Source organism: Protopterus annectens, chromosome 8.part0 (genome assembly GCF_019279795.1).
Source record: "Protopterus annectens isolate FY-2018-M chromosome 8.part0, PAN1.0, whole genome shotgun sequence".
Classification (NCBI taxonomy): domain Eukaryota; kingdom Metazoa; phylum Chordata; order Ceratodontiformes; family Protopteridae; genus Protopterus; species Protopterus annectens.
Genome location: NC_056741.1, coordinates 222463285 through 222535373, shown reverse-complemented (window position 1 = coordinate 222535373; position 72089 = coordinate 222463285).

Here is a 72089-nt window from a genome sequence, read left to right as displayed (position 1 = left end):
TGGAACGCCACAATAGCCCACTAAAGGGACATACATCTACACTGCAATATAAACAGGACCTTCTGGTGAGACAGATACCTATTCCAAAGGATCCCATACCTCTGGAACAAGTCCCTGCTCCATGTCAAACAAAGCAAATCCCTGTCTCTCATTTAGATAATTGGACTGTTAGTACATTCCTCAATACTTAATGGACAGGGGTAGTAAGTAAACTGCTGTGCCTAGTCTCCTAATGACCATTTCAATCAACTACCTGGTATGAAGCTCTGAACCTGTAAACATTCATTCTTCCCAAACAATTTCAGTCCATTATACATTTTTGTTGTTGCTAAAGACAGAGTTTCATGTTTCAGATAATTGTTTACTTCATTAGCAAAAACATACGAAAAACAAGCAGTTCTGCCCAAAAACACACCAACAGTCAGACTCCACCAACGCTCTTTATTACATCAACGATCTGGTACCTCGGCCATTCGCCTTCAAAGGATCACATTTCAAGTTTCAAAATGAACTCATTTTATATAATTTAACTAATTAGTTAATTGATCAATTAATTCAATTGAGTTTCAAAATTTAAAGTGACCTTTATACATAAATAGTAACATTTACTTATTCTAGTCTATTTAAACTGTTTTAAACCATCTTATACATTTATGATAAAACTATTCAGCACATATATATGAAATTTATTTAGTATAAGTATGTAAAAAATATTATTCCAAAATATAAATATATACATAACATAATTACTATTCCTTTATATAATATACTATGTATAAAGTCATATCCATATTAATGATTAAATATAAGTTACTATCCAAGTAATATATGTACATATCATCCCCTAAATACTAATAAAATAAATATATGTGCAAGATAATGCTCTTATACATCATTAAAGGCCCAGCTCCTGATTGAGACCAAATGGTTTCAAAGTATTAAATTTCAGTATCATCCTTGTTTCCAATTCTAACAGTTTACCTACATCATCTCCCTTACAGACAAAAGGTTTTCCCAATATGCAAAATCTCAAACTATCACTGCAACCATCATGAGTATCCATGAAATGCTTAGCAACCGGACTTAATAAGTTTAGGTTTCTTATATCCTTTAAATGTTCTAAGATTCTAGTTTTTATCATTCTTTTAGTTTGTCCTATATACCAAATGTCCTTGCATGAGCAACCTAATTTATATACTACACTTGTAGACTTGCAATTAAAAAAATGTTTAGAAATATGAAGTATATTATTAATAATGTCAATATTAATAACTCTACTGCATATACTACATGAACCACATGCAAAAGTACCCACCCTCACTGGGGTAGATCCAATATGCTGTAAAAGATTGTTGTTTAAAATTTCTCTCAGATTCTTTCCCCTTTTAAATGAAAAATTCACATAATTAGGGAATAACTCACCAATGTTATCATCTTCACAGATTATATACCAAAATTTTCTAACTAATGAGACTAATATATCAGAAAAAGGAGAAAATTTAGTTATAAAAAATACTTTCTCAACATTATTCCTTACACTAATTTCCCTTTTATTGGAATAAATTATGATGTTATCCCTCCTATCTACTAATCTTGTATTATTAATCACACTATCCCTACATTTTAATAGTTGATTATATTCATATCCTCTTTCCAATAGTCTCATAAGTACTATATGTAGTTCTTCATCTATATCTTCCTTAACACTGGTATGAGCCCGAATTCTTTTGAATTCCCCATATGGTAAGGCATTTATTAGGTGCTGGGGGTGCATACTGGTAGCATGTAAGAACATATTTACTGAGGTTTCCTTCCTAAATGGTTTAAATTCAATTTTACTTTCCTTCTCAAATAAGGTTAAATCTAGAAAATTAATCTCATTTCTATTAATCTCATACGAAAATTGTAAATTATGTTCATTTTTATTAAGTACTTCAAAAAAATCTATAAATTCAGATATGTCCCCCTTACAAATAAAAATCAAATCATCTATAAAACGTTTATACAAAATTACTTTATTCCTGAAAAAATTTGTTGAATAAATATATTTTTTCTCAAAGTAATCCATATAGATGATGGCATATGATGGTGCATATGCTGCACCCATTGCAGTGCCCTTTACTTGCAAATAGTATTCATTATTAAAAAGAAAATAACTGTGAGTTAAACAAAACTCTAGCAAAGTAATAAGAAAATTAGTTCTAGGTCCTTCACCCATCATATTTTGTATGGATTCCAAACCCCATTTGGTATTAATATTGGTGTATAAGGACTTAACATCGACAGTGACCCAATAATAGTCATGACTCCATTTGAGATTCAAGATGTTATTAATTAAATCCTGTGTATTCCTAATGTGAGCTGTTACCTTACATAAATAAATCTTTAACTGAGAGTCCAAGAACAGGTTAACACTTTCAAAAAAAGAACCTATTCCAGAAATAATAGGTCTGCCTGGAGGTTCTTCCAAATTCTTATGGATTTTGGGTAGTGCGTATATAATCGGTGTTACTGGTTTTTGGATATATAACTTTTTAACATCGGTGTGCGTAAAAAAACCCAAACGCTCACCTTTTTCCAATAAGAATAACAGCTCATCATTAAATGACAAAGTAGGGTCACTGTCTAATTTCCTGTACTCTTCAGAGTTCAACAACAATCTATCCACCATATTGAAATACTTTATTCTGTCCATTATAACCCAATTTCCACCTTTATCGGCAGGTTTGAAAATATACTCATTTTTGAGTTTTTTTCAAAACTTTTAAAGCTTGCCATTCATTTTTGTTCAAATTGTAACATTTTTTCTTTCTACAAAATTCATTAAACAATGCTTCAATTTCTCTCAAAAGAATTTTTTGAAAGGTGGAGATGGCAAGTACAGAAATATAAGGCATAAAAGTATTAGCCCTTTTAAGTTCAGGTAACATTAGTCTACCATAGCCAGTTAGAAAATTAGCATTTTCAACACTTTCAACATTAGATAAATCACTATTAACATAGATTATATTTGGTTCAAGCTCATAATTATAAATGGACAAATTACACAAATCTTCATCTATTTCTGAATCACTAGATTCTTCATTAATAGTTGAAATACACGTGTTAGATTTTTCCTTTTTGAAAAAATAAACTCTGAGTTTACTTCATGTCTGCATATACCATACACATGATATTTTTCATCCAATTATTTGTTGAAGGCATACTTTTATTCAGCACAAATTTTTCCATTTAGTATATCATTTATGTCTGCCTTCACAGCTTGTTACACATCGTGTATATCTAGTAATGTAAAACTACTCTGCTGCATGATAACATAACTATGGACCATTGTAAATCACAGAACCAGCAACGACACTGTAATAACTGACAAAATTGAGTGTTCCAGCTGATTTTTGTCAGTTATAACTATGGACCATGACAAATTCTTTCCTGGGGGTCTATACCACATTGCTGAATGATCTAAATGTTGAACTCTTCTTCATCGAACCCTATTTGTCAAAGTCTTCATCTGCCTGTGAACTTTTTCCCATGGTAAATAACCAGTGGGCCATGATTGGGAGTTTCCCTTTTCCCCACTGTAGTGCAATCTCAGAGTTGGCATATTTAGTTCATAGGTTCATAGGTAGGTACTAGGCTATCTGCCCGAGGGACTTTTATAAGCCTAGCCAGAGTGTGTCAGCTTTCGCCACCCCATTGATTAATTAACTGATCCTCTGTCAAGCAGAGCCAATGAAGTGATCCCAGGGGTGTATTTTCTGTTACCCATCCACTCGTCAAGGTTTCTGTTGAAGAGTGTTAGTGAGGGGCTCTGCCTGATGAAATTTGGAATTTTGTTCCAAAGCATGGGGAGTCTCTGTGACAGGAATCTATCCCTCCAGCATGGTCTATTTATTGTTGTGGCGAGGTTTAGCTCACTAGAACATGTGGCTCGCAGTGACTTGGATTTCTTTAGGTGGAGCATGTCCAGCAATTCTGAATTGAACATGGCTTTGTAAGTCAGGCAGAGATCACCTTTGAGTAAGCGATATGCCACTGAGTACAGCCGGAGTTTTTTCAGTTGGGCTGCATAGGACATATGTTTGAGGCCAGTAATCTTCTTGGTGAAGTACTTTTGTGGTCTTTCTAGCTGTTGGAAGTGTCCTGTGAGGTACATCCCAAATGGGGCATTGTACTCTATGATGGGTCTAATGAGTGATGAGTAGAGGGGCACTATAACCTCTTTATTTCTAGATGCGAACCCTTTAGTAATTAGATGGGCCACATAGAAGGATTTCCTTACTACTTTGGCAATATGATTGTCAAAGGAGAGATCACTATCTACCTGGGTCCCTAGATCTCATATTCCCTCTTCTGTATTAAGGGGGCTGCCACCTATGTGGTAATTCATGGGTGTTTTGTTTTTCCCAAATGGGATGACTATGCATTTTTTGGCATTTAGCTTGAGGCCATGACTTTGACACCAGGTGTCCATCTCAGTAAGGCCCTTTTGGAGGATGTCCGTGTCAGCCAGAGAGTCAATTATGGCTCCAAGTTTGCAGTCATCGGCAAACGTGGTTAGCCATAGTCCTCCTGTGTTTGCCCGTACTTCTGAGAAGTATATGCTGAACCATAGGGGTCCCAGGACTGAGCCTTGCGGGACACCACTTGTGACTGGTTTAGTCGGACCTGCAGCCGGCTATTCTTACCGTGTGAGTTCTGTCTGTAAGCCAGTTGGCAACCCATCTCGTGACATAGGGATTTATGTTCAGGCTGGTGAGGTTTTCTGTAATATCCGAGTGGGGAATGGTGTCGAAAGCCTTGGCGAGGTCATGTTAGGCTGTGTAAACCACCTTTCCCTCATCAATGGCCTTGGTGACTGTCTTGAAGAAGTCAACCAGGTTTAATAGGCATGATCTGCCCTTAACAAAGCCAAATTGGGTCGGGTCAAGTGTTTGGAGGTTCCCAATGTCTTTGTTAATGAGTTCCATAGCCTTGCAGACCAGGCTAGTCAGGCTTATGGTGCGATAGTTACCAGGGTCAGTTGTGGCCCCTCCTTTGTGGAGAGGAATAACCATTGATGTGCACTATTCTATGGGCATGTAGCCTGTGGAGAGGCTGAGGTTGAACAGCGTGTTTAGGTGGGGGGTTAGTTCGTTCTGTAGTTCGTGCAAGATGCAGCCTGGGACACCATCTGGCCCCATTGACGCTGTGTTTTTGGCTTTTGAAAAGGCTGTTTTCACCTGTGCGTCTGTGATTTTTGGGACACTACACTTTTCCGGTATTGTTGTGTGCCTTTTTGGAGGTGAGAGGGAGGTGAAGTTTGCACTGAATCTATCTGCCAGGATGTTGGCAATATCAGTAGGTTCAGTATATTTTGTGCTATTTTGCACTAGTTCAGTGCATATCTGTGAGTTGCCACTTAGATTCTTAACATAGCTAAAGAAGGCTTTGTGGTTATCTTTTGAATCCTTGACTATTTTTCTTTCGCAGTTAGCATTGGATGATTTCATGATGGACCTTAGTTTCTTACTGATACTGATCAGGGATGTCTTTCCTTCTTGGGATTTGCTTTTTTTCTAAACTAGTTTCCTCCTTCTATTGTATAGCTTGTTTATTGCAGGGGTCCACCAAACTGGTTTCCTTCTCTTAGAGGAGTGAGTCTTGGTTTTGCTAGGTATGGCACAATCCATGCATCCTCGTAGGTGCTCATAGAGTGCATTTGTAAAGGTTTCTGCATCTTGGGCAGTGTTATCCTTTAGCGTGGGGGCTGTGAAACTTACTACTTCTGTCTTAAGTAAGGTGAAGTTTGCTTTAGAAAAGTTTTTTACTGTGGCTTCCTTAGTTGGGGGTGATGGTGGGGTGTGGACATCCAGAGTGATTAGTTTATGGTCTGAACTAACCAGTGACGGGTTGACCTCTGGTGTGGAACACCTGTCACCCATGTTGGTGATGACCAGGTCCAATATGTTTTCACCTCTAGTAGGGGAATTTACCAGATGATCCAGGGTGTTTGAGTTGATGAAATCCAGGAAGTGCTGGTCCTGGAAATTTGTACTCGAGTAGTTTTCCCAGTGAATGGTAGGGTAATTGAAATCGCCCAATATCAGGGTGTTCGGTAGGACCTTCATGTTTTCCAGTGTCTCCAGAAAGGTGGAGTGGTGGATCTGGGTCATAGAGGGTGATCTGTAGCAGGCCACAATTTGCATTGCAGATTTGCCCGATGTTAGTTGCACATGGATGATCTCAGAGGTATCATGTTGCGCCCCTAACCTGGAGGTGTAGGTATCCTTGATGAATATGGATACACCCCCTCCTTTTGTGTTTCAGTCCATGTTCTGTGGCCGAAACGTGTGGTATGAGTTGTAGCCCGGTAGTGCTGGGGTGTTCTCTGAAGCCTTGAACCAGGTTTCAGTTACTGCACAGATGTCGTCATTCTCCATACTGAGGAGTGCTTCAAGCGTGTGCATTTTGAGATTTAAACTCCTGGCGTTGAGTAGCATAACCCTCAGTTTTTTGTTAATTGTGCTGTTTACGGAGGTGGGTTTGAATTTTGAGCCTTGCCTAAAAAAGGCACTATGGGGGCAGCAAGAGCCTTGGCCAGTATTCGAAAGCATAGGGGTGACAGGTGCAAGCCATCTCTTGCAAAGCAATGCAGCTTGTCAAGCATGTCGTCCCAGGCTGACAGACACTGAATCCCCTTTGAATGACACCAGAAGCTTAGCCATTTGTTGAAAATGATCATTTTTTCTTTATACTGAGGTATCATTCTTGGTGAGGGCAGGATGCTACTCAGGGTCAGAGTCATACCAGCCTGGGCTGCATGATCAGAGAGCTCTTCCATGTCTCTTTTCATGTAGTCCAGGGAGGTACGTCTCAGGTCATTCACACCAACATGAAGAATGACAGAGTCATATTTGTACTTGTTCTGGAGTGACCTGAGTGCTTGTGTTATGTGGCGGATTCTGGCTCCAGACAGGCAGCTAACAGTAACCTTCTGCTTGTCCAGCCTAGTGAGTGGGACATCAGTGTGCCTGACTATAGAATCACCTATTACTAGTGCGTTAGGTATGTTATTTCGCCTTAAGGGCTGTGATTGTGTGGCACACTGATTTTGTGTTTTATGTGTTGTCTGGTTTGTGACGGGAAGTGCAGGTTGTTTGGGTGTCTGCTTTGGAGGTCTCTGATGCTTTTGCAGGTTTTTATTTAGAGCCTCCGAGTATGATTGTGTGTATTTATGTGTATTTTTTGCCAGTGCTGTTTTAGTAGGTCTGTGTGCGGCTGGAGGTGTGGTGCAAGTGTTCCAGTCTTGGGTGGAAACAGCTTAGCTTCCAGTTTGGCTATATAATTGCATCTCTCACATATGTTAGTGTTTTGTAGTAGGAGATGAGGGTTGTCTGTGTACATAAGGCAGTTGTAACATTGCCTCAGGATACCCAGATTCACCAGCTGGACTGGAGAGTGCACCTGAAGTTGCCCTTTAGTCATGCCTGAATAGCAGGGTGAGCTGCTTAGTCACTTAGTTGGTGAGGGGTGAATAAAGAGCCTTGCCCTGCTGGGCAATCAGTGTCAGGGTATATTAGTGTTTGCTATTAGGTCTGAGCAAGTGCTGGGCTGTAGGATGCTTTTTGAGTGCTTAGGTTGAGAGTTAGACTAGTTTCAAGGGAAAAACTGAAGAGGAGACTTAGTGGAGCCAGGGATAATTTAACCATAGCTAACCGGCACTGCCCGGTGCACAAAACCCTGCAAACGTGGTTTTTATAGTAGGGAAATGAAAGAGATAGAAATTAGCCCAAAATGGCCAATAAATTATTAACTTCTGGGCTGGAACCACTCCTCCAGGGACAGATAGGTTGCTCAAAGCTCCCCTCTCTCACAGGTGAACAGAGAAACTTCCTTCTATCTAAGTAAGGTATGGGCAACTCAGAAACTAATATCACAGCCCTGAATTCAGCACTAGCCTGACAACTGGACTATACTAGCTTAGAAAGGTGGAAAACAAGAATTTTTTTTTTTGGGGGGGGGGTTTGTTTGTTTTTTTGAAAGGAAAAGGCAAAAACAGTAAAAAAATACACTTAAAACAGCTTTAAACGACTACAAATGATCAGAAAAGGCTATTGCACTTTAGTGTGTAGCCTACAACAGTTAAACAAATTATTTAAACAAAAACAACTTTTTGAAAGTGCAGGCAGTCAAATAAGTACAATATGTGAATAAACAAGCTTTTAATTAACAATAAACGCTGGACAATCTGCGTTTAGGCGGAAAACAGTTAAGTACAGCAAAAAAGTACAGAAAACTGATACTTAATCACTCCAAAGTCTCTCTTCTAAGCTAGAAGGCTTGTATCAGTTTAAGGATTTCTAGTACTACCCAGTAGGTTAGTTATAGGAAAGATGGGAAACAAGCACAGACGTGGTCTTTTAAACCAGAAAGTTGAAAGGGATGGAAAAACTGTCCAAATGGTCAATAAACTACAATTTTTGGGCCAAGAACCTCTTCTCTCATGGTAGACAGGCTACCTAGTGCTTACCACTCCCACTGATAAGCTAGAAGGCTTTCTTCCAACACCGAAAGGCTTATGGGGCTCAGAAGCTTACCAACAGTCCTGGATACAGCAACTCTGTATCTGGACTAGGCTAGTTACAGGAAAGGTGGGAAACAAGCGCAAGTGCGGCTTTTAAACAAGAACATTGAAAGAGATGGAAAAAAACTGCTCAAATGGCCAATAGCTACAATTTCTGGGCCAGGAACCACTCCTCTTGTGGTAGATAGGCTACCTAATGCTTACCACTCCCACTGATAAGCTAGAAGGCTTCCCTCCAACACAGAAAGGCTTAGGGGGCTCAGAAGCTTACAAAGAGTCCTGGATACAGCAAATCTGTACCTGGACTAGACTAGTTACAGGAAAGGTGGGGAACAAGTACAAACGTATGCTTTTAAGCTAGCAAGTTGAAAGATATGAAAAACTGCCCAAACGGCCAAATAAACTACAATTTTTGGACCAAAACTCACTCTTCCCATGGATGATAGGCTACCTAGTGCTTACCACTCCCACTGATAAGCTAGAAGGCTTCCCTCCAACACAGAAAAGCTTGGGGGGGGCTCAGAAGCTTACTAACAATCCTGTATACAGCAACTCTGTAACTGGACTAGGCTAGTTATAGGAAAGGCGGGAAACATGCACAAGTGTGGCTTTCAATCCATAAAGTTGAAAGAGATGGAAAAAAAACTGCTCAAACAGCCAATAGCTACAATGTCTGGGCCAGGGACCACTCCTCTTATGGTAGATTGGCTACCTGATGCTTACCACTCCCACTGATAAGCTAGAAGGCTTCTCTCCAACACGGAAAGGCTTGGGGGGCTCAGAAGCTTACAAAGAGTCCTGGATACAGCAAATCTGCACCTGGACTAGACTAGTAACAGGAAATGCAGGAAACAAGTGTAAACACAGACTTTTAAATCAGAAGGTTGAAAGAGATGGAAAATCTTCCCAAACGGCCAATAAACTATAATTTCTGGGCCAGAAACCACTCCTCCTGTGGTAGATAGGTTACCTAGTGCTTACCACTCCCACTGATAAGCTAGAAGGCTTCCCTCCAACACATTAGGGCTTGGGGGGAGGGGGCTCAGAAGCTTACCAAGAGGCATGGATAAAGCAAATTTGTACCTGGACTACACTAATTATAGGAAAGGCAGGGACCAAACGCAAAATGGGCTTTTAACCAAAAAGTGGAAAGAGATGGAAAAACTGCCCAAACAGCCAATGAACTACAATTTCAGGGCCAAAACCCACTCTTTCCATGGCAGATAGGCTACATAGTGCTTGCCACTCCCACTGATAAGCTAGAAGGCTTCCCTCCAACACAGAAAGGCTTGGGGGGCTCAGAAGCTTACCAACAGTCCTGGATACAGCAAGTCTGTATCTGGACTTGACTAGTTACAGGAAAGGCTGGAAACAAGCTTAGATTTTTTTTTTTTTGGTACAGAAAAGCAGCTAAAACAGCAGTAAATACAATTCAAATTGTGCAGGCCAGCACACCCGAGTGTGTAGCAACACTATGGCAAATACAGTTCAAATAAATGCAATTAAATTAACAAATGACTAAAAAAGAAGTGCAGAAGGCAGTAAATTAGAAGGCTACTAACAAGCAGTAATAAGTGCAGAGTACGAGTGACTGAACAGATAACAGAACAGATAACAGCATGCAGAAGAGCAACTAAGACAGTTACAGTAAGAGCAGCTGAATAAAATATATATATATATATATATGTATATATATATATATATATATATATATATATATATATATATATATATATATATATTTTTTTTTTTTTTTTTTTGTTTGAGGGAGGGAAAAGAGCAGGATTAAGAGGCTACAGGGGTTGTCCTTCCCAAATGCTCTCTTTGTACACAGTAGGAGTGCCTGAAATCAGAATATGATCTCACTGCACTCAGTTGAGTGAGCAAATGAGACGGGCCCAGAAGGAGTATCCAAATACAAATCTACATGAGGGGCGGGCAATTTCAAATCCACCAAATAAGAACACGGAGGGTGGGTGGGGAACTAACTGCAGAGAGACAGCCACAACTTCAGTTGAGTTAATATTCAGTGAAAAACACAAATAAATAAATTAAATACAGTACTATATGCAAAAAAGCAGATAAAAGTGTACATAAATTCACTTATACATCCAGCTGATTTCAGGTAGATGTTAGCCGGCCAATGCTCTGATATTAAGCAGAGATAACTCAAAATGTACAGAATGTCAGTGATGAGCTGAAACTAACCCCCACTGCTATCAATGGCTACAAAGGAATTCTAAAAAAGTACTCTGTAGAGAGACAGCCACAACTTCAGTTGAGTTACTATTCAGTGCAAAACACAAATAAATAAATTAAATACAGTACTATATGCAAAAAAGCAGACAAAAGTGTACATAAATTCACTTATACATCCAGCTGATTTCAGGTAGATGTTAGCCGGCCAAAGCTCTGTTATTAAGCAGAGATAACTCAAAATGTACCACTTACATAAGGCAAGACAGAATGTCAGTGATGAGATGAAACTACCCCCACTGCTATCAATGGCTACACAGAAATTCTAAAAAGTACTCTATAGAGAGACAGCCACAACTTCAGTTGAGTTAATATTCAGTGAAAAACACAAATAAATAAAGTAAATACAGTACTATATGCAAAAGAGCAGATAAAAGTGTACTTAAATTCACTTATACATCCAGCTGATTTCAGGTAGATGTTAGCTGACCAAAGCTCTGATATTAAGTTAGGGGGGAGTGTGGAGGGGTGCAGCCCCCAATATGGGGGGCAGACCCCACTAGGGTGGGTTTTAAAACTACTGTTTTTGCTGTGGTCGGTAGATGGGCCATCTTTTTACTTGCCATGGGAAACAATTCACTGAAATGATCATTCAGTGAATGAAGTTTCGACAAATAGGGTTCAACGAAGAGTTGTTCGACATTTAGAGCATTCGATGATGTGATATAGACCCCTTTTTTGGTCGCCTCTGAAAAGGATATGTGTGTGTGTATGTGTGTGTGTGTGTGTGTGTGTGTGTGTGTGTGTGTGTGTGTGTGTTTGTCATATCTTATATAGTGAAATTTGAAAATCTGTTGCAGTGAATAAAGAACTGACACTAATATTAATGAAATGTCTTGCAATTTATTGTATCATATGACTATTTCCAAATAGTGAAGTACTAGGTCTAACACAATTAAATAAATCTGAGCTGCTCCAAACACTTCAGTATGCATAACAACAGCAGTCAAAACATATTTCTATTTCTAAATATTTAAAAGAAAATGCAGAATTGAGACTGATATTAAGAAAGAAACAGCACACTAAGTTACATGAAATAGTGCTGTTAATGATGGCTTGCAGGGAGGGGGCAATTTAAAGAGATGTACGGTGTCTGTGTTACTGGGAAAATAGTGTGATATGCTGTGGTATGCATGTCATGCAAATGACTGCAGAATAACATGCAGATGAGTGCCAACATGCAAATGAAAGTCATTGCATATGCAAAGAGTAAAATGACAGATTCAGAAATGTAAAAAATCAACACAATCAGCCACAGTGATTGATTTTCCTGAATGGTAGAATTTTCCAGTGCATAGGATCACATACTGCTATAAAATTCTAGAAGTAAAATTTATATTAGCAGAACAGCATGTGTTAGTTGTAGCCATCAGTGCCAGTGTCTCCCGTGTTGTGAGATGTCCTCCACTCCATGCCACTGATGAGTCCACCAACAGCTAACATCTCATCACTTCCACAAGTAGAAAACTGTCAACTGCTACCATGTGGACAGAGAAAGCATGCCAGAGTTGGTAGGCATGTGTCACCCTCACATGGAATCATGGGGGATACATGCAATGATAGTTCTACTAAGGTCTGTGTACTGTTAGCCATCCTCACTAACACATCAGCCTCTCAAGTCCCACTTCAGCTGCTTCACATAATGCTGCACCACGTAGAAGAGGACACTTGGTTGCCAATCCCATATAAGGTAGTACTGCAATGTTGTGTGTAAATTGCCAAAAATCTAAACTTACATATAGTAAGTGTGAGATTGCCATTTCTCAGAATATTTCCCCTTTCTTCAAGGCATGGTGACTTTGGAGTTATTATATGTAAGTTCAGGGTGTGCACATGGGGGGAGGTACAGGGGGCAAGTTAAAGGAGAAAAGTGACATTTAATATTTGCTCTTCTGTATTTTCAGTCTTTTTTTGGCAGGCCAAGACTTTGCATTTAGAGTCCCAGCTTCTCATTAGGGAAACTGGTTCAAGAGGATAGAAGTAGCATTATACAGGCATTCTACTACAAAATACATTTCCATAATTTCCATGAGGCTCTAGGGGTCACTAACTATCTTTTCCAGTATATCAAATGGAAAGACTTCCATGCTTTCAACTTCCATGTGGTGTGCAGTACTCAGGGCATTATTTACAATGTGTCTGTGCAATGTTCTGGCAGTTCTTGTGATTCCCACATTTAGCACGTGACACCTAGGCCACTGGTTTGTGCAGGATGACTTTCCACAGGGTTATCTAGTTGGCAGATGCACACATTGCTCCCCACAGAGCCCCTGATAAGCTTTGCCCATGAATATAGGCCACAGGCCACTCATAATGGTGTTCACTGTTGTGTGTGAGGTGATTCAGGATACAACTTGGAATAGTGACTCATGACTTCCCATGGATGACTCTCAGACCATGGTGGACATTGTGAATAACACCACTCTGTTACAAACACATAACACCATTGAATGTGTGACTGGGCTGTTTTGAGTGTACTTCCATTGCTTGCACACATGTCATAGTGCACTTCAGTATTCTGCAGAGGTCTGAAAAATATATTTGTGGTCTGCACTGAACTAAACAATATGGTGCTGTGTACGTGATTACAGCATGAGAAGCAATAGCGGAGGGGCAGCTAGGTGAGGAGTCACTGCAGGAGTTAACTGCAGCTGTACCCCATGCAATGCTTTCATGCCATGAAAAATTCAACCTATTGAACTCCTATCCCATTGCAGAACTAATGGCACATTAAATACTCTGTTAAAGGAACTAAACCTTCATTATCAGATAAATAAGACAAGTTGACATGGTAGATTCATATCCCAATGTATCCCTCATCTCCACTGCATGTCAAGCAAAGTAGCACCCTTGCCACCTTCAAGGTAAACCTAGATAACTGGATGGGCAGCCTCAAATTCTCTCCCACTCTATCTTGTCTTGCCTTCCTTGAAGCTAGAGAGAAACTTTGAATAGGAGTTTCTGGTTAGGCTTGAAATGGTCTACAGACCAATTGCCTAGTACTTACCTATGAACCTAAGAGCAATACATTTTGGTACTGGCAAGAGGTGGATCAAGTCCACAACTGCATGCCATAACAGAGATAGTACAGGATAAAACCTGTGCATGCAATAATACATCCAGGCTATGCAGTACAGTGTATTAACTAACCATGTTGTGCATCAGTCATTACCTTACCCACACTGCTCTTGAGTACTGGTCAGGGGATAGTCATCATTTGCGCAGGTGGAGGGGCAAAGTGACAGAGAAAAGAAATGTTAGCATAGCTGGAAGGGTTATGGGTAGTAGATGCAGATGATATTCACATGGCTAGGAGGTTGCTGGGAGTCAGAGAGCACATCATCTAGGGATGGGATGGAGCTTCCAGGGGGTGAATGCAGGATGAGTATCTCATCCAATGGAAAGTGAAGCACTTCTGGACCATGTACAGGAACCCCTTCTGTGGCCCTTACCATATGGAGAAATCATAGATTGCCAACATCCAATCCATGAGCACATGGACAGACATGTAGTGGTATTGCACCCTGTACACCACCTAAGAATATGCATGTTGTAGAACTGCAGGTCCCAGAGTTGCTGGCCTGTGAGATGTACCCACAGGGGAGATGAAAGTGTGCCCATCATGCTTATTACATTGTCCACCCCTAGGAGTGTATGGATGGAGACAGTCATGGACAATGATGACATCAAAGTGGTCTCTGGAACAGTGCATAATAGCTGCATAGATCTTGCCTGTAAAGATGTAATAAGTATCCAGCCCATGACATGGCCGTGACAAGCACTGGACAGTAACCTCATAGATACAGCCATGCTGTGTCATGCGAACCATCACTGCCCACAAGACACATGCATGTTCCGTTTCTCTGCATACAATATCATTGTACTGACATTGCAGAATATTATAAAGTTCCTCATGCATACTGACTACCTGTGGTATGGAGGATGTGGCATCTGTCTGTGACAGGATCACCGACCTGCCCAGCTACTGATTTATACCAAGACTGGACACAGGTCAGGGAATGTCTTGAGTCATGGTGGTGATCATCAGCATATCTCTCCCCTATGATGGGCATGTGACCTCTGAGGCAGCACTGCTCTCTGTTATCATCTATGTGGGTGATGCTTGTGTAGTTTGACTGGGCTCACATGGCTGTCCAGCATTAAACACAGGTGATGTAAGAGGTGTGTTCAGACTCTAAACTATCACATCACTGCTAGCATAACTAACAATTCAACTGTGTCACTGGACTTGACATATGTATGATACCTTTCTCAGAGAAATACCTGTCATGTGTGTGTAAGACCTACAGTAGCACATTGCAGTAAATTTTTCCAGCTGTTGCCATTCCCTTGGTCCCAAGACAATACCTGTATTGCTTTGAATGCAAATGCAGCTCAGTGTGTGCTACAAAAACTTCCACTCCCTCCAGTCAGTGCCCACACCTTCATTGCTATAATCCCATCAACATGTGAACTGTATGCCTTAGTGTGATATGCAGTGGCACCCTGCTTACAGGTCGGCTGAAGCTCATTAAATGAAAGCCTCATAACTCCCATAACATATAGGTTCATAGATTAGTACTAAGCTAACTGCCCTTGCGAGCCATTTTAAGCCTAGCCAATTATCCCTTGTGAGACTCAAACCCTGCAACTTGTGTTTGTAAGGCAAACATCTTAACCATTAGGCCACCCTCCCAACCCATGTGTGCATCTAGTACACTGAATCAGACTCTGCACTGATGGACACTATTTTTGGCCTGACCTTGTACCCTGTTTCTTGCAATAGTCCCTCACTTACCTTCTAGTCACCATACCCTATCTCTGTGCCTCTTCCTGCAATGCAAAAGGCATCAGCACAGTTCACTTTATGTCACATTAAAATGTGGCTTGTAGCTCTGTAGTTATACTAATTGGGTGATTTAGTGTGGTTGTTTCTGAATCACATCTATCAGACAATGCATTGTTTCTCCACTGTAAGGACCATTCTAAGCTGTGTATACAGCACAGAATATGGGGTATTCATGACTCTGTTTAAAGCTGCAGTTACACCACTCAAAGACTATTGCTTAGCAGGATGTAACTATAACTGTACCCAGATTAAGAAATTAGAAAGGATACAAAAGTTTTACACCAGGCAGATTTCTATACTCAGATTTCTGAGTTATAGCAACAGACTTGAGATGTTATCGCTGTTCTCAGTTTGTTATAGATTTGTCAGGGGTGATAGAGAAAGTCTTTTCATAGCAGGGCTGAAATTATATGGAATTTGCTTCCACTAAGAATTTAAAAGTACTGATAAATGGCTTGGGAAGAGACACTGTGACTATTCATTAACTGGAAACAAACCCTTTAAGGTTGTTGATTAGGCTTTATGATCAGTCCTAGTTCATGCTGTGACGCTTGCTTCTGTCCACTCCGGGGATAGCAGGTTATGTGTACTGAGTACACATTCACATCCACTGTGATGGCCAGACATACTATTGAATACTGCATCCCTCTAAGATGGGTAGCAATGCTACTGTATATTGCATTACTCCATTATGAAAGATGGCTCTACTACTGTCCATTTACATCATGCAGCTATGAAGCTTGTCTATGCTACTGCTCATTTGACTTCACACCACAGTATATGTAAATCACACTGATTTGCTGTCCATTTATGTGCATCACATGATGTCCACTATTTGTGGTCATATGCACTGGCCTACTATTTTACTCCTGATTCACACTTGCATATTAGATATGGCCTCTTCAGTCACTTAGTTTGACAGGTTCTCTCCATGGTTCAGCATTAAGTGAAAAGTTTTATCCTTATTCTGTACAGTACCACAGGGAGCATCCAATACATGAGTATGAGGACTCATTTTAAAAGACTGGTGCCTGTCAGCAACTTATGAAGGCATCAGTTGATGCCACTGGCATCCCCCACTCAGGCAAGCAGTGCAGACACATTTAGTGACCTGCAACGGCACCAGCCAGAATTTTCTGATCCTTTCAGTGTGGCCATTTCTATCTCTTGTTGCACATTTAATGTGCCAACAGTTTCCCTATTATTCCTTATCTCTGTTGTGTGTTTGCTCATGTGCTCCTATCAGCTTCCCCGTAGCCTCATGAATCCCACACTTTTTTGTTACTATGACCTCTTTGCCCTTCTTAAAAAAATAGGCATCTGTCCCCCCACCTTAAAAAAGCATTATCCTATTCATTCTACTGACTCTAACTCTTACTTTGTGCATCAGTGTATTCCCCTGCTTGATATTTCTCAGTTCTGCCTGCACTAAATATTTATATAAAGAACTTCCTTGGCGCTGTGACATGGTGCCGTTGTATGTACTGAAGTCCATATCCATGTTGCAGTTAACGGATGCTTTGCTGCTCTTGTGAACATGCACAACATCAGGCATGCAACCTCCTGGCTGCTTTTCTTTTGGATAATGTGATTGTCACAGTGTAATTTGTGTAGCAATGCAGTAACTCTGCTATTATGACAGCAGCTCTCTCCCATCCAGCCTTTCCCACAGCATAATGTCATTATGCCTTACTCTTCTGTGCCACTAATCAACATCAAGCCGTGCTGCTCTATATCATAGTCATTAGTTATCACTGAGCAGTAGTGTTATAAAGCTTTTTGAATAGTCAGCTTAAGCATTTAACGTGAAAACAATAAACATCTGCAGACTGGTTGTATGTAATATGGTGCCAATAATAAACATAATTAAGAAAGCAACACTTTTAAATGTAAAAGATTAACACAAAAGTACCATTAGATGTAAGATGGCATATGAGTAGATACAGTAATGCTCAGATTAAATAAACATTTTAGTAGACAAACTCGAGAGCTGTTGAAGTGTATAAAGCAGTATAAACAAATGCAAATATATGTACTGAATTATTAGTATATGTTGAATGCATGTGTCACTAAAATGAGAAACTAATATTTTGATGTACATTTGTAAACAAAAACTTATTCATAGTGTAGAATAGTTGAATGTTTACAGTGGAAAATTAGTTAGATACTATTATCCTATGTAGTTAATTAAACATTTTTTAATCTTTTTTCCCCCTTCATGTTTATATATCCAAAGGGCAGAAATTAATATATCTGTTGCATTTTTACAACGACACATTAGTACATTAATTCTATCTATATTTATATGTGTGTGTGTGTGTGTGTGTGTGTGTGTGTGTGTGTGTGTGTGTGTGTGTGTGTGTGTGTGTGTGTGTGTGTGTGTGTGTGTGTGTGTGTGTATGTATGCATAACTGAATATGGACAAATCTCCCTTTGGTCGGCATCTGTTTAGTCAACAAAATTTAAGCAACTACACAGATGTTGATAGGTGTATAAGATTGACACTCCACAGGTAGGGGAATATTCCCTTTCCCTAGGGATGGTGCAGTTTTGGAGTTAATATATAATTAGCATGCATGTGCAACAAAAAATAAAGTTTTACTGTTTTTTTTTTTTTTTTAATTTTGTTTTGCATATGCTAAGATTTTTGCTTGGCACATGCATATAACATGTTGACATTTGCAAAGTCAACCTTTTGTGGTAGATCTTGAGAATGTCATAGAATCAAAGGATTGTAAAAGATTACTATGCTAATGGCCCTGGGGCACTTACAAGCCTAGCCAAGTTTAATCCTTCTTCCCTATAGGGTCTATGGATATGGTCAGTGATTATAAGTTTATCTAAATCAGCACTGACTGTCCCAATCCAAGAGGGACACAGGTGAAACCCCTGGGGTGAATTTGCAGTTTCCCATCCATTCATCCAAGTTACATTTAAATAGGGTTAATGAGGGATTCTGTTTAACTTTAATTGGAAGTTTGTTGCAGAGGAGAGGTAACCTATGGGAGACATACCTGCCTCTCCAGCAAGTCCTGTTGATGTCACAGACTAGATTAAGGTCTCTGGAGTGAGTAAATCATGTACTATTTGGTTTATGAAAATGCAGAATAGCCATTAAGGCAGGATTAGGGGATGATCTGTATGCAAGGCACAGGTTGCCTGCGAGTAGCCTATATGATACAGAGTAAAATCACAGTGATTTCAGTCTGTCCATGCATGATTTGTGCTGAAGACCCTGAATTTCCTTCATGAGAAACCTTTGAGGTTTCTCAAATTGCTGCAGGGGCCAGGTAAGGTACACACCAAATGTCACATTGTACTCTATTATTGGCTTAATGAGGGAAGAGTACAGGGGGGTTATAACCTCTTTTGATTTGGAAGTTATGCCCTTACTAATGAGGTGAGCGATGTAGACCTTCCTAACCACTGTGGAGACATGGTGATCAAAGTAAGGTTTCTGTCAACCTCTATGCCCAAATCTCTCTTAAACTTCTTATTCTTTCTTTTACTTCTTTTATCCATTTAACATATTTGTTGTGTTCCAGAGGATCTTCATAGAGACTTCTCCAAAATGCATCTATTTCTCTTTTTTTGGTGGTCTTTCAATTCCTTTTACCTTGTTTCCAAATTCTCTATAAAACTTTTTTGGGTCATCACTAAATTGCTTATTTTGTACTTTTCCTTTATATTTATCTACATATCTTCTAAGTTTTTCCACCTGTGCTGAAATTTTTAGTTTGTTATTTACGATAGTACAGGATAGATCCTGGTCTGTTCTAATACTGCACATTACTTTTATCACATCTATCTTTCTTAGTATTTTTGTTGATCTAGTCCCTCTTCTATAGTCTTCTAACAGTGACACTTCGTGTCTTAGCTGCTTTATAGTTTTCTCTATTCGATACTTTCTCTGCCTCACTACCCTGTGTTCCTGTGGTAGAACTTTATCAGTTATTAATTTAGCTGCACAGTCACATATCCTGTTTACTTCTGTTATATCACATGGATCTCTATGAACAGTCCTAATTATTGTCTTACACCACACTTCAAAAGGCCAATGAATCCAGTGAAACTACAAAAGATTTTTTCTTATTTCTTCTTTAATAAAAACACCACTAACTCCACACAGTAAAAGACGAGTCAGATTCTCTAGCACCTCGGCTTCCACAGTTTTTCCAGAGTACATTTTAACAATACAAGCAAAACCCTTTTTACATAGCAAAAAGATTCCCACCCCACACAATTATACAATTAAGCAATAAAACATTTAAAGGCATATTATAAAAAATATTGCCAGTTACACACTTTGTTCAAGCCTCTAGGGCACAATGTATTATATTTTAAAATAAAAATAGACTTTTTTTTCTTAAGTTATAGTTACTGTGTTCATTTGTTTTATCAGACTTCTAACTTTTGGGATTTTATTGACTTTCTGCAGTCTATTTCTTTCACTGATTTTAATATATCTTTGTCCATTAAATCAAGCAACTCTTCCTTTAGTTCATTTTCTTCCAAACAAAGGGCACATCCTTGTTTTCCACTTCCTGCGGGCATTCTATAGAAAGTTCTATAGCATCTTCCTGTGGCACCTTATCTTCAATTTCATCCTGTGCCATCCAATGATTTGTTTTATGGGAACTCACTGGCTTATCACTCCTCAACATTGACTACATCAGTTTCCACAGTCTCCTGTCCCTTCCCTTGCTGCCTAGCTTTAGTTGAATTTTTATACTGGTTTCCTATGGAAGGCTTCAAAATATCTTGATATGGCACCTGACCTATTGCTTCCTTTTCCACTGGTTTCCCCTTAATTTGGATATCCATTACTCTATCTTGTTGTCGTGCTTTTTACATTAGATTTTGTACGCTAAATTCTTTACTTTGCAGGTGCTCCATAACCTCAATTTCTGTTTCTTTAACTTCTCCATTACTGATCTCCTTTTCTACTTTTCCTCTTTGTCTTCTTATTTTTTGTATTGTAAGATTTCCATATCCGGATTCCTTTGCCTGTATTTCTCTTCAAATATCTTTGGTGCGGGTCTATATTATTAGTTCGAATGCAGAATTGTCCGAACGCCGAAACTTCGAACCAGAAAGTTTGAAATCTCAAAATAGCAAAGCAGCGGAACACCAAATTTTTTCCCAGGGAAAACATTTTCCACGACTTTGCTATTTCGTCCACTGTGGTGTGATCTCAGAGTTGGTATATTTAAGTAGGGGGTGTATGGGGGGCACAGCCTCCCATGTTCGGGGGTGTGGGGGGGACCCCCCACATTAGGAAGTGTTCTTTTTTTTTCGTTTTGTACCGGAACAGCGATGTTTTTCCCTGGGAAAAAAAAAATCGCTGTTCTGAGTCTTCAAAGTTCTTGCATTTCGAACTTCTGGGTTCATTATTTACATAGTCAAACTTATGGCAGTTTGACTATGTGATATAGACCCCTTTGGTGCTGCTCTTTTTGTATTGGTTAGTTTTGCTTTCTCCTTGGCATAAATATTATACCATATTAAATCCCTTTTTCTTTCCCATGTCCATATTCCTTCTTCAGATGGTTCCTGATCTTCCTGCTTCTCCTTACTTTGGGGACTCACTCCATCATGCTGTGATGCAGTCTGTGTTAGACTTTCTACATTAAACCCTTCACTCCGCATACTCTCTATAACTTCAACTTCTATTTCCTTAATTTCTGCTTTAATAATCTTCTTTTCCACATTCCATCTTTGTGATATTAATTTTCTTATTGTGAAATTTTCCATATCTGGATGCCTTTGCCTATATTTCTCTTTGAATAACTTTGTAACTGCTTTCTCTATATTAGTTAACTTGGCTTTTTCCTTTGCATAAATATTGCACTATATCAAATCTCTCTTTCTTTCCCATGTCCATATTTCTTTTTTATACTTTTTAAAAATGTCTAGGATTTGTTGTTTACATTTTTGCACTTCCTCAGATGCTTCTTTTTCCAAACAGATCAAGGTCCATGATGATACTCTCAATGGCCTTGCAGATAAGGCTAGTTAGGCTTATGGGTATATAATTTCCAGGGTCAGTGGATGCATCCCCTTTGTACAAGGGGATGACAGTAGCTGCTTTCCATTCTGCAGGAACAAAACCAATGCTTAGTTATGATTAAACAGAGTACTCAAAGTTGTTGCTAACTCCTGTTTTAAACCATTTAGACAGCCTGGAAAATTATCAGATCCCATAGAGGCTGTGGTTTTGGCTTTGGAGAGAGCAGTTAGAGATACAAGGTAGGAAACAGGTAGTAGGAATGTACTGGAGCATATGTGGCAGGGACATGGGGGAGAAGTTTTCACTGAACCTGTCTGCTAGTAAGTTGTCTATTTCTAAAGGTTCAGTATATGTGCTGCCAGTCACCACAAGTTCAGTGCAAATCTGTTTTTTTTTTCTTTAAGGTTTTGGATGTAGCTAAAGAATGCCTTATGGTTATCCTTAGCCAGCGATGCTAATTTAGATTTGTAGTTAGCTTTAGAGGACTTTACAAGATGTCTTATTTGCTTGTTCAAACTGAGAAGGGTGTGATTCTAATTCTCTGAGACCATTCTTTCATGTTCTTAGAGAGCAATTTCTTCCTCTTTTGTATAGCCTGTTTATGGCAGATGTCCATCAGGCATGCTTGTTCTTTCTCGAGAATCTTGCTGTAGGTACAGCTGAGTCAATACAATTGTATAGGTGTTTATACAGAACATTGATGTAGATCCCAGTACAGGTGTCCTTGCTGTCATTGGGGACAAGAGTTTTGAAGCTGTTAATGCCATCTCTTAAGAGACTTTAGTTGGCTTTAGAGAAGTTTTTTAGCCTAATTTCTCTGGGGGGGGGGGGGGGTCTGATGTAATCATTACTTCAAACATCATTGATTTATGATCAGACTTCACCAGGGAGGGCCGCACATTTGTGGTGGTATACTGATCACCCATGTTGGTGAGTACTAGATCAAGAATGTTTGGGCCCCTTTAGGGTGCCAGCTATCTATTCCAGGGCATTGAAGTTAATGAAGTCCAAGAACCTTTGGGTGAGTGTGTTAGTATATGTATAATTAATCCAGTCTATGGACAGTTAGTTAAAGTCATCCATAACCAGTGTCGGATTGTATTTTGAGCAACTCAAGTAGATCCAAATAGGCAGTATGGATATCATGGTTCATGGAGGAGGTCCTGTAGCTGATGTTAATTTGGACGGGAGTCTTACCTACAGTTATTTGTACTTGGAGCAACTCTAGGGAATCATTCTGTTTAACCAGTCTGGAGATGTATTTTAATTTGATGAAAGTTAATACTCCTCCACTTTAATTCTCACTTGTTCACTTTATGGTCTGAATGTGTGGAAGGCTTTATAACTCAGCATGGCTGGGGTGTTCTCAGCAGCCTTGAACCAGGTGTCTATGACTGCAAGACGTCTGCATCTTCCAAAGTGAGGAATGCTTTCAGTGAGTGCAGTTTCAGATTTAGATTCCTAGCATTTTGCAGAATAACCTTGAGGTTGTTTTTTGAGGATATTTTTGTGTAAGGATTTTTGTTCTTATAACATTGCCTAAAAAAGGCACTATGGGAGAGGCAAGTGCTTTAGCCAATAACCGAAAGCCAAGTGGTGACAAGTAAATACCATCTCTGGAAAAGCATCATGGTTATCAAGCATATCACCCCAAGCAGACAGGTACTGGATCCCCCTTGGAATGACACCAGAAACTAAGCCAATTCTTGATGTCAATCATTTTTTGTCTGTATTGTGGCATCATCCTAGGTGAAAGTAGAATGCTGCTTAAGGCTGGAAACACACCTGCCTGGAACATGTATTCAAAGTGCTCAGTCATGTCTCCCTTCATATAGTCCAGAGAGGTACATTTCAGGTCATTCACATCCACATGGACTATTACAGAGTCATAACAGTACCTTTTGTTGAGAGACCTGAGTTCGTGTGTGATGTGGTGGATCCTGGCACCTGACAGACAGCTGACTTTTTCCTTATCCAGCCTGATAAGTGGAACATCTCTGTGTCTCACAAAGGAGTCCACAGTGATCAAAACATTAGATTTTGTGTTTTGCCTTAGGCGCTTGTTAGGTGTGAAACTGGTGCATATATTTTTATGTCTACTGTGTTCAGCTGGTAGTGAATTATGTGAAGCGTGTTTGTATTTGGGAAGTCTCTGATCTTTAGGAAAGCTTCTGGTGAGTATCTCTGCATATGTGGGTTTAGGTACTGTCCACGTAGTAGGTGAATTGTGTGAGCTGACAACACTCTTTGTATCAGATATGCTGATTTGTGAGTGAGAGAGCATAGATTCTCGATTCTTAATATAGATGCATCTCTCACATATTGAAATTGTGTAACATAGATGTAAAGGGTTGTCAGTGTACATGAGGCAAACACTGCCTCAGGATGTCCATGTCGACCAGGCCAGCTGGAGAAACTGTGGAAATCTGTCCGTCCATGATACTAGGTATTGTACAGTGGTCAGTATCAAGGCGAGGACTGGAAGGACCAAGGTATGGCTGAGGGACTAGTAGAAGTTCTAAAACGTGAGAAGCTTAGAGGGTGAGACTAGTATTGGTACCTCAGAGGCTCAGCTGAGTGTCTGTTTGGGAAGTGAAGTTCAACAGCGAAAAACCTCAGATGGGACACAAGCAGTTGACTAAGGAAAAATGTATTTGTCTGGTACTTAGCAACTATAACTGCCAATGGTAAATGCAACTGTGCGGTAGTACATGGTAGTGTGCGGTGGTAGGCACTGTGGAAGCACGCAATAAATAGCAATTAAATTAAACAGATTTAAAACACTCTAACCAATGATAGCACATGAGACCTGGGCCAATAATCACCACTCAGATGAGTCTTTAGCTACACTATTCTTTCACAAGAGTGCAGAGGCTGCTGATTTCAGGGTAAACCCTGCTTGAGTTCTGGAAAGTACTTCAAGGAAGGAATCCTACAGTCTTGTGCCAAGATGCAGAAATAGCTTTTTAAGTTAATGTCTGAGAGCAAAGCAGGGTGCTAATATGCAGTCCTAGTTTTATCTTTCCCCAGCTGTAATAGGACATTACAAAAGACAGTGTAGATTGCACAGCCGACTCGTCCTTTAATTGTATCTCTTTGAACAATTCGAAAAGTGCCAGGCCCAATTTTTGTTTCAAAGTACTTTATAATTCCATGGGAAGGCCATCAGGCCCAGTGGTCTTACCCCTTGAAATAATCATAATGGCTTTCTTCGCCTACTAACATGCTATGGTTGAGCCAATGCCTGTTATAATCTAATATTCAGCTGGAGTAACTTAGTTGCCTCCTTGAAATTTTCAACTTTCTTTTCCCAGCCCAAAGATGTAATAATGTGCTCCAAATACATTTTCTCATAGTATTTTGCAGCATTTTATTTTATTCATATTTTTTGGCCCATTTACAGATGTGTAGCTGGCTTTTGCAGTGCCTAGGGCTAATTAGTGTACTGGCACCCTGCCACTTACGTCCTTCATTTAAAGAGAAACAAAAACATGCTCCTTCTACTGGCATACTGGCACAGTAATCAGGTAGCCAGCCACATGCCTCTTCCCTCCTACCCAGCTCTTCAACGCAAGAGCAAAACAAAAATAACATCTGCGATCTGGTGAGTAATGCTCCTAAAATGCAGAAGTGACCCAGCCAATCAGGCCTGTTTCTGCATCCCACCCATGCCCCCTCCTCAGCTGACAGCAATTTAAAAAAGGTTGCAATCAGTACCTGAGGCATCTGAAAAGCAGAAGCCAGTAAGGTCCTTTTTATGTTTTCTGCCCCAGACTAGCCTTCCTCAGATTTTATTAAAAAAAAATTGTTCTCCTTTTTAACTCTGACAAACTACTTGCTACATTGGCACTGCTAGAGTTTATACTGAGCATGGAGTGCTATAGTGCTCAGGTTTTTAAAATAATGTATATTTTTTAAACTGTAGCAAACAGCTTGCTACAAATGTAACAAGCGGTTGCTACAGTTTAGAACACAAAGGGAGCTCTACAGCTCTACAGCTGTCTTATCCTAAGAATCAAAGATCTGCCATCCATGGATAATCATTCCTCCTGTCTCACAGACAATTTAGTTTAAGCACAACTGCTGCATGACTTGTGCCAGAACATGTAAGGGTTTATGCAGCATTAATACTACCCTGGCTGGAAGTGGGGGATAAACAACGTATATCCAGATTCTTTTGGGAAAAAAAAATCTCCCTTTAAATGTAGCTTTCCATCCATTCATCAATCATTAATCCCGCTTTTTCCCACTTTGGCACATGGAGTCTGGGTATCATATCACACCAACAGTGACCATCATCTAGATACAATATTCATACTTCTAGGTAGCTAACCCTGCTACTGTTGTTCTTCCATACCCTAGATAACGTAGCACAAAAAAGAGCCAGCACAAATCAGTGTGGAAAAATATATATTAACTAAAACATAGTGTATTTTAAAAATACACATATAGAATCCTATTCACAGAATCATATCAAACCGGTCAGTGAACAAAAAGATTATAACAAAATCACCCCCCAACAGAACCATATATATATATATATATATATATATATATATATATATATATATATAAAGATACCAATTACATCAATAAACACTTATACAATTGTTAAATTAATCAGGGTTTAGAAGTATTCATTCAGGCCAGGTGGAAATAACGCACCAAGCTTTACTATCCACTTCTTTTCTTTTAAATTAAGTATCTCAGGCAATCCTGCCTTGTCCTGTGTTCTATATATTATACAATCAATAATGGTGAATCTAAATATGCCAGTTTTTTGTTTGCAAATATGTTTATACAATGCACTGGATTGTTTACAGTTCCTAATATCACTCATATGTTCACTTATCCGTAGTCTGAGTGGCCTGGATGTTTGTCCAACATAAAATGCTGGGCATGTGCAACTTGCCAATGTTTTAGTTAATATATATTTTTCCACACTGATTTGTGCTGGCTCTTTTTTGTGTTACATTATCTCAGGAGTTTCGGGCCGTTGCACTAGCCATACCTGCAGGTCCTTTTGTAGCTTCAGTTGGCCTTCCATACCATACACACACACACACACACACACACACACACACACACACACACACACAGCCAAAAAACATGGTGTACAATTCACCTAATGTATGTCTTTGGAATGTCAGAGGAAATGGGATTACCCAGAGAAAGCCTATGTGAATTTAGGGAGGACACGTCACTCCAATGCTCTAAAAAAAGAAATGAGAAACTCAGGTTCATGGGTTCTTAAGTTCCCCCTATGCAATCAGTGTAATAGATCATGAGAATCTACCTACAAAATTCTCATTATTTGTTCCCTCTCTCATTAAGGGCCATAGTAGACAGTTCTAAGGTAAGTTTATTGTTCCCATCTAGTTACTGAGGTCTTAAACTAAACCAACGAAAAACAAAAAGGACATCCAAAAACTAAAATACTCCACAAGCAGTATTGAAAATGAAGGCTCAAAACCACAAGTAAGTTAAATGTAAGTGCTTTTGTTTACTAATACACAGCAAACTTCTTCAGACAGTTAAGTACAATAAACAGTTTAAATACTGTCCAAGCGTGACATCATCACACACATTGGACAAACCCTGCCCACATTTAAACTGACAACAGCCAAAAGGTGAAACATAACAAATAAATAAAACTCATCAAATACAGTAAATTTATAAGCTAACCCAAATTATTACTCACTAAAAACAATGACATACTCAGGTTACATCATATATAATTATATCAATTTGTCTGAAGAAGTTTGCTGTATATTAGTAAACGAAAGCGCTTACATTTAACTTACTTGTGGTTTTAAGCCTTCATTTTCAATACTGCTTGTGGTGTCTTAAACTAAACCGACAACCAAACTAATAAAAACATTGAGGTCTGCTTTAAAGAAAGTTAGGGAGATGCTTTGCCTAACATGGAGTGGTAAGCCCAGGCCAGTGTTAGTATTTTGGGGGACCCTAGCAAATGTTAAACTGGGGTTCCCCAGGACACTTCCAGTTTAAGTATCACTCTGTCACTGCCACTCCTCCTAAGGAACCCTTTAGTTCATGCTGCTAGCAGTACTGCGCACAGACTGACCTGTAGCTACATTTTTCTTACATTAACTCAGACTTGTATACCACATACAAGAATGGACTTAGATGAAATGGTGCCCAAGGCATTGCCTACTGTTCCACCCCCCCACACACACACACATCCTCAAGTGTTCCCCTCTGTTTCCCCATCCCGCGCTTCCCCATACCATGTACATTACATTTTTCTTCCTTTTCTCATACATCGCCTTACTTTTCAGCTTTTTCGAGAAGCCATAACTTTCTATTTGCTCTGAAGTGCATTTTAAAGTTTTTTTCTTTTTACACAACCTTCTCATTCAGCAATGGCTTGAACTGATTATGGAAGCATCCTACAAACACTAAATGTCTGCATGTTCTCTAATGCATTTTATGCCTTTTACTTTTGAAATGTAATTACTTATTAGTTGCATTTTCTACTGCTACCCAGAAGAGTTAAGCATTTGCCCAGCATTATTGTGTGCATGTGGACAGATAAAAATCACATTTTCTACACACACACACACACACACACACACACACACACACACACACACACACACACACACACACACACACACACACACACCACACAAACACTGCACTTTGAACTTCATGGAAACTAGAGGAATTCCATTTAACTTGATGCATGTTTTTGAGGTTATGGATTTAACCAGAGCACATGGATATATGCACACAAAGACAGGGATGGTACATAGACTCCACATAAAAAAATGACATAGACAAGAACTCAACCAGAGTAAAACACTGTAAAATGGCAGTCATACTCACTGCACCACAGTGGTAATGAACAGTTGCTTTTGCACACAGACAGACATCTGCGATGTGTAAAGTTTAAGTTCATGACAACTGAAAGAAAATATGGCCAGCTCATTACTCTCAAATACACTGGAATCAACCCCCCTAAACACACACACACATACACACACACACACACACACACACACACACACACACACACACAAACACAAGAGTAATGGCAATGCTGATGATGTTCGTGCAAGAAAGCCGAAACAAATCATAGCCAGCTTACTATTCTTATGCTGCGATACAGTATGCACACACACACACACACACACACACACACACACACACACACACACACACACACACACACACAAATCTTGCACTGATTTCAACAAATGGGAATTTATTTATTATTTTATTTATTTTACATTTGTTGACTGGGCTAGTCCTACTGGACGGGGTACATTTACAGCAGAGGCCCAGGGAGAAAAGCTCCACAGAAGTTAAACAATAGTAGGCAATAATAAACAAAACAACTTAAAAACAGGCAAAATCACACAAGAATCATACAAGATTAGAATGGATATATTCCAAGCAGCTAAAAATTACATAGAACATTTATGCCAGGTTGGCATTCAATTGAGGAGTTTCCTTAACTGTAGCTAGTAGGAATAAAAAGGAAGGATGGTAGGATGGAGTAGAAGAGATTTAGGAAGACTTAAGTAATACATGGACAGAGCCAGGTGCTCATTAGATGTGACCTGAGTATGTTTTTGAATTATATAATGGAAGATGCAGCTGCCACATTTTGAGGGAGACAATTCAATTTTTTTGGCTATAGTATGAGAGAAGAGAGCTTTCCCTGCAGTATTGTCAGCCCTGGCAATACTCAGGAGGGATTTGTCAGTGGAATGGAGGGGATGATTTATTGAGTATTGTGTCAGTAGTTCATTTAGAGCTGGTGTTTTTTGAGGGTCCCTTAGGTTGGTGTAGGCTAGAGCAAGTTGACTGTACGTAAGTAATTGAGGAAATTCTAGCTATTGTAGCTCCCTTAGTGGTAGGCAATGATGGGTTCTAAATGTTGAGTTATTTGCAGACTTGGCAATTTTATTGTAACATGAGTCAAGTTTGTCTAGATCTGATTTTTTAATTTGGGTTAGGATTGGTGCTGCATACATAAGTGTGGATAATAGGTGTGTTTGAGTTAGGGTGACCTGAGCCTGATCTGATAGGAAGTTTATGTGCCTGTATAGAGTACCCATTTTTTAATGTACTTTTTTAATGGATTGGGAAATGTGGACATCAAAGTATAGGTTTTTATCAATTTCTACACCGAGGAGTTTAGTATGGGCTAAAGGAGAGATAGCAGTGCCATTATTAAAGGTGATAGTGAAAGGGTAGGGAGAGGGTTTGGATTTGTTGGGAGTGAATAGGAGTAATTTGGTCTTGCTGGGATTTAGGATAAGTTGGATTTCAGTAATCCCATCTTTCTACAGAACTAAAGGATTCCTGGGTGAGTTATTGTAGGGTGACCAGTGATGGGGCTGCGCAGATGAGTGTAGAATTATCTGCGTACTATATAAGTGAGGCATGCTGGGTTGAGGTGTGTAGTTTATTGGTGAAAACAGAGAAAAACGTAGGCCCAAGATAGACCCTCGTGGTACGCCTATGGTTGTTGGGAGTAGAGAAGATAGATAATTTTTAAACCAAGCGATGGTAGGGGGGGCAAAGGAAAGAATGCGTCTAATAGAATGTTATGTGATACCATATCAAATGCTTTAGAGAGATCTAGGAATATTGCTGTTACAAAGTTGTTGTTTCTATGTAGGATGACCTGATTAGTAAATAAGAGAAGTGCGGTAGTAGTGCTATGGTTAGAGTGAAAACCATGCTGTGTGGTGGATAGGAGATTATGTGTATTCAGGAAATGTATAACTTGAGTGTGAATGCACTTTTTGAATAGCTTGGATAGGGGAGATAAAATAGCAATAGGGCGGTAGTTTGAAAGTTCATAGGAATAGCCACCTTTATGTAGAGGAATTATATATGAGACTTTCCATAGTTGGGGGATGTAGGCTTCCATTATGAAGATGCTGATAGGGATTAAGACAGGATAGGCTAGGGATTCTGTTGCTATTTTTAGGATGTTGGCAGGTATACCATCAGCTGCAGGGGTGGTGGGTTTCATTTTTAAGAGGAGTCTTTTGATTATTGAGGTGGGTATAGGAGAGAGAGAGAGAGTAAAGGAAATTGAGTTATCAGGACTTGTGGGTGAGGTAGTTGTAGGGCTATTTTTGGATAGTTGGGCAGATAGTGTCAGAATAGATTCTGTGAAGTGATGATTGAATTGAGAAGCTACGTTGTCATTAGGATTCTGTGAAGTGATGATTGAATTGAGAAGCTACATCGTCATTAGGATTCTGTGAAGTGATGATTGAATTGAGAAGCTATGTCGTCATTTGGATTCTGTGAAGTGATGATTGAATTAACAAGCTATGTTGTCACTAGTTGTAGTGATGTTGGGAGTTGGCGTGGTAGTTTTGCCAGGTTTTATTAGGGAGATGATAGCATGCCAAATCTTCTGGGGATTTTTGAGTGTTTGTCTTGTATGCCTAGGAAGTAGTTCTGTTTGTCTAGTTTAGTTTGCTTTTTGGCCTGATTCCTAAGTTGCTGGTAGTTTTGTTTGGCTAGGGTAGTGTTAATCTTTTTCCAGAATTTCCAGGCTAAATCTCTGGAGTTTAGTAAGGCTCTTGTGCTTCTGCTTGCCATGGAGCATAGTTTGCTTTAGCTCTAATCTTCCTAATGGGAGCGACTGTATTAAGGATGTTGATGAAAGTACTTTTGAAATAATCTACTGCTTGGTCTAATTCAAGAGTTTTTAGTGGTGCCCAGTTACATTTTAGAATGCTATTAAGAGTTTGTGGGTTTACTTTGTGGTCATCCCTGATTTCTTTATATACTATAGGTTTTGGTAAGTTAGTTCATTTCCGCAGGAGGAATGTGGGAAGGTGATCACTTAGTCCATCTGGTAGGCAGCCTACCTGGTATTTTTGTTGGTGCAGTTCACCAAAGTCCAATTGAGAATTGATTGCTTTTGAGATTTTTTGTCCACTCTAGTGGGTTCTTGGATAAGTTGAAAGAACCAGTATAAGTTAATATGGTTGGAGGGGTTGTTAGAGTCACATGCTATCCAGTCAGAGTTTAGGTCCCCTAGTAGGATTGTTTCCTGGGGGAGGTTATCTTTTGTCCATTGTAATATGTCCTCAGTTGTATGAGAGTTATTACCTGGGGGGATGTAACTACAGAGAATGTTAATCTTTTTTTTCTTGTTTAGGAATAGAATTGACCCTAGGGTTCCGGCATTTTGGAATTTAGATAGAGGAGTTTGTAGTGGTTGGAGGTTAAGTGAGTTTTTAAAGAGAATTGCAATTATACCTACCTTCCTACCTGTTCTATCTAGTCTTAGGATATTATATCTTGGAGGGAGGATTTCTTCATTTTGGGTGGTGGGTTTAAGACAAGTTTCCGTAATAGTCAATATATCGGGAGATTAGTGAGCTATGAGTGCATGTAGGTCGGGTAGTTTGTTAGATATACTTCTAGAGTTGAGGTTAATAATAACTAGGTCTGATGTCTGTCTGTTTGATAGTATGGTATTATGTGGTCCTGGGTTTGGATGTATGTCCCCTGAGAGAAGTAACAGAATTGTGCAGCATCCTTCGGCCATAAGCCTGCAGAATATACATAATGCACTATATCAGCATATGCTAAGGAATTCTGGCCATACCTTTAAATTTATGGTCCTGCAAATCATGCATGTTGACATTAGGGGAGGGGCTTGAAAAACCATATGAAATACAATGAGATGAAGTGGATGTAGAATTAGCAGCAAAGTTCCTGGTTTAAATGGGGTTGTACCCTTAAAGCCAACCCTAAAAAGGGGACGGTGAAATACTGAAATCTGATTGGATAATGTTTTATTTCAAATCTGTGCTGTTGGATTTGTATGTTATCTGATGAAGGGCTTGGACCCAAAAGTGCTCATGTAACCTGGTTTATTTGTGGTTTTATTAAATTTTATTAAATTGTGACTTGGCCTGGTAGACCAGCTGCTTTTTATCTATTTTTATTTTGACTGGTTTGGGCAGTGGACCTTAAGTGCAAGACTTTCAGTTTTGTTCGTTTGAATAGTGAAGATGTGTCTGGAGGGCCCAAAAATCAAGGTATAATAAAGGAGGATAGATTTTTGAAGAAATTTATGAAAACATTTGTCATGGAAGATGTGAATTCAGTAATAGGAGTTCACAGTGCATTTACATACTATTCCCCAAGATATAAAAACTGGGCTAGGCTAGACCGAATTTACACTTCATAGGAACATGTACATTTAATTGAATGCCTTGATACACACCCAATAACTATTTCAGATCATGCACCAATAATAACAAAAATAAGGGTTAATGACTCAAATTGAGCTAGGTAAGTAGTGTGAGTAGTAGGAAACTACAGGGGTTCTATAAATTGCAGTGATGTTGTAATTTGATTTATTTACTGCCAGTATGGTATCTAGGTGTTCCAGGTCATTATCATGTTGTATCCGTTACAAGATAATGGATTTTTAGTTAAATACAGATACACCCCCATCATCACTAGATGGGGTAACAAATTAAAGGTGCTAAACCCAGGTAGAAAAGGAGTGTTTTCACAACACTGTAACAAGTTTTGGTGTCTACACTAGTATGTATGTTCTTCAGGGTCAGGAAAGTCTTAAGGTTAGACAATTACTTTTTTGGACCTGAACATGGATCAGCACCATATTTAAGTATGAATGATCCATATTTCTTAAAATGGAAGGATTAGGTGACTGATTTTGCTTAAAAATAAATTATTTTTGCCAGTATTTAAAATCCCTGTAGGTAGAGGTGCAAGTTATCCCTGGTAAAACAGGCCTGACAGTCTACATTTGTATCCCATTATGATATATCTTGCATCCCCTTGGAATGTCACTAATTATGTATGCAGTTATTTAATCCAACGACTTTCTGTTTGTTTTGTAACATCATTATCAATGGTAGTGGGATGCTGCTTAGGACTAGTCTTTTCCTGGACTCTGTTGCATACATAGATAGTTCAATCATGTATTTTTCCATTTCTATTGGAGTAGAGCACCTAAAATCATTTATCCCCACATGAGCAATGGTCAGATTATATGCATCTGTAGGGGACAGGGATTTAAGAGATATGATATCCCCATTGCTGTCCCCTGAAAGACAGCTGACAATTATTTTGTCCTTGTGTACCCAGAGTGAAATATCTGTGTTTCTGATAATTGATATACTGATTATAAATGCAATAGGGTTTATAATTCACCAGGTCAGGAAGAAACAGGCAAATGTTGTGGGTTCTTGTTCAAGCAGCTTTATTATATACAAACACATCATAAATGAAGCTAAGTAATTTAACTTATAAACAAACTAGCTATCATGCACATAGATGTTAACACTCTGGCTGCACCTTCAAAATTGCATTGAAGCCAACACATGCTTGGTATTTATATGCACACACAGACTTTGGAAATGCTTCTTAAAGGTACAGCACACCTGTTATTCTATATCCTCCCTCTTTGAGAAATGAGTCAGGCATTGCCACTGGTATTAATAAATATGCAATTTACACAGGAATAATTTTCATCATGCAGTTATACAAAGCTAGGTACATATATACAACTATGTCCAAGTTGCTGAGTATTTTACACTAGGCTTTGAAATGTGACCATATCATGTGACTTAAAATTTGGGATCTGCTTTAGCAACTGGGATTGTCTATGCTGACTGTTCAATCTTTTCACCAATCACTGACACACCATCTACACAGAAAGTGAACTGTTGCAGGTTTACTTGATCAACTTGCTTTTTTGAGTGACCCTTCTTTGTAACTGTGTGAGGTCTACTTGATTTACAAAATCTTTGAAAATTGTTCCATTTCTAACATTTGTGGCATTGCTGACCAAATGCTATGTACTTTTCTCTTCTGGACTCATGGTTGGCACCACAGTTGTGACAGTTAAGAATAAAGCTTGATTTGGGTTTTGCTGATTCACCCTTATACTGTACTAAGCAGTGTCAGTTCTGCACTGAATAACCTTGATTCTGCACTGAGAATTCTCCTTTAATTGAACTGATCTTGGAATTTACTAGAAAACTATGGGTTTTACCTGGAAGTCCCACAGGGGCTGCTGCTGCCATGTGCTTAGGCCTGCTTTTGACTGTCACCTGCTGCATGCTGACTACATTAGCTCTGGAGCTTGTTGAAACCATGCTGTTATCACTAGCAAGCATGCTTGTATGCCTTTCTACAACTTCATGGATCTGAAACATCTCAATGGCTTTGTTTAGCATCATATCACTGTCATGCAAGCCAATTTTTTCTCACAGTAGCATTATTAATACCGCACATGAGTCTGTCCTTTATTAGCTCATCTTTTATATCACCAAGCCTACACATGTTAGCTTTGTTTCTTCGATCAGTAATGTAAGCTGCAAAGGTTTCCCCTTGCTTCTGATCTCTCATGTAAAACAAATGCTATTCAATGTAATATTAGTTTGGGGGTTACACCTTTCTCTGAATTTGCACTACAGACACTCAGGGTCTTCTCTTGATTCAGCCTGCACAACAATACGACAAGTTTCTCCTTCACTTTCACACATTGCTGCTGCATATACAAATGAATGCTCCCTTTCAATGGCCTCTGACTCTGTTAGGTTTTGCAAAATGAATGCCCTGGTGCATGCATCTTTATCAGAATAAGCTGCTTGTATAAATATATCATACTGTTGATCAAATATTATCCAGTTCTCTGCAATATTCTGATCAAATACAAGTGGCTGTGGCTTGCGAAATCTGTCTGCCATATTAACATATCTTAGTGAAGACTTTTGCAAATATACATGAACACATGCACTTATACATACACATATACATGTGCTTGAAATTTATGCCAGTACTTGCTGTGGCACAATAAGCTTCTATATAACTGAAGTTTACAAAATATGTCTCCTGGGCACTGTAATACTCTGAAATCACTTTACTGTAAAAATCACTTGTTTTGAAAGTATTTTACTGTATGAGCCATTTATCTTGAAATTATTTTACTGTAAAAGTCATTTATCAGCATTTTAAGAAACCTTTCAAATAACTGCGCAGTACGAATAAACTTGGCAATTGAAGATGAGGGTAAGAAACATTTCGAAGTAACTACTTTACACATAAACTATTTTGAAGTAATCATAATTTGCGAATAAACTGTTTTGTAGTAATTATAATTTGCAAATTAACTGGGCAGAAGAAGCTCAGAGTGAGAAACACTTTGAAATAACTACACTTTACGAATAACAGTACACAGCACTCTGAAATTTCCCAAAATGGCTGCACTTTTCCAAATAACTCTGTGCAGTGCAAGAAACACTCTGTAATGGCAGTACTCAGTGAATAGACACACTCATGCACAAGAAACATTTTAAAATGGCTGTATTTGACTGCACTTGACGAAATAGTTGAACTTTGCATACAAAAAGCTCCAGAATAAATGCACAGTAATAAGCATACACTGTAAACACTTTTACACACTTTGAGATACTTTGAATAACTCTAGTTATGCTATTCAAGGCTTTCATCAATGCAATGTAGTAATTTATGTTAAAACACAGTAATTTGCCAAAACACATGCAGTTACCTTGCTTTATTTATGCTCATGTTGCCCTTTTCTGCCCATTTTGTTGTATTCATTTTACTCATTTAATCTCTTTTCATGCCCATTATACTTTCTTGTGCTCATTTTAACTCTAGACATGCTTGTTTTAGAATTCTGAGGTAGTTATGAACCCCTTATGTACTTTTCTCATACTTGTTTTATCATATAACCTTGTTTCAATCATTTTGTTTGATTAATAAGCTTTTTAATGCTTCTTTTTTGCTTAATAAATGTTTCTGTGTTATTCATTTGCTTAGTAATATGTTTTGTGCACTTGTAATGCTCCATTTTTATCTCTTTTAATAAATAATTATTTTCTGTGCATTTACTTTACTTTTAGCTTGCTTCTGGTCCTTTTTTGTTCTCAGTTCACTTAGTTAGTCTTCATCGTTACCGCTGCACCTCATGGCTCTGTAGTTTTTGCCATCCCGGTTCTGACACCATGTCGCTTGCCAGGTCAGGAAGAAACAGGCGAAAGTTGTGGGTTCTTGTTCAAGCAGCTTTATTATATACAAACACATCATAAACGAAGCTAAGTAATTTAACTTATCAACAAACTAGCTGTCATGCTCATAGATGTTAACACTCTGGCTGCACCTTCAAAATGGCACTGAAGCTAACATGTGCTTGGTATTTATATGCACACACAGACTTTGGAAATGCTTCTTAAAGGTACAGCACACCTGTTATTCTACAGTGTTTAACTAAGTTATTCCATTGAATATGTAGATCAGCTGAATGTCAATGCCATGTTCTGATACTGCTTTTGTACCATAACTGCACAGTTCAGTATATGCCTTCCTCTTTTGCTGCAAGGAAGGACTGAAATCCTGAAAACCTTCTATTGGCAGTCACTCCTGGTTAAAGGGCTTCCTTCCTACTCTTTCCTAATGATCATTTATTTATCTCTGTATCTCAACAGCTGAAGATTATCTTCCTAAGGACTTTGCAGTGGCCTATGGGGACAGGTAATACCGTGCTTTCTCAATCTGCAGAACTCCTGGGAACTTCAACTCTAAAGGTTTGGATAAAGAACCTGTAGCAAAGCCATGAAATCCTATGGTTTTGTAGCCTAACATGTCTTAAATTACATCTTTGCTGACAATCTTTCATTTCCACAAACCGTGCTTGCAACCAGGTGACTTACATTTCATTGACCACAGGATTGCAGCACAGATACTCATCATAGATTCTCTGGTGATGGCTACATATAATGTTTTTTTTTTAATAACTGCATTCTCCTCTTGATGGTAGTAATACCATTTCACAGCACATAAGACACTAGCAAAGTTAAATTATTCATTTTCTCCTTACTTGCTAAAGCTACATAAGACAGAAATTGCTCTGTAGTATCACCATGTACTTTGTCAGATCACTTGCAACATGGTCCAAACTGTGGTTTAAATAGAAATGACTCTCTGTAGTGGCTAGCAGCTTTACCAATTGGAAAAGTGTTATAAATTACAAGGAAATCAAAGAAATTGTTCAAAACATGTGTAATTTAGCAATTAGGACAGACAAACATCCTAAAAATCCAGTACGTCCCAACTTGAGTGGGTATCCCTTGCAGGTGTGACTGTGTGTATGTATATGTGTGTGTGTGTGTGTGTGTGTGTGTGTGTGTGTGTGTGTGTGTGTGTGTGTGTGTGTGTGTGTGTGTGTGTGTGTGTGTGTGTGTATACCAATTAGAAAAGGGCTGTAAAGTATGCAGAAATCAAAGACATTGCCCAAAAAGACTAATTAAGCAGTGAAGATAGAAAAGCATCTTAAAAATGCAGAACAACCACACTTGAGTAACTGTGCCTTGTATGTGTGTGAGTAAATGTGTGTGTATGTGCTTGCTTGTACTGTACACTTTTTTTATAGTGGAGACAGCCTTCCAGTTTGAAATTCATAATTATTTACAATGAATAAATATTGGAAGAGAGACAATTACAGTTCATACCAAACAGTTCAATCTCCAGTCAAAATTCTCTTAACAGGTTTCTACTCTTTATGGTTTCCATAGCTATTTCAAGTCATAAGCACTTCTTCAGCTCTAACACATTGAAAAGGAAAAGCCAGTACCATGTTATAGGGTCTTGAGGTTGTTATAGGGGGTGATTAGGTTAGTAAGAATTGGAGTGTTAGTAGGCCGATACAGGATCTTGTGGGCAACTATTAATTGATTAAATAGTATTATATTTGGCAGTTCTAGCCATCCTAGCTGTTTAAGATTATCACAATGATGGACTCTGAAGGCAGACCCAGTTGCAAATCTAACAATATTATTATAGGATAGTTTGGATATATAGTTTGGATGTATAGTTTAATAACTTTAAACTCAGCTAAGACTTGTGCTTGCAGTTCTTTAAACTAACAATCAGGTCTCATCATGTTAAATAAAATTATAGCAACCTCTTTTCTTGGAATTTTGTGACAGTACTTGCTTCTAATTGCACTAGATACAAAATACAAAACTGTAAATTCTTTGTAATTGATAATATAAAGTGTGTACAACGCTTTGTGCAAGTATTTTGTGAAACTAACCAGTAAGCACAAGCATATAAACTGAAACTGCAGCAACCTTTCGTACAAAGCATTTTACACTGCTTGAACTTGCATTATTTGTAGTGCTATGCATCATCTCATGTATGTTGTTATTTTTATCATTGAATGTGTTTCCTGTTTTAGAATAATAACCCTATTAGTTTCTTGCACTATCCCTTTTCTATTTGATTATGCCTAATTCAATATGTTATATAACTTAAGGGTCTATATCATATGAGCAAATCGCACAAATTGTGAACGCTCATAATATTGAACATTCCATACCTCAAACTTCCTATTGTGCGGGGCTGCACCCCCCCACACCCCCCGCTAAATATATATTCCAACTCCGAGATCACACTACAGTGAGGAAAGGGCAAATATCCCATGTTTCACTCTTCCACAATCTCAGAAAAAGCACTTTGAGGTCTGGTACGTTCGATAAGCGTTCGCAATTTGTGCAATTCGCTCATATGATATAGACTCTAACTTAATACTGCTTTAGAATTTATCATCAGTAGAATAATAACAAGCTGATTTTTATGTTTGACTGCTGGTCTTCCTTATAGTCTGCCTCAAGCCTTTATCCAACTGGCATTTAAATTAAAGCCTTTGCTGATTCAGCAGATAACTGCATTTTGTGATGTATTATCTTCTTACAACCTTGTATTTTTCTATGTACAGGTTGTTTTTCAACATCAATTAAATCAATTAAATCACTACCTTCCTCTGCTCACCTCTGCTTGTTTATTTCATCCACAACCACAAAGTCAGTCTTCCTTGTCCAACCTCCTTTTTTCTGCCATTTCTATCCACAATACACCAGTTCAAGAAGAACAAAGACAACCCAGGATTTATTTCACCTACAAATGCAAAAGGCAGCAAAGTCTGTGCAACAGCTCCATGTTCTATTACCCATTAACTGCTACATTCTTTACCAAGTATAACTTGAGTATTAATATCTCATTACTTTACTGAAAGTCTAACAATTGGGTTGCAGACGGTTATTGGACACAGTCTAGAAAATCAACCTTTACTCACAAGCTAAGAGGGTTTGTCTATTCTTGACAGGCTTCTTTTTGTCTTACCCATACCCCTACTCTAAAAATTTTCCACTAAGAGTCACACACAGTCAAATGCATAGAAAAAGTGTCCAATATACAAATCTCATCCTCCCATGTTTAATATATAACTAGCTTGTACTAATTATTTTTGCAGTAACTTTTTTGCATAACATAGTTCTTTTAGTTCAAATTTCTAGCTAAAACAAAAAAAATACATCAAATATAATTTTTAATTGTAGTTGCACATGAAATAATATTCCAAACCAAAAAGTTAAGCCTTGTCACCCTTAAATTTCATAACATCTTTAATAAAATCATAGACTTCCATTCCTGGCTATTACAGCAAACTCCTGATGTCTTAGCTGCTCCAGATACATGGCTCAAATCCAGTATAAAAAAAGATTGAATTTCTACCTCTCTTCTGAATATCAACAACAATTTCCCATGAAACCATTATCTTAGGAGGTAATAGACTACCCAACTACCAGCATAAACCTCTTTGGATTCTCACAACTCATTTCAACACCAGTTACAACCACAGCATAATATTAGACTGGATCCTAGTAGAACTGTACCTGGTTCGACCAGTGATCAGCTTATTACAGATAGATCTAAGACCCCCTACCTCCATCTCTTCCATTTAAGAGCAAAAAAAAAAAAATGATGTTCCATCTACTGGCCAAATGCTCAACATGCCCCTTTCTCCTGCTGCAGCCATTCAGGTTGTGTTTCAGTGTCCTGCCTTAAACCCTTGTTCAACATATTTAAGTAAAAAATGCGTTCTTCTTTTTTAAACAGTAGCAAACTGCAAACATTTGCTATAGTTTATACCCTGGCTGCATGGAGCTCCACAGCACTCAGGTTTTAGTTCATAGGTAAATACTAGACAAATTGCCCTGAAGGGCCATTTGAAGCCTACCCAATAGCTACAAGTCAGTATCAAATCCTGTACCTTGTCTTTGTGAGGCAAAGACTTTAACTATTATGACAAAACCACCCCAAAATTAAGTTTATACATTTGATCAGTATCTCACATTACAAAGGAAAGCAGAACAAAAAAGATTTTTTTTTACTTTTAGAATGTAGCAAACTGCTTGCTGCAATATATCAAGCAGTTGCTACAGTTTAGAATATAAAAAGAATGCCACAGCTCTCAAGTTTGACCACAAATGTGATACCAAATTTTAAAAAGCTGGTATTTCTTCAAATTGAACTCAAGAACTGTTGATCACACCTTTCCCCATCACTCTGCACCTGAGGCAGGTGCCTCTGTCTCCCCACCCTTGTTTTCTGCATTTCCCTACATTCAACATTATCCACAAACCCACTTCCTGCCCTGCTCTCGATACTGTTTTTCTCAATTATACCCCCACAAGATCCTTACAATCAGAAGGCAAAGAACTCCCCTTACTTCATAAACCTAATAAATCCATTGGAAAAAGCCTCCACTCCTATTCTTTTGACAACATCTTGAATAACATTCCTGTTAATAGCAGACCAAACTCTAAACTCATGGGTTTCAAATATGCATTAATAGAACTTCTAACCATGGCATAGATCTGCTCCTGCTCTAAACCTGGTTAAATATAATAGCACCTACCCTTCTCCTTTGCTACACTTACTACTTAACCATCCTAATTCTTATCCCATAGTTTCCCCTGCTTTATTTTCTCTCCCCCTTCCACACTACTCTTGGCTCTCCATTCCATGGCTCCATATTTCACATCATCTTTCTTCAGTCTCTCACTATACCTTTCTTCTCACAAATTCTAGCTATCTCTCTCACTCTTACTGGTTCCTAACCTTCTTACTTACCTGTTTTCATACCACCTTTTTCTCTCAATAAGCATGTTATATTTTAATTCCCTTTACCTCAACTATCTTTTGAAATATATATTCACATATTTATCAGATTTCCAGATTTTTTTAGATTTTATTTCCTATAATAATGCTTGCTATTTTTATATGCATTGTTGCCCTAGCTAAAGATTTCCATAATGCACTGTGAACTATTTTCACCACTGCGAGTTTGATTTTTATTATGTCACCCTGCTGTTTTTGCTATAACATCCTCTTGCAGTGATCTGCATTGCATTTCCTTTTTAACCAAACTTCTGCAAAAATATACTTAGAATTCAAGCACAGAAACAGTCACTAAACTCATCACATGCTACTTATGGACTCAGATATGAAACTCCTCCCCAAGATTAAGTCATATATGCAATAATTCCTACATTTACCATAACCAGTCAAAGAACATTAGAAACAAAATAATAAACTAAACAGTATTAAATTAGAAACTCATCATTAATAAAATTACAGTAAGTCTCAACCTCAGCAAATACATTTCTCCTGATGAATAACAATATTAAAAAAGAAAAAATCTCCTTCCACAAAACCACATGCCTTAATCATTCAGAAAAAAAACTAATCACTAGAAAAACAAAATAAAGAAATACAGAAAGCCAAACCCTTACATTAAAAAACTAAAATAGAAAGCAATCAAACTAGTAGAAAATACTAACATCAGGACACTTTTCATCTCAATACCTCGATGTTCCACTATAAAAAAACAAAAAACAAAAAAGCATTGCTTCCAGGTATGACAAAATTTCAAAAACAATAAATAAAAATAAAAAATATAGCAGCCTACCTGATAATCCTGTTCAGTTCAATCCATTCACAAAAAGTGATGTACCCTAGAATTACTCCAGCAGAATATAAAAATGCAAAGTACCAAGTAACAGAAAAGGTTAATAAAGTGCTAAAACTATGCAAAAACAATAAATGAAATATATTGTGAAGAATATTTAGATATGTATGCTATCTGGTACTATCTTTACAGTACCAGACTTTCATGTCTAACACCTATCCACACCAAACACATTTGTACACACATAAGAAAATATGTGGTCAGGTAGAACACTAATGGGTAGGGCACACAACTAAATTAATCACTGTGCTGGAAACCTGACTACAACAGGAGGAGTACTTAAAGATGTGCTGCAGATGACATGGTGATGGTTATACCTATTACATTGATTGAAGTCTTGTCATCATCATCATCATCATCAGCCCCCCTTTTCCCATTTTTTCTACATGGAGTCAGGGTATCATGTTAATTGTCACCAACTCTCTCGATTCAGTGCAACACTCATGCCTGACTGCCGCAGATATTCTTTCACACAATCCATCCACCTCTTTGCTGGACATCCTCACTTCCTCTTACCTTCTTCCTGTCTGTCCCAAATCTTCCTCACCAGATTGTCTTCTGCTTTTCTATACATGTGCGCAAACTGCCATAATCTGTTCTGTTTGATCTTTTCTGCAATTGGAGCTACTTTGGTTTCTGCTCTTATGTCCTCATTTCTTCATCTGTCTCAAAGTGTGCATCCTACTACCTTTCTCAGGCACTTCATTTCCATCACCTCTAGCTTGTTCAACTGTTCTGCCTTTACTACCCAGGTTTCTGTACCATACAGTAGTGCTGGTCGCACCACTGTCTTGTACACCTTACTTTTCAGCTTCTTTGGCATTCTTCTGTCATAGACTACACCCGATACTCTATGCCAGTTGGCTGCAGCCCCTCTGATTCTACCTATGACCTCTTCAATCAGACTGCTCTGCTCCTCAACCACCTTTCCTAGATACTTGAAGCTGTTTACCTGTTCCACTATCTTCCTTCTATCTCTGTTCTAAGCTTCTTCTGATTTCCTCAATTTGCTGCCATTACCACTGTCTTATCTGTTCATAGTTTCATCCTATGTGCCTTTAGATTTGTATTCCATTCTCCTATCCTTTGCTGAAGTTCAAGCTCAGAGGTTGCCTGTACTGCCACATCGTCTGCATACAGCAACTTTGTTGATCTGTCTCCTCCAACATGTTTGCTAATGTAGTCTATCACCAGTATGAACAGCAGTGGACTCAGAGCTGAACCCTGGTGTACACCCACTCCCACTAGGAACCACTCTGTGAGGCCGAACACTGTTCGTACTTGAGTCACTGGGTCCTTGTACATAGCCTGCACTAATTCTGCCAATGTTTCTGGGACTTCAAGCCACCACAGTACTGCCCAGATCTGCTTTCTTGGGACCTTGTCATATGCTTTCTCCAAGTCTAGGAATGCTCAGTTGGACTCTCTCCTCATCTCTAGCTTCTTCTCAAGTATCTGTCTGACTGCAAACATCAGGTCAATTGTGCTGCATCCTGATGTGAGTCTGAATTGTTCTTCTCCCATCTTACATTCTAATAATTTGCGTATCCATTTATCAATCACCCTCTCCAGAACTTTCATACAATGTGGTAGGAGTTTGATGCCTCTGTACTGCCCACAGTTGTCGTTGTCCCCTTTGTTCTTTTACATTGACAGGAGTATGCCTATTCTCCAGTCATCTGGGATATGCCTTTCTCTCTACAATGCTATTAGTACCCTCAGAAGCCATTTCTCCCCTATCTCACCCAGCATCTTTATCATATCTGCTGTGACCTCATTTGAGCCTGCTGCTTTCCCAGACTTCATCTTCCTTAGTGCTATTCTTACTTCTTCTAGGGTGGGCTCCTCTTCTTCACTAATTGTTGGCTGTTTCTGGGGCAGTACAGCTTCTGTGGGGTTTTCTTCATTCAGAAGCTGCTAGAAATACTCCTTCCATCTGCCTTTGATGTCCTGTGAGCAGGTTGCTGCTGGCACCCCTTATAATGGGCATCTGACTTTGCAACCTGATGTAGTTTATTTGTGCCACTTACTGAGTCACCCTCCAGAAGTTGGTACAGTGTCTCCAATGCCCTATTCTTTGCTATTGCAACTTCTTTCTTAGCTTCTTTGTTAGCCAACCAGTAGTCCTTCCTAGCCTGGTCAGTCTTTTCTATCTCCCACTTCTTCCTGCACTCCTTCTTTCTTTTGATGACTTCCTGGACTTCTGCATTCCACCACTAGCTTTTCTTAAGTACCTTATTTCCATACCTGGCTCGGCCACATATCTTTTCTGTAGTCCTAAAACATGCTGTTTTTAGGCACTGCCACTCTTCTTCAACTCCACCTATTTCATCCACTTCTACGGGTGCTAGAGCCATGAGTAATTCCTTGAACTGCTGTATTTTCTCTCCAGTCAACTTCCAGGTCTTCAGCCTGGTCTCTTTTGACCTCAGAGACTTCTCAGACCACTGCTTGGAGTTGATTGTGACAACTAATGGTTTATGCTGTGAGCCAACTGTTTCACTGGGGATGACTTTGCAATCATGGATTCTACCTCAGTGCCTTTTCCTTACTAGGAGGAAGTCTACCTGAGTTGCATGTTGGTCATGCTTGTATATGATATCGTGACTGTCTCTCTTTCTGAACCATGTGTTGGCTACTATCAAGCCATTTGCCAGACATAAGTCTAGAATGGCTTTTCCTTCTTTATTCCTGTTTCTCCACCCATGTACACCCAGGCAGTCCTCATATCCTGTTCTGTCTGTCCCGATATATGCATTCAAGTCAACCATTATCAATACCAATTCATGTTGTCCTGCTTTATCTAGTAGGTCCTGCAACTGCTGTCTGAATGAACTCTTTTCCTCACTCTCACAACCATGCTCTGGGGCATAGGCTGATATTATGAATACTGTCCTATCATTACATTGGAGTCTGATTGCCATGAGTCTGTCATTAATTCCGATGATATCCCTTACTGCCTTCTGAAGCCTCTCTCTGACCACAATTCCTACACCATTTCTAGCCTGCCCCCCACCTGAGTAGTAGAGTCTGGATCCCAAACCCAGCCTGGGTTACCTGGGATAGCTCTATGTACAGAGAGCACCACTGACATTGCCAATACCACTATGTACATTATGCACAGACAGCACAGCTGACACTGTCATACCACTATGTACCGCATGTACAGACAGTACAGCTGACACTGGCAGTGGATGGACATAATTTTTAAGAAATTTGCAAATGTCCTAATACAAACAGTGGATTCATAGGTTCATAGGTGTTTACTAGGCTAATGACAACCAGGACCTTTTTAAGCCTAGCCATGCATCCCAAATCTCTGACAAGTTCTGGTACCCTTGATAAGTATAAGCAGGGGCTTGGGAGATGAAAATTTAAAGGCAGAGTCCTGGGAGTTGAACCATTTCAGGTTGCCTGTGTCCATTGTAAGCATAGGTGTCATACCAGGGATGAATTTGCTGTTCCCCATCCAGTTGTCCAAGGTACACTTGAATTGGGTTAGGGAGGAACTCTGCTACACATGGATGGGAGCCTGTTCCAGAGACAAGGTAGTCTCTGGGATACATACCTGTCTCTCCAGCAGGTCTTATTTATGTCACAGGCAAGGTTTAAGTCTTTAGATTGGGTAATTCTGGTGCGGTTTTGTAGATATGCAAGAGGTCCATCAGAGTGGGGTCTGACAATGTCCTGTATGCCAGGCATAGATCACTCCTCAACAGCCTGTTGGATACATATGCACTTCTGCATCCCCCCACACCAAAAAATGAGGCAGCAAGTGTACTTAATCTTACAAACTCTGCTTTGGATGGGTGTGCATTGAAGGAATGTACATGCTACACTTCTGAAGCATGTGAGCTATGTATAGACTCTGTGTATGGAACAAAGGTATTGCATGAGGATGGCAGCTTTGAACTTGTATATGACTATGCTTGGTATGACTGTACAGGGTGAGAATTACTTATACTTAATAGAATTGCTTTCAATGAGTTGGCCATAGGGAAGCGATACCTAGAAAGCTTTTACCTGATGTTCAATGAGGGGGATTCATTTATTTATTGTATACACATAGAGCAGGTGAACATTATGACTGGGATTAATGTATTAAAGTGGTACACCAGTGTCAGCTGTGCTGTCTGTACATACTGTGCACAGCGGTATGCAGTGTCACCAGTGCCATCTGTACATAGTGTACATAGTGGTATACCCATGTCAGAGGTGCAGTTTGTACATACTGTGCACTGTGGTATACCAGTGTCAGCAGTGCTGTCTGTACCTATTATGTACAATGATATGCCAGTGTCAGCGATTCCATGTGTACATAGTGGTACACCCATGTCAGAGGTCCTGTCTGTACATACAGTGAATAGTGGTATGCCTGTGTCAGCTGTGCTGTCTGTACATTCTGTGCACAGTGGTTTGCCAGTGTCATTGGTGCCATCTGCGCATACTGTGCAAAGTGATATGCTACTGTCAGCGGTGCTATCTGTACATGCTTTGCACAGGGGTATACCAGTGTCAGCAGTGTCATCTGTACAAACTGTACACAGTGGTATGCCAGTGTCATGTGTATTGTCTGCATATATTATCCACAGTGATATGTCAGTGTCAGCCGTGCCATCAGTACATAATGTGCACAGAGGTATACCAGTGTCACCATTGCTGACTGTACATATTATGCACAGTGAAATGTCAGCGGTGCCATCTGTACATAGTGTGCATAGTGGTATAATCATGTCAGAGGTGCTGTCTGTACATACTGTGCACTGTGGTACGCCTGTGTCAATGGCACTGTCTGTATATGCTGTACACAGTGGTATACCAGTGTCAGCAGTGCTGTCTGTACATACTGTGAACAGTGGTATGCCAGTGTCAGCTGTACTGTCTGTACATGCTGTAAACTGTGGTATGTCAGCATCAGTTGTACTGTCTATACATGCTGTACAGCGTGGTATGCCAGTGTCAGCTGCACTGTCTGTACATGCTGTACACCATGGTATGCCAGTGTCAGCGGTGCTGTCTGTGCATACTGTGCTAGTGGTATGGCAGTGTCAATGGTGCTGTCTGTACATACTGTGCATTGTGATATGCCTGTGTCAGCAGTGCTATCTGTATATAGTGTGCACCTGCTCAGTTCTGCTGCATTTCCTAGCAAGCCATGTAAGCAAGGACACATAACTCAGACCTGAACTCTGCAATCAGGAATATAATTTATTAAAAAGATGCTATGCTGCATAAATCTTAGCACTATGAGTGGGGAATAGTGAACATTTTTACTGCATACTTTAGGAAACCTTTGTAAATGTCAGGGATTATCCCTGCTGGAGTATGCATGAATGCCTGGAGTTATTTCTGCATTTATTTTCTGAAGCTTTCTAAATTGTTATACATGCACTTCACTGCTTTCCAGTTTCTTTTCCAGCACTTTTCTGTGTAACATGTATACTGTCCATATCTGCTGCCATTGAAATAATGATGCTACTCTGAAAATGGACGCTGTATTATGCCATACTTTGGAATAAGAGCGCCATACAAGGCTCAATTACAAACCCTGAAACAAGCTCTGAAACTATGTTTCCCAAAACTGCTTACCGCAAATTACAACCATTACCAAACGCTTACAGCCTTAGAGTTAAAATGTTAAATTAAGGGATATTGATATAAAGTCCAGCAGGTCATAATAGTTTTTTTTTTTATTTTTAAATGGCTGTCTTTTTTTATGTAGATATAATTTAGCAATTAAACAATAATCAATGTCTGGTTGGGGGTAATGCCTGCCAATTTGGATTGTTCATGTGGGTGAACCTCAAGTGACCTAGTCACAAAAAAGCTAGCTGTAGGCTGTATTAACTACTTCTAGATATGACTAATGCTATTATACAATGTCTTGCATTTATAAAAAAATAATTTACTTTATAAATAAATAAATAAAATGTATTTATTTATTGCCTTTTATTTGCCAGGATGGTTTGACTGGGCACTAAGGCACATTTTCAGTGGAGGCCCAAGGAGAAAAGCTCTATTAGAGTTAAAAGAATTACAAAGAATTTACAGAGAAAAAAATAATAAGCTTCTTAACAGTATGAATGGGATTTTAGAATCATCCAAAAGGTAATACAATAGAGGTTACTACAATTTGATTTCTGTAGCAGTGTTATACAATAGTAAACATGTTGCATTTACATATACAGCAATGTATACAAATTTTATTTACAATGGAGAAATGAAAATCAGTATACAGTAGTAAATATAGATTGGATTTATTTACATTTACAGAATAAGGTAAAAGAGCTGGAAAGTTAGAGATTTGGTGATAGTCTAGAGATCTGAGAAAGAGAGAGATAGTCAGTCAGTCAGTCAGTCAGGGTGTGAACAAAAACAGAGCCAGGGGGAATCTAGGTGCTGTTTTAGATTGTGCTTAAAGCTAGATGCACAACTGTCTTGTTTAATGGGATAGGCAGGGAATTCCACTATCTGGTGAAATAGGATGAGTATAGTGAGTCTCCATCTGTATTATGGGATTTGGAAGTTATTAGGTTCTGATTACCTGAGCAATGGCAATGTGGTGAGGAGTAGTGCTTGAGAATGTTTGTAGTGAAGGGCACATGTGTGGTTTGTGTATTATTTTGTGGACAATTTGAAGCTGAATGAATGTAAGGTGATTAGTAGTTCGAGCTACATGAACTTCTTTAGTATATTAAGCAGAGGTGTGTACAGTAGAATGCATTAACTGTAAACTTGGCTGTTATGTTATAGCATGCCTCTAATTTATTTAGTAGGGTGGCTTGTTGGTTAAAATGGGTAATGCACAGAGAAGGAAGGGGAGTTACGATCAGGCTAATGATTTACTTGATGATTCTGTGAAGTGGGATTTGTTTAGGTAGAGGAAGCCCAGTTTTTGCTGAGCTTTCTTAATGGCCAGATTTTAGGTTATTGTTTATTTCTATGGTGGTGGTGTATGTTGAGGCAATATTAAAGGGTATACAGGTCGTTGAAAGAGATCTGGGTGTGAAAAGCATTTAGTTTTTTTGGAATTTATGATTAGCTATGAATGTTTAGCCATACTTCTATGGAAGTGAAGGAGTCTTGAGTCATTTTTTGACGTAGTGGAAGGGTTGAGGCCGAACAGATGATGGTGGCACCGTCGGCATACTGTACTGTCAGGTTTGCTAGCTTTGCACAGGTTGTTTGCAAAAAATATTGAAAAGTACTGGGCATAGAATTGACTCTTATAGTCCACCATCAGAAAGAGGAAGGAAGGGGGAATAGGACCTGATTCCAATTTACAGCCTTTTCTTTGTTGGTGAGATAGCTACTGAACCAAGTAAGAGGTGAATGAGACAGTGATAGGGAAAATAGTTTATTGATTAGGAGTTCATGGGATACTCTATCGAATGGTTTTGACAAATCCAGGAACAGGGAGAATATTAAGTTACCACTGTTTCTGTTGGTATTTATGGCTCCTGAGAAACTAAGCAGAGCTGTTGTTCTGCTGTAGTGTAGTCAAAAGCAATGTTGAGTGGGGGAGAGTAGTTTGTTGTTTATGAGATGGGTTAGAAGTTGGAAGATTATGCATCTCTCTCTAGGATTTTGGACAGAAGGGAGAAAATTGCAATGGAGAGGTCTGTGGCTAATCCACCTTTGTGAAGTGTTATAATAAGTGATTTTTTTTTCCAGATAGTGGGTGCATAGTTTTCTGTGATAGATCTATTTATGATTATTGAGATAGGGTATGCCAGGGCATTGACAGCTATCTTAAAGTACTTTTGTGGGAGTTTGTCGGCAGCTGGTGCAGTGGTTTTCAGTTTTTGAAGGCAATTTTTGATATCTGAGGTAGGTATTTGGTTCAAAGAAAAGACAGGAGTATTACAAGTATTGTTCATGAGGATAGAGAGATGGGAGGGTGGATTAGATTCTAGTAGAGAGAGAGAGAGACGACAGATTGAAATGTGTGTTGAATTGTGTGGCTATGAGGTCTGTGTTGCTGGTTGTGGTTAGGGATGTAGTTGTGATTTGACCAGGGTATAGCAGGGTTTTTATGGTTTCCCAGAATTACTTGGGATTGTGGTGATGTTTGCTGTGAAGTCAGTGAAAAAATACAATTTTGTCTACAGTGTCTAGCTTACATCAATTTCTAAGTTGCTTAAAAATTTGCCACTTTTGTGGTGTTCCATCATTATACCATACCTTCCAGGCATTGTCTCTCGTATGAGCTGTTTGGTTTCTCTGTTGAGCCATGGAGCAGGGTTAATTTTGGATCTTTTTGGTCTTATGGGAATTAATTCAGTATGTTATGGAATTTTTTATGGAAATGAGTGATACCATCTTCTAGTGGCAGATATTCCAGTAGTAGTGCCATAAGTAGTTTATAATAGTGTCTTTGAAGAGAGTCTATGTACTTGTTTTAATATGATGTGTTTGGGGGTGTGATTACTTTGTCTTGTGATAAATATGAGAGATGATCACTGATATTGTCTGGGATACAGCCAAAGGTGTTTATCTGAGGATGAGGTGATAAGGGTTCAGTCTAGTAGTGAGTGTCTGTTGCTGTGTTTGCCGATTCTAGAGGATGAGGGGATTACCTGAGCGAAACTGAATAGGTTACTAGACAGAGAAGGGGAGTCAGCATTTACAAGTAAATAGCCTATATCCACATACACAAGTATAATAGCTTCTTTATTTACATTAGTGGAAATCTGTTGAAGGAGGGCTTTGAGAATGGGAATGCCGTTGCCTGGGGGGGATATAGAAGGCAGCAGTGCAAATAGTTTTGTGCTTGTTCAGGTGTAGGAGGGTAATAGGTATTTCTGTGTTCAGATAGTTGGGGTGACTCGGTGGGTATCTGGTGATGTTTAGTGTGTTTTTAAAAATATTGCAACCCCCTCCAGCTTTGTCGTATACTCTATTATTTGTTATTATATCGCATCCTGGGGGAAGGGCTTCTTCATCTTTAGTGTTTAGTTTAGCCAAGCTTCAGTGATGATTAGAATGTCCGAGTTGTGTGCTGCAATGCATGCATGGAGATCTGGAATTTTGTTGTCGATGCTTCTGAGGTTTAGGTGGGTTAATAATAAGGTGTGATTAGGATTAGTAGGTTGTGTGCTGGGACTGGTCGGAGCTGATGGGTTAGATAGGGTTTGGTCGGTACGAAAGCATGGTCCTAGATTTGGTAGATGTATCCACTGAGTGGGAAAGTGGAAGTGTGGTGAGGGAAGTTGTACTATTTTTTATTTTTATCTCTTAGAGCTAATACTGATGCATGGGTTTGGTAGTTCTCTTTGGTATTCCCATCCCAGAGAACTTCCTGTCCTGGATCACTCTCCATATCCCTTATGAAACTATCATACTTGGAGACACTAATATAGACTGAACTAAAATGCCCCCCTCATCCCTTACCCATAGTCTTAACCTTCATAGTTTTCACTAACACATCTCCACCCCTACTAGACTAAACAAAAACTCATCAGGACCCATCCTTGACTGGATCTTTACTTCAGTTCCTCACCTCTGTCATAATGCCGGTATACTTCCCAACTCATTGAGTGACCACTCTTCAACCTTCATACACAGATTCACCTAACACTCACCTAAAGACCTTACATACAGGGTATGCCAAAACCTTACCTACTTCGACCCAGACACTTTTAACCCCAACTATCTGGCATAAATCGGTCCTTCCTCTATCACCTCCCTCTCAATGAAGCAGTAAATTCCTTCAATAAGATTTTCCTTGAGACACTTGATTCTGTTGCTCCGCCCAGAAAAATCAGAATCAAATCCAACTACTCCCCCTAGCTAACAAAACAAGCCCACTCAATCATGCACAAAATAGATTCAGTCTGGAAAGCCTGGGTTAAAAACAAGTCCCCTGTCTTACTGCAAACATACAGAGAGCTCAGACACCTGGGTAAAAAACTTGTCAACAAAGACAAGAAAGCTTTTTTCCCTCTAACCAAAGTAGCCCACACAAAAATCCATAAAAATTATGGACCACCATCAACAGCCTACTCCACCCAGGTAACCCCACTACTCCCAGCCCCTTTCCAAACAACACTTTTTCTGAAACTGCCTCCCTACTTAACAACTATTTCATAACAACTATTCAAAACCTCACACTTAATACACAGAACAGGACTTCTCACTCAACACCTTCACTACCCCATAACAAAACTCTACCCAATGCTTTTTCTTTGCAACCAGTCTCAATTACTGCAATGAAATCTCTCCTTAACAAACTTAAACTCTGCTCTCCCTCAGCAGACCAACTACCACCTCATTTTCTAAAAACAGCTGCACAATCCATTGCCTACCCTGTCTCTATTCTTATTAACCATTCCATCTCAGAATCCCTGGTCCCTGACATTTGGAAATCCTTCTATATTATCCCTGTTCACAAAGGTGACAACTCTACAGATCTGAAAGGAAAAAATGAAAAATGCAGGGATCATGAAACGAAACACCACTGAAGTAAAACAAATGTACAAACTAAAAAAACAACATGGTATTCCTGTAGGTAGAAAAACCAAAGTGCACTAAAAGTAAAACCAAGTTTAATGGTAATCTCTTTCACTGTTAACGACAGGTTCATCAGGTCTCGCCTATCCAAAATCTTCAAAAAGTGCATCCATGTTCAGCTACTCAAACACCTTCTCAATAGCAACGACAGGTTCATCAGGTCCCGCCTATCCAAAATTTTCAAAAAGTGCATCCATGTTCATCTACTCAAACATGTTCTCGATAGCAATCTCCTCACTCCTACCCAACATGGCTTTAGGCCCCACCACAGCACTTCTACTGCATTACTGTCATTTACCCAAATAATAGCTGAAGCTCATGACAATAACCTCCTCATCTCCAGTCTTTTCCTCAATCTTTCAAAGGCTTTTGATACTGTCTCTCATTATAAACTTCTAACTAAACTCTCAGTCCTACATCTCTCTACCTCCTGCATCAACTGATTCTCTAGATATCTCTCCAGCAGGCAGAAAACTGTCCCCTCTCCATTCCTCCATGTTAATAATAGAGTTCCCCAAGGATCAATTCTGGGCCCCCTCCTGTTTAATATATTCACTAATAAACTTCACTCTGCTACTAACCTCTCTACACTTCTACAGTACGCTGATGATTCCACACTCATTACCTCTGCCCACAGCATCATTGATCTACTAGCTTTCATTCAACAAACCTTTTCCTCTGTTAAAACCTGGCTCTCTGATAACCAACATATTAAATCCAAAAGAAAACCCAAACTCTTTCTCTTCTTCCCTAAAACACTTGCTCAGCACAAAGCTTCTTTCTCTATATCCTCTCTCAAAAACACCATTATTAAACCTGAACCCCATACTAAACTACCTGGAGTTATCATTGATGATGAATTAAAATTTGATATTCATATTTAACAAAGTATAAAAAAGAATAAAAAAAAAAAGCTACCACCAAAAGCAGGTCTCCAGGTCCAAAATGCCAAAAGAGTCCAGAAGCATACAAACCAAAGAAGGACCAGGAGTAGGCTGTAGATTCCAGTATAAAGATTATTTATTGTATTACAGACCACAGAATAAAAAACATAACCGCTTTCAAGCGCTTTCATCGGTGTGTACCCCACTTCATCAGATGTAAATATGTTGCATCTTATCCTTCATTTTATACTCTGAAAGCACTAGTCACATGTTATTACATAATCACATGACCCAAATATTTAAAGCCATACATACATATATACCTTATATGTAATTGTAATCAAACTCATACAAAATAGCAGCAATATATTGAGAATAATTTCATACAAAAATACATATATAAAACATCATATAAAGAACACATAAAAAATACATATATAAAAAACTGACTTTTCCAATAAGAATAAATGCAAGAAATACACACATAAAATTCATCTAAAGAGGGGCCTTTTCTTTAATATAGGCTTCAGGGGTACATAGTCATTCAGGCCATGTCCACTATCTGCCTTAAGCCTTACAATCCATTTGGCTTCCAGAGTCTCTGTCTTATTGCGGACATCGCCGCCCCTGATACTTTCATACACCTCTCTATTACAAGAAATTTAAAAATGTGTTCATCGTCAGTCTCACTGACCTGTTTAGATAGTGCACTTACTCTGTCCTTTCTATTAATGTGGTACACATGTTCCCTAATCCGATCTTTAAACACTGTCAGTTTTACCAACATAAAATTTCAAACATTTCAAACAATGGGCAAGATAAACAACATGTTTGGTGTTACATGAAACAGAAACATTAAAATTATACTGTCTTTTTTCATCTGGATGCATACACTTGGTACTAATGTCCAAGTAACTCCTTGGGAAACATAACTTTCTTTTAAGGGAGAGCTCATTCCTGAACAAAAATTGAGGTTGTTGTACTATAATGTTACTGACACCCTTATCAGATGTCAGAATTCCCCAATTTTTCCTTACTATGCCTATGTAGGTATGTACATCAGACAAATAATATAAAGGCATCCTGAGCATTCCTTTGTTACTAGTGTTACTAGCTTTCCTTGTGACTTTCCTCTTAGAGAAATATGGTTGCGCCACTGAATCTCTGAGTCTGGTTACCTCCTCTACATTATTCTTCACCATCTGCCCATCACAGCCCCTCTCCATTAATTCATTGGTAATACCTTCAGTACATCTCAAGAAGTCAGACTCCCTTCCATTGAGTCTAGAGGCTCTAAAAGCCTGGTTCCTTACCACACTCTTGAAAATATATGGGGGGTGCATACTGTCATATGATAGTAAACTATTGAAATGACATGGTTTCCTGTATTGTTTCATGTACAGTCTTTTATTCTCATCTACCAAAACTGCCACATCTAAAAAATGTATGACCTTGTCAGAGTATGTAAATGTGAACCTTAAAAATGCAGTGCTTTCATTAACATACTTGATAAATTCAGTTAACTGTTGCGCAGTTCCACTCCACACAATAAAAAGGTCATCTACAAACCTTCTGAAAAAAGAAATGTATTTGCTGAAAGGACCTCTTAACATATATTCATATTCCCAGACCACCATTACAGCATTGGCGTAGCTATTGGCACACAAAGTGCCCATAGCTACGCCATTGTTCTGCCAATAAAACACACCCCCAAATAATACCTATATAACAAAGTCAATCTGCTATAAGCCAATTTATTTAGTATCCTTGAATTGTAATCTTTGTTAACTCTCAGTGGGAACATGATTACTATTAGACTAATGGCTTACTATTTTATGACATGAAACTGTGCACGTTTGAATGGACTAGTCAATTTGGAAATGTTATGAGCAATTAAGTTGTTTCTTTATCAAAAACAAATGTATATTGATACAAAAACTGATGTCCTATTAACCCGTTCAGTGAATTAAAAATATTTAAAAATTGTCCTGACTTTCAGCCTTTGCTCCCCCCCCCCCCATTATTTTTGGCTTTGATAAGAATTCTTGCAAAACAAAGTGGAGCAGTACAAGCTGCCAATAAGCACTGTACAGGGTTAGTCCCCTCCAGCCTGAAGAGAAGTGCTTACCTTAAATAAACTAAGCAGTTACAGAAGTACACAGATCTGTTACTTTCAGGGTAAGATTTTAATAAGAATTGTTTTCATGCACCAATATGTAATGTTAACTTATGTAACAATATCTCTGTTTTGCATTCTTCAGCCTACTGCTTTCAAAGACTGGCTAAATACTTCTGCTACCTGTGTGGCATTTGTGTACTGGTGGCGTCTTGTATGGCATCTGTAAAACATCCATAATAATGTTATCACTGACAGGAAAGAATCACAGGCCTAAAGCAGATGCCCTACGCTGACCATCTTAAAAAACTCCAGCTATATTCTGTCGCATATCGTCTACTCAGAGGTGATCTCTGCTTAACATACAAGGCCATGTCAAACCCAGAGCTGTTGGACATGCTACACTTAAAGAAATCCCAATCCTTCAGAGCCACACACTCCAGGGATCTAAACCTTGTCATCACAATAAACAAAACATGCTGGAGGGATAGGTTCCTGACCCAGAGACTCCCCAGACTCTGGAATAGATTGCCCATACATGTCAAGCAGAGTGCCTCTTTGGCCATCTTCAAAAGGAACCTTGACAATTGGATGGGAGAAAGGAAATTCATCCCAGGGATCACGTCAGTCGCCCTGCTAGACAGGGGTCCAGGGAAGTAAATAGTGTGGGAAGAAATAGCCAGGGAATTGTTATGGCTAGGCTTGTATAGGCCCTAGGGCTGATAGCCTAGTACCAACCTATGAACCTATGAACCTAGGTGGAATAGCCTTAGCTGATCATGTTTCATTGCTGGGCTTCCTCTGTGTGTATGCATATAATATAGACTGTGTGTATGCATATATTTAACTATATAGACTGTGTGTATGCATATGTTTAACTATGTAGACACAGCTTCTGGCATTTCAAGACTGTTTTAATTATACCTGATGATGAAAAAAATACCTACTCATTATGTTATTGTTGGTGTTAATTCATGATAAGTTAGAACAATGTTAAAACATGTGATGGTACTGTTATAAACTTTGCTGTTTCAAAGGTTAAAAAAATATTATAAATAAAAAAATTAATACTCGAAGTCATTCACAATGGTTAGATAGTTTATCAGCATGTCCATGATAAATCAAGCTTTGCCCACGTGACGTTTGGCCTCAAAATGCAATGAAAAAACAACAGAAATCTCAGTGGCTGTGGCTACTTATTAAAGTTACAGCTAGCTTATTTTCCATGCAGCTAAGCAAAGAAATAAAACTCCTCCATCTGTACTCTAAAACAAAAACCTCCATCCTCTCAAATGCACACAAATTAACTACAAAGCAAAACATTGTTCAGAATAAACAAAATTATTACAACTGATCTGTGGAATGTAAGGAGTTTGTTTGCAAATATCCTGAAAACACAGCAGAGCATGTGTACCCCTGACTCTCCTACCCCTCCAAAAAAGTGGCAGCAGGTGTGATTAATTCAATATACTGCAAAAGTGTCCAAACGTATATGACATGTGCATGTGTAATATGTTAGTAAGTCTTCAGCCATTCAAAACAGCAAGAACAGACACAACAGAAAACAGCATCACAGTATGATGGCATTACTCAGCAAGTAATTGCCTTATATATGTTTTATTTTATAGAGTTAACCCCCACAAACTGTCCATCCTCAACCACTTGCATTAGCCAGATAGTTGTAGATTGCAGCTCCTACCCTACAAAATACAGCAGAGTAAATATAGCATCCAGCCCTGGAAACATGTACAGACTTGCATTTTATTTAGAATAGTCGTGGACTGTACCCCTACCTCAACCCCAAAGACTACATCAGAATAAATACAGCATCCAGCCCTGCAAATGAATACAGATCTCTCTTTTAGTCGGTATAGTCGTGGACAGCACCCCCCCCCCCAAAGACTACAGCAGAATAAGTATAACATCCAGCCCTACAAATGTACACAGACTTGTCTTTTATTCAGTTTAAGGGGAATTTACTTGTTCTCTGTCTTATCATAGTCATGCTCTGTTGAAAATAGTGTCTAGTTTAATGCCTCTTCTCTACTTGGCCAGTAATTAGTGGTCTGTTTCTTTCTTTTTTTTTTTTTTTTGCTGTTTCAACTAGAATCCTTCACTGCACATTAATCTCCCCCTTTTTCTCTAATTAATGAGCTACACTGTACTCTAGCTAGCAGCCAGCTCTTTCTAGCTGCTGCTTTTGTCACTCTCCCTCTTTGCCTCAATAGGCAGTTCTATGTTAGTTTGCTTCTTCCCTTTTGCCATATCTTGAATTTTCATTAAGTAGTTTACAAATAACTTCTCCAAACTTTCTTTTTCCTAGCTACCTCAGTCCACTGCCTATATCACATACCTTTGTAGTTCGCATACACATAATACACTTAAATATATCCTTTTACTTCAATTTTTCAGTACAACTTTATTGCCTATTCCTATATAAATTTCAGGCTTACAGATAATATTTTTACAAACTGCAGCTGCACCACCTTCTTAGTTTGCTCCAGTCACCCTAGATATGCTCAGATTCAATATGCTCCCTTACCCTACCCTCGATTCTCATCTACCCCCACTTCATCATAACTTATGCCGTTCTATCTTCCACCCCTACAACAAAACAAGCAACCAAATTCACTGAGTCATCCAACCAGCCTAATTCCACAACTTGCAAACATCACAAGCCCACCTAACTTACTTCTGCCATTCTTCTACAACAAAAATAGCACATAACTACCATCCAGCTAACTTTATGTTCCCCTGAATTGTGTATAATATGTGACTCCTGCAGTCTAAGATTATACTAAGCATATTCACTGTTGCCACATTCTACAACACTGTCCTTCCACTCATCACTCTATTTCCCCAACCATACACTCCTAGTAAAGAAACACCTACCCATTAGCTACAACATTGCACACACTCTCTACCAATTAGGAACTTAGTCCCTCTTCATTATTTATTTATTTATTTATTTATTGATGTTTTTTAACTAGGTTAGTCCAGCTGAGCCAGGGGCCCATTTTCAGTAGAGAACCGAGGAAAAAAGCTCCAGAAATAATACAAGTAATTATGATATTTACCAAATATTAAAGCAGGGTCACAGAAATATAGTACAAATCAAGAATTTGTGAACAGCAGTACAATGCATAGGTAAAATAACAGTTAACAAGTACAATTTCCAAAATTTGAGAACAGTATATAGCATAGCCCTAATAATTAAAAGGTTTAGAGAATATTACACTAAGGAGTACAATATGAATACAGTTTGCTAGGAGTACAGTATGAATACAGTTTGCTAGGAGTACAGTATGAATACAGTTTATTAGGCATACAATATGACTACAGTTTGCTAAAAGTACAGTATGAATACAGTTTGATAGGAGTACAGCATGAATACAGTTTGCTAGGAGTACAGTATGAATACAGTTTATTAGGCATACAGTATGACTGCAGTTTGCTAGGCGTACAGTATGAATACAGTTTGCTAGGCGTACAGTATGAATACAGTTTTCTAGGAGTACAGTATGAATACAGTTTGTTAGGAGTACAGTATGACTACAGTTTGATAGGAGTATGATATGAATACAGTTTGCTAGGAGTACAGTATGAATACAGTTTGTTAGGAGTACAGTAAGAATACAGTTTGCTAGGAGTACAGTATGAATACAGTTTGTTAGGAGTACAGTGTGAATACAGTTTGCTAGGTGTACAGTATGAATACAGTTTGCTAGGTGTACAGTATGAATACAGTTTGCTAGGAGTACAGTATGAATACAGTTTGATAGGAGTACAGAATGAATACAGCTTGATAGGAGTACAGTATGAATACAGTTTGCTAGGAGTACAGTATGAATACAGTTTGCTAGGCGTACGGTATGAATACAGTTTGCTAGGAGTATGGTATGAATACAGTTTGTTAGGAGTACAGTATGAATACAGTTTGCTAGGAGTATGGTATGAATACAGTTTGTTAGGAGTACAGTATGAATACAGTTTGCTAGGAGTACAGTATGAATACAGTTTGGTAGGAGTATGGTATGAATACAGTTTGCTAGGCGTACGGTATGAATACAGTTTGCTAGGAGTATGGTATGAATACAAATTGTTAGGAGTACAGTATGAATACAGTTTGCTAGGAGTACAGTATGAATACAGTTTGCTAGGCATACATTATGAATACAGTTTGTTAGGAGTACAGTATGAATACAGTTTTCTAAGCGTACAGTATGAATACAGTTTACTAGGAGTACAGTATGAATACAGTTTGATGGGAGTACGGTATGAACTGAGTTACTAGTAGCTCAGGTAGATATGAAAGATCCCATGGTGCCTATTGAAAAGAATATGGGTCCTTTATTTCATAGAGTGGGTATAATGGTTAAAATGTTCACCTCATAGACATAAGGTACATGGTTTGATTTTGACTTTTGGTTATTGATGGACTTAAAATAGACCTTTGTGGAAGTTAGCCTAACTCTGTGGACATTCCAATTGTTCCATGAGCCTGGTCAGGTACATACCAAAGGGGACGTTATATTCAATGATGGGTCTGATGAAAACTGAGCACATGACATCCCTGGACCTAGATGACATGTCCTCATTTATAAGTTGTGATATAAAATGGTTTTCTTGCTACCTTAGACACATGTTGGTTGAAGGCCAGATTATTATCTACATGAATCCCCAAATTTCTGTCTGCTGTGTCTCCTTTTAGGGGTGTTCTTTGAATAAGATAGTGTCCTTGGGTGGCCAACTTCCCAAAAGGCACTATTATGCATTTCTTGACATTGATTTTTAAGCTCTGGCTTTGGCACCTTTCATTTGTCTGTGTTTGACCTCCATGTAAGATGTCAGTATCATAGTGGTTTTCTTTGATTGCCCTCGAAATTGGCCTTGACTTCTGAAAAATAGATGCCAGTAAAGAGAAGACCCAGCAACAGGCCCCAGGGGACTCCAGTAGTGACTGATCTCTTTGTGGAGGTGGTCTCTTCTATCCTAACTTCCTGGGTCCTATCTGTGAGCCAGCTGGCTATCCAGTGAGTTACAAAAGGGGGTTATGCCTAATTCCTGGAATGTGTTTACAATGTCTGAGTGTGATATTGTATTAGCTAAGTCCAGGTTGGCAATGTGCACTATTTTGCCCTCATCCATTGCATTGGTGACCTTCTCAAAAAGTCCACCAGGGTAAGTAGACATGACCAGCCTTTGACAAAACCATGCTGAGCTGAGTCCAGTGTCATTGTTTATGATTTCCATGATAATTATTTCCATGTCTTTGCATATGAGACTAGTCATACTAATGGGTTTGTAGTTCCTGGGTAGCATTGTTGGCCCACCATGTGCAGAAGAGTGACCATTGCAATCTTCCATTCACATGGCATGAAACCTGTGTGCAAGCTATGGTGACTCCAGTGGCCCTGGTAGGTCATGTTTCAGGCTGCTTCGGAGCATTCTCAGACATTATCATGGCCAACTGAAGCTGTATTCTTGGCCTTTGAAAGTGCATGTAAGACCTGCTCCCTACTGATAGTTGTAGGAGTTATGTCCTTAGTGTTTTACCAGAAATCATTTATTTTACAAGGGTCTGGGCAAAAATATAAGACAAAATCTGAAAAAAATATGCAAAACTCTGCACAGTTCAGAAGTCTGTAACACTGTTTAGTGTCATCTTTCTCAGTCTATCTCTGGTTAGAAGTAAAGGAAAGTTCTAGTTTGTGGTCATTACAGCCCTTGTTGCTACCATTACATGAAGACCAATTATCTGATGCCGTTATGCAACAGGGGTTAAGTACACCCTGGATACTAAACAGGTAGATCCTTTTATAGCTCTAGGTATCAAATCCAATTACTTGAGAGGGCAAGAGTGCAGTGTAATGTCACAGATCTTGAGCTGTTTTGTATCCACAGAACTTAGGATGGCTGTCAACAATGTTAGGGAATCAAACTTCACACTTAACAGAGGAAAACAATGTTTTTCCTGTTTTAAGTTATGCAGTTGCACATTTAAGGGGAAAGAAGATGATGACGTGAGAATAATTTACAATGGTATATTTTCCCTTAGTGAGGTGTGTGCTCCTGACTGTGTATGAATCAAAAAGTGATGCCCAAGAAAGGCTCTTTTCAGGTATTACATACAAGTAGACTGTGTGACACTTTCCTCTCTTTCTCTTTTTTAACAGCCAAAGTGGTATTTTTTGATTATTACAATATCTCCTTGACTGGTGATCCTCTATAACACCCCTTTATTAACTCCTTTTCTGTCATAACTCAGAATTGTTTTCAGCCAACTTGATAGTCCTGCATAAATAATTATTTTGGCTTACTCAACTCATTTAAATAATACTTTTGCTTTGTTGTTTTTGCTGAAGGTTTGTCACTGTATACAGTCATATCCAGCAGATAGTTTTTTAATATTGTCTACTTCCTCTGACTGTTGTTACACAATTATGTTAGGTAAGACTGATATGTTTTATAGATTCATTGATTCATAGACTGTTACTAGGCTAACAATCTAGGGGACCATTCTAATCTCAGCCAAGTTTTCTGAAAGAATAATGATGTCCTTTATCCAAATAGGACATTTAGAGCCAGGCATTTACAAGCTCCCTCTGTCAATACAGGACATGGGTGCCAGGCCCAGTGTTAACTTCTCATTCCCCATCCATTGGACTAGGTTGTGCTTAAACTGGTAATAGATGAACTCAGCTTCCTGTGGATAGGAGGGGTAGTCACTTGAACACATATCTGTCTCTCCAGTGTGTTCTGTTTAAGTCACAGACAAAATTCAGGTCCTTACACCTTGTATTTCTGGAAATGTTTGCCTTACGAATATGTAGGAGATTCATAAGTGTAGGGTTTGTAGATGCCTTGTAAGCTAGGCATAAATCACCCTTCAGCAATCTATGTGAGTCTGAGTAGAGGGAAAGATGTTTCTGGCACTCTGCATAAGGCAAGCTTGTTACACCTTTTATTCTATTTGTAAGTAACCTCTGAGGTCACTGTAGTTGTTGCATATGCCTAATCAGGTACAGACTGAAGGGGGCATTGTACCGTATGAGTGGTCTGATGAAGGTGGAGTAAAATAGGATAATGACCTCTTTGGACCTAAATACCATGCCCTTACTTATAACTGTGCAACATAAAAGATCTCCTCACCACTGTGGCCACATTGGGGTCAAAGGCAAGGCTACTATCTATATGTGGACCCAGATCCTTGACCAATGATTCGACTCTTAGAGGTTTATTATCAACATGGCAAGTAGCCTGGATGGTAGACTTCCCAAAGGTTACAATTATGCATTCTTACCATTGAGTTTAAGACCATTGTTTTGACACCATTTGTTAGTCACAGATAGGCCTTCTTGAAGAATGCTAGTGTTTACAGGGGTGTCGATGTTTACCTCCAGTTGGCAATCATCTGTGAACTTAGTTAGCCATACACATTCAGCATTTGCTTCCCTTTCTGAGAAATAGATGCTAAAAAGGAGCAGGCCCAGTACCAAGCCCTGGGGGACTCCACTAGTGACTGGTCTCTTTGTGGAGGTGGCCTCACCTATTTTGACCTCCTGGGTCTTATCAGTGAGCTAGTTGGCTATCCTTTGGGTGATAAAAAGATTTAAACCTAAATTGGTGAGCTTTTGTATAATGCTTGAATGAGGTATTATATCAAAAGCTTTGACCAAGTCAAGGTAAGTTTTGTGCACAGTCTCACCTTCATCCAGTACTTTGGTAACCCTCTCAAAAAAATCCACCAGATTTAATAGGCACGATGTTCCTTTAACAAAGTTGAACTATGATTAGTCTCTCATTTTTTGGTTAAATATAGCTTCATGTATCATGTTTATGATTATTTTTTCCATAGTCTTACATATGATGCTGGTCAGACTTATGGGCCTGCAGTTACCCAGATCAGTGGTTGGACCTCCTTTGTGCAGGGGAATGACTGTAGCCATCTTCCATTCCCTGGGCACAAAACTTAAAACCTAAATGTAGGCTCCTGGTGAAAAGTGATTCAAGTTGACAAGAGAGAGGTCATGTTTCATGCTATTCATTAAGCAGCCGGGGATGTTCTTGGGACCCATCAATGCAGTGCTTTTGGCCTTGGAAAGTGCATTGATGTCCTGTTCCCCCAGTAATGGTTGGGAATTGTGGTATGCTGTATTTGGACTATGGGGGGAGGGATTTGAGTTGAACATGTTAGCCAAAAGGTTGGCAATTGCCTCCAGATCAGTGTGGGTGACGCCATTTACAATAAGTTCTGCACATTGTTGTATATTTGTATATTGAGGTTACAGACATAGCTGTAGAAAACATTGTGATTGTCCTTTGCCTAAGAAGCTATTTTTTCTTCAAATTTAGACTTTGAAGCATTTATTAACCCTCTTAGCTGCCTGTTTAGTATGTATGGCTTTGTTCCTCCTATTCTTGGCCAAGATTTGTTTTTCTTTTGTTGTATAATCAATTGATATTGTGGTTCCACCAGGGTGGCTTATCTTCTGAGTTTATCTTATTCTTAATATGAGTGACCAGAGCTCACTCTATACAGCTATCAATATGGCTGTACAGAGATTTTGTAAATAGCTTAGCATATGCTATGGTGTTTACTGTGTTTGGGGTTGTTGGAATTCAGCCAGATTGTCACTTAGTGGAGAGAGGGTAGCTTTGGAATAGTTCCTAAAGATTTTTGGTTTTGCTGGCTCCCCAGATTTAATTTTTATTTCAAGCAACCCTGCTTTATGCTCATATCTCATGAGCAAAGATATTACATCGAGTGAGGAACATTGGCCTCCCATGTGAATACAAGGTCAAGGATATTTGTACCCCTGGTAGGAGAATGGACCGACTGTTCCAGGATGTTGGTATTAACAGAGTCTCTAGGCTTGCACAATAGAAGTGTTTTTTTTTTCTCATGTAAATATGTATATACTGTGGAATGATCAACCACCTTCATATAAGATCACAACTTCGGTGATAAAGAACACTATAAATGCATCCTTGTATGTTGATCTTCTATACTCTATCCATTGATCTCTAGTATTTTCTTTATTAGGTTTATGTGTGACCTTAGTACCTATTAATATAAACTAATAGTTGTATCTAGTTTAGTCTTATATTAAGTTTTCTTTCCCTAATAGAATACATAATACAAAATCCTAGGCTTGTAATATGTTATAAAGATTTGTAATGCACCATTTCTAATGCAAATGTCTTAGTCTTGTTCATCTATTCGTAGATAAATATTTCTTTCCCTACTGAAATATAAAATATATAATCTTAGGCTTGTAATATTTTTTAAAACTTCTTATGTACCAAATTCTACTGTTAATGTCTTTGTCTTGACCTTTTATGTTGTTGTAACTTGTGGAGCTTTTCTCCCCAGGCCTCCACTGAAAATGGACATATATCCAGCTGGACTAGCCCGGCCAACAAAAGTAAAATAAATAAATAAATAAAAATAAGTGTTATAGGATTCTCAATCTATAGAGGCATAGTTGAGATACCCTATGAATATTGTATTGGGTTAAACAGTGAGGGACTCTAGTACATTAAGATAGGCATTATGGGTTTCCTGGGACATGAAGTGGGACCTACAGGTTGCAAGGATATGGTACAAGACCCTGTTTATAGTGAGTTACACATGCATGAGGTCTAGTGAGTCATACACTTTAACTAGCCTGGATGTGAGGTTGATTTTAATACAGACTGAGACTCCTCCACCTTTAGTTCCCCCAGTGTAGTAGCTGGTCTAAATGTGTGGAAGGAATTATAACCCTGCATTGCCGGAGTACTCTCTGTGACTTTAAACCATGTCTCCCTTACTACACAGACATCTACACTCTCCATGGAGAAGAAGGCTTGCTTGGAGTGGAGTTTCTTATCAAGAATTCTAGCACTAAGAGTACCACGTTCAGATATTCCTTCATAGGTGCAGTTAAGTTGTGAGGTTTATCAGTTTGGCATTGCCTAAAAAAGGCACTATGAGGTGGAAAAAGTATTTGCCAGTATCCAGAAGCCTAGAGGACATAAGTGCAGGCCATCCCTGAAAAAGCAACATCGTTTGTCAACCATTTCCTCCCAGGCTATCAAATATTGTACCCACTTGGACTGATACTAAAAGATAAGCCAATTGTTTAAGCCAATCATTTTCTCTTGGTAGCATGGAATCATCCTTGGGGAAGGTAGTAGGCTGCTCAGTACTAGGCTCATATGTGCCTGAGACACATAATCAGTGAGATCAATCATGTCTTGCTTCATATAGTCAAGGGACGTATGTCTCAGGTCATTAACACCCACATGCACTATGACAGAGTCATACTGGTGTGTGTGGTTCAATGACCAGAGTATCTGTGTCACTTCATGGATGCTAGCCCCAGAAAGGCAGCTAAGCACGACTCTCTCCTTACTCAGTCTGGTGAGGGGGACATTGGTGTGCCTCACTATAGAATCATCAGTGACCAGGAAATTTGACTGTGCACTGGTCTGCCTTAAGGGCTTAGCAGTAGAGGCATTGGATACAATGTTACTATGTGTAGCTGTGGGAGCTGTTTACATGATGGCTGAGGACCCCTTGTTTTGATTGTGCTGTGCAGGAGGTCTTAGTGTTTTAGGAAGGTTACCTTTAAGTGCCTCTGCATAAGTAGTTTTATGTGCAGGGTCTTTACCTTGTGCAGTAAGCATGGTGCAAGTGTCACTGACAACCTCTATAAGATTAGTTTTGGGGAAATTTTGCCTCCAGCATATTTACACCTCTTTATCTGTTTTATTAAGAATAAGTAGCTTAACAGCATATATGAGGCAATTGCTACAGTGCTCAGAATACCCATCTCAATCAGAATGGCCACAGAGGGAGTTGGGAAGTGCATATCCATGACTACTAATCTACTAGGGAAGAGTGAGGGAAATTGAAGTATTGAATCGGTAAATAAGACAAGAAAATTGATGAACAATGCTCAGCTTTCCGCAAACTAGTAATTAAAAAGTTTTGTCTGGATAGAAAGGGTATTTTAAGAAAAACTTACACTGCAAGAGATCGACATCTACACCAATTACAAAGGGGCATTATGCTGTGGGATATAGCTGACTATACAGATCGCTGCTAGGCACTGCTGCATGGAGAGCAGCAGTTCTAACTTAATACTGTAAAAAAGGTAAAAAAGTATAGATATTCAACACAGAAACACTCTTTTCAAGAAACGTGGTTGCCAAATGTAGCCAAATTGTCTCAGTCACAGAGATTAAAATTTTTAAACAAGCTACCCCTCAAGTCATTCAAATAAAGGCATAATAGAACTTAAAAAAGCAGTTACCATCTCAGAAGGGTGTAGGCTATCTTCTCTTGACACAGCAGTGTAGACCACAAACCTTCCTAATGAGAAATAATTGGGCTGGAGCCCAAGTGCTTAATCCAGAACAAAGGTACTTAGAATAACAGGCACAACAAGTCTTCACCAGCAATTCCCAGCTCAGAAAGGTGGAGGCTACCCTCTTTCCCACAAGAGTGTAGACCACAGACCTTCTTAATGTAAAATACCTGTTTTGGAGCTCAAGTGCCCTGACCAGAGCAAAGATACTTAGAATGTTGTTGTTGTCTTTCGGCTTTTCCAGGTTAGGGGTTGCCACAGCAGAACTCCGGTCTGCTAATGATTGGCAGCAGATTTTCACAAACGCCGAGGTGCCAGCTCGATGTTCAACCTTCAACGAAGGCACGCCCATTTACGCATGTCTTTCGAATGCCCACCCAACCATGGGGAGGACATGCAGACTCCACACAGAAGGCACTCCCCGCACTTCAGCCGAGAATCGAACGGGAGAACCACTTGCTGTGAGGCAACAATGCTACCGCTGCACCACCGTGGAAGTAACTTAGAATAGCTGTCAAAATAAGCTTTCATCAGCAATTACCAGCTCAAAAGAGTAGATGCTACCCTCTCCTCCCTTATGAGTGTAAGCCACAAACCTTCATTATGTAAGACAATTAGTTTGGAGCCCAAGTGCTTAAATCAGAACTAAGAGGCATAGAATAACAGTTACAATGTAATCAGACTACTAACAAGCAGCAATAAATGCAGCAGATTAAATGCAACTGAACACTTTAAAAAAGTGCAGTAAAACTAAATAAAGTAGGAAGAAGCACAAATACAGTAAAAACAGCTGAATAAAGTATATTTTTAGTAAGGGGAAGGTGGGAAAGAGAAAATACTTCAAGTTTAAGAGACTAAGAGGGAAGGCCTTCACAGGTGATCTCTCTGTGCTCAGTAGAATGAGCTGATAATATGAGCATGGGAGAATTATCCAAAGTCAGATTTATAGTAGAGGTGGGCAACTCAAAAGTCACCAAGTTTAAAAGCACTACAGCAGCAAGGCAGGTTGGTGGTAAAAATCAAATGCATACAGACATCAGCAATAGTCAGGCAGACAACAGCATGTCAAACAAGCACTACAGCTAAATAAGGATGCCACTAAATATTTGCAGTTAAATGGGGAATGCTATTTCTCAGCTCCTCCCACTAATTAGCTGGATAGCATTCTCTCTCTGCAAAAGAAATCTTTACTAACTGACCAAGGTCAAGACCACTTAAAACTCCAAAAAGAACAAAAAACAAAACAAAATACAATATAAGAATAAAGATAAACAAAGTAACAACTTTAAATGAATAATTCCAGTACAAAATCAAATGCAAACAGAGATTAGCAATAGTCAGGCGTATAACATAAAGTCAAATAAGCACTACAGCTAAATCTATCTATTTATTTTGATAAAGTATACTTCTTACTTCAATTTCAAATTTAAAGCTTATTTATATGCATATACACTGAGTACAATGGCAATAAATGTATAAACTTATCTATAAAAACATCCATTCATCCACAACCCCTTTTATCCATTACAGCTGAACATTTGTGTGTGATGATGAGCCAGTATATGAGAGAACAAAGTGACAAAATCAGTCACTGTCAGAATAAACAAGGCCAAAAACACACAGAATTGTTGAGCTCATAAAAGTGACCAGAACAGGTCATTGTTGAAGCTACTCTGGAATATAGTGTATTATTAGTAAATGACCCAGTTCCAGATCCTTTAAGCACCACATGTAAAACCACTAGCCACCCCACAGAGACAAGGTCAGGTGGAAATCAACAGTTCCTTAAAGTATGAATGACCCAAGTAATTTTGGGTTGAAAGTAGTGCATGAACATATTGTCAGGCAATGCAGACTGTGTAATACAAGTGATATAATGGTAATGTAGTGTTCTAAAATATCAGTAAGCCACTGAGTTCTGCATAATCTCCAAAGGTACAAGTGTTGTGTTAGGCAGTTTTATATAAATTATGTCACAGTAATCCACGTGTGAAGAAAACAAAGCACATATCACTACCAAAAGAGACCGTCAGCAAATTAGATGTTTGCTCTAGGTGATAATTATCAAATGATAGCAAGATGGCTTCACTTTGGCTGACATTTGGGCCAAAATGTCAGACCATCCCTGGCACACTGTAGAAGTGAACTCCAGGCATTTACCACCTTAGGTATTGAAGAAATGACACAAACTTAATGTGAACCCCAGTGTCTCCACTGTTTTGGAGATTGGCTGTCCAACACATGTGCAAGCTACCTGTAACTTCTCTGATTGTAAAATCAAAGCCTCTGACCTTTTTTTGCTTTGCAGCTTAAAGCTGAAGGGGTGCTAGATCAGGAGATGTCACAGGGTGCAAGAATAGCTATCTGCACCTCTGACACAGGGCAAAGGTTGGATGTGCAGGCAGTCACCCTGCTGGTGAGTGTTCAAGCACAAGACATCAAACAGGTATAGTGATTTCACAGAGCAGCCATAGATAGGAATTTCTCATTATTTTTGAATTATGCATTTTTGCCTAGCCTTCTACAAGTGATATTAGCATAATATGAAATACTATCATTACATCATTAGCATGCAATTAAGTAATATCATTTGTGCTCAAGTCCATAAGACCACTTTGTGTTGTGTGAGTTCCCAAAAGGAAGGAAAAATAGTACAGTAATTTCTTTAATTTAATTTCTTAAGGGATAACAAAACTCTTCCAAGCTAAGGCTTCCCTACCCTGCTAAGCCTTTCTGAATCCCATCCTTGGTTAATCATTGAAGTTATGGTGATAATTTTTTTGCACTCACTTCTGTTTGAAACTCTAGTATCTGCACTATTATCCTTTCTTTGTTTACTAATTCATCAGGGGCATAATCAGAAAATGGTTCATCTGGATCAACATTCAACCCCATTTAACAAATGAAAGTAAGCACATAATATTGTGGCTAATATCTTGTCAAAATGCCATTCTAATACCTCTTCCTTAGAAATTCAGTCCCTCCAATCCGTCAGACTTCTAGCACATTTCTATCCACCCTAGACTGGGAAAAATGACATTACTTGCAACTCACTCAATACATTAACAAGTACAGCCCTCTTTCTCAAAAGCAATGTGGCTTCTGTTCTGCTCACAGTACATCCACAGCTATCTGAACACTCAGTGACAACATTCTTCAGGTAGTGGACAAAGCCTAATTACTGGAATCATTCTTATCTACTTAATGACACCCTTTGATCTTATCAATTACATAATTATCCTAGACCGTCTCACTAAAATAGGCATTAGTGATGATCCACTGACCTTGTTCAAAAACTCCCTTTCTGACCACCACTTCTCAGAGAATTTTCAACTCATTAACCTGTCCATCAAACTCTCTACAGAAAGGTATCCCCAAAGATCTGTTCTGGCACCTCTCCACGTTTCCATCTACATTACCAAACTCTCTCTTGACTTATCCCACCTTCCTCTCATGCTTTGTTAATCCTATTCCATCCCAACTATTTTGTATCTTATCAAACATCAGACTGATTTTCATGTCCTTATTTAATGGGTCAGTGATAAGCAATTATTGCTTAACTCCTCTAAAACAAAAACAATATGTTTTGGTACTAGGCAAAAGCCCAATTTTTTATCTCCAAACTTCTGCAAATCCTTGACAATCTGAACAATACTGTTGAAAATATCACTATACTTTAAATACCGAGGGATTTGGTTAGAACCCTTCCTCCATTTCCATCACCACCTGAACTACACACAAAAAAAATCAACTCTGTCATATTCTGGACTAATAGAATTTTTTTCTGTTTTTCCCGTGCCCCTCAAGCAAACGTCACCAATCCCTAATAGTTTTGCTAGCATCTCTCAGCTATATACATTGCTTTGTAATACTACCCATCCCCACATCTAGACTTCTAATATAAACCTTATGATAGCTATATATATAGTCTCTTAACATGCTTTATACCCTGTCTCTTAACTGCAGTATTTACATTTTCTGCCCCATCTAGTTCCTGCTTCCATTCCAGGCACAGAGGCAGCCTGAAGAAACAGGAGGCAGATGGAGAGAGAAGCAGATAATGGAATAGTGAAATAAAAGGAAGAGAAAGCAAATATCAAGACTGGAGAATGTGTGTAGGATTCTGAGAAGATTTTTCAAAGAAATCTGTTTGATGGGATGAGTCAGCAAATGATGGATGAATAATTAGAACCCTCCATTTGGGAGGGTTGTGTGATGATTCACTCAAAGAAATAGTAATACAGAGTGACCCAGAAAATGAAGGAGATGTTTACTGGGGAGACATTATGCAGAAAATACAAAAGGATGATGCAGGGACAATCCTGAAAAATAGTGGTGAGATGGAAAAGAAAACATATGCAGAAAAAGTAAAAGAAGGCAGAAGGGGAATAGCAGAAAAGGCAGAAGAAAATGAAAAACAGAAGTACATGGTAAGGATTCAAATAGAAGACAAAAAAATGGACAGGTATGAACTATGAAACAATGTAATAACAGGTAAGAGAATCTATTCTAATTAACAAAAGGAGACATACAGTGACATTATATTTGAGACTGTTTTTTCAATGGAAAATTTTGTCGGCGAATATGAAAAAAAGAATGACTGTAAACCCACAGAATCTTTATATGATAAAAGCATTTAACATGAAAACAAAAAA